Raw genomic sequence first — 72,089 nt, 5'->3', positions numbered from 1 at the left:
ATGCTCCGAAAGGAAATAAATAAATCATTTTGGATATCATGCCATGGAATATTATAGAGCCTTTAAAAGAGAGTAAAATAAATCTGCATGTACAAAAATGGACCTTTGTCTATTTATATGTGTGTGCATGTCTATTTCTATATATGTTTGGGTATGTATGTATATAAACACGTGTGATATATATATATATATATACTTATAAATGTGCATGTATGTGTATGTATATTACCTTGAATATGTCTTCACTTCCTCTTTGAATCGAATGGGTTCTTTAATTTGCAATCCCATGTTGATCTAGAGGTTTATGTTATATTGCACCCAGCAAAGTACCACCCCAAAATGAATTTCAAGGTGCCTAGGCTTTCTGAACAGGACCCTTTTTCTGGTCAAGCCTGCACACAGATATCCAGACTAGTGGAATCTATTCCTTAGGTATAGAGGTGAGCAATTTTTCTCTTGCTTGCCAGAGGTACAAGTGTTGCTATTACTATTTGTCTTCTTCTGGATAATTCACTTCTATCTATTGAGTAGCACAATATACAACTCAGTGCAAAGCCTGGCTGGACACTGTTTTCCCTTCCATCTTTTCCACCTCTAACTAATATTTAAGCTCCTTCTTGATATATACCATTCATTAAACAAATGATATATGTAATTCCTTTAATATTTTATTCATTAAACTCTTCTTCTTAATATTCTCCCTTTCTTTTCTATTTGTTTTAACACTGGTCATTGTTTAAGGCACATCTCAAGTGAACCCGCTTTCTGAAGATTTCTGAATCTTCTTCAACCCAGCATAAATGCCACTCTATTCTCGGACCAGTCCTGGTAATTTGTTTATACTGATGAAGCACTTAAAATGCTAGATTAGATTTTATTAAATGTGTGTCTGTCTCTTCCACAAATTGTAAACTTCATTTTACTCCTGACTTTGCTCGGCCTCCAGTGGGTGCCTGAAACATAGTATGAGCTATCCGGCAATTTTATAATGCGTCAATGCTTAAACATATAGTTCATGATATACATACTTCACGCTATATGCAAATATCTATACGAGGGAGTAAAATTACCACATACTTAAGAGTTATCACTCACTATCAAATGCAGGTCAAACTGTCATATTTACCAGTAAATTATCGGATAATCGGCAACACTATAATGAACTTTTAACAGCATTACATTCAGCATGTTGCTAATATGAAAACTCATTCTTCACTAAAATGAATCTCAATTACCTAGCATTTCACCTACATATTCCTCAGTGCTCCCTAACCATTTTATATTATAGTAGCAAAATTGTCACTAATGCACTTAGCAAAAACAGGATCCTAGAAAATAAGCCTAACACAGTACCTCAGATGTATCATTTTCCATTTACATCCAAACCAGCTTCCCCTTCTGCAACCCTTTTCTGTTTTTCCTTAAAACCATAAATATCTTTGCTTTCATCTCTCTCTCTCTTTCAATCTTTCTTGCCTTCTACATCCAGTCTAAGTCCATGTCAACTTGACCTTGCTTCCATTGAATATTTCTGCACAACTCTCTTTTTTATCACCACTGACACACCCGTTTACTTGCTTTTCCAGAACCATTCTTGATTTCTTCATTCACTATTGATTTTTATGTCCTCGGTACTTATTTTTACTTCTCATAATGTATGTATTACTTACCAATGTTTTTAGTTAGTTCGCCTATTGTTTTGCAAACTCCTGGGGGCAAAGTATACATTTCAATTCAGAGTTCATACCCCCCATAGTAAATAGTACATTCCTTTGCACATACTCAATAAAGGGATTTTTAAGGGAATTTTTGTATGCCTTCAAAAAACTGAATAATCAGTGTTACAGAAGCAGCTTCTTAGTCTTGCTTGAATGCCTCAATATTAATTTGTCTTAACATATATTTACTGAGAATTTACTGCATCCCATGCATTACCGCTGGAGCTAAAGATACAGCAGTGAATAAGACAAATATGGATCCTGAACTTAGGTAACTTACTGTGTTGGGTAAAATATGTTTACGAAAATAAATGTTTATGAAGTATTTGAAAAGATTCTTTCAATACATTTAGGAAAATAAGTCTATCACCAAGTGTTATCCATCGAAATGCATCAATTAGCTACAAAATTGAACATGAAAAGCAGACTATAAATTTGGCTTGTGATTCTTAGTGACCTTGGACAACATCCTTGCAATATTTCCATTTGACTTTGTTAAATAAGGATGATCATTTTCATAATTGACTAATTCCATGATATTGAGGTGGCTAATGTTCTGTTTTAATTCATTTATGAGATTTTAAATTTCAAGTGGTAGTGCTTTGTTACACAGATGTTCTTTTCTAGTCCCTGAATTATCCAAAGATATAAAATAGTCCATATCTAACAAGACTGTGGCATAGTCATAAAAATGAGATGGTAATGGTTATATTTTTCTTCTTTAATTTTTTTAAATGTACCTGTATCAATGCTATAGTTGTCTTGTTAGGAAAGCAAATACCATCTTTGATGGGTTTTTCCCCTACAAAAACTGATGATCACAACTGGTGGATAAGAAAATTATTTTATATTGTCAATTTCTTAAGGTATGAATCTTCAGGTCAAAAGGGAGACATCTATATCCCACAACCTGATAAGACATTTATACATGTAACTAAAACTTAAAGCGCTTATATTTATACCAACGTATTATATGGAGACAGGCTCTTCATATTTATTATTTCTCATGTGTCTTACTATAATTATTATCTAACATTCATTGAGGATTTATTTTTTCCCAAATAATGATCTAAATAGTTTAAATAAATCATCTCTTGCAATCATTATAATACTCTTAATGTTAGAAATTACAATAACCTCTATTTTATAATGCAGTTAGAACAACTAATATTTAGTTAGAAGCAAAGTTTACCCAGGCATTTTATGGCTAAGCCCTTTATTAAGATGAAATATATCAACTGCTTTAATTGATTCCTGTGGAGATAAAAGGCCAAAAGTTCTTGAATTGATCCCTTAGAGATTAAGTGCCAAAAGTTTCTGGGAAAATGTAATAGATGGCCTTCTTTGTTTATCTGTTTTGCAAGCTCTGAAGAGTATTTCTTTCTGGTTGGGATCCTTTTCTCCAACTTGTTTGCCATAGGTACAGTAGCTACAGACAAAAGGCACCTGCTGGAAAAGAATGAATTGAAACTGGTACAGGAGCAGCTCAGTAAAAGAGGTAGGTTAGAGAGAAAAGTGTGAAAATATGTTTATCTGGGATTCAAAAATATCAAACACTATGTGGCTCCCTATGTATTTGAAGATAAAATTAAGTAATTTGGCTTTGATCAATTTTTATACAATTTTCTGGATTAATAGTGATAACTTACTTAAATGATAAGGAAAATACCTCTTAAATCTAGAAATATTATCATTTAGAGGTGTGCCCTTAAATGTTCTTTTTGTAGTGGTGGTTTACTTTCTGTAAGGGATTTCAGAATGGATAAGAAGCCATTATTCATATCGCTGCTAATGATCCCAGAACATAGGAATTTTAGTCACAAATTCTTTTCGTTAAGGCTTCAATGTAGGTTATTGAGCTGTATACAGAAAAAAATGAAAATATGACATTCAGGGTCATTATTAGGTAACATGATTTCTCTGCCAATTCAAAGTAGAAAGCAGATTCCCAAATGCACATTTATTTACAGATATATAAAGTCTCTGTTGTAATGCTGTTTTCAGTTGTTTTTGTGGGTTATTTTTCTTGATATTATATAAAGATTTCTCTCTTTTTTTGTATATGTATTTGTGTCTGAACCTTTAGTTATTACTTTTTGATTTTAGAGAAAAGTGAAAAAAATATAACTACTCAGTTTGAGACCTATTCTTATTTTGATGTGCTGCAGGACCTAAAATAAAGATTTCTGAAAAAGTGCTTAAATATCATTATTTGAAATTTTTAAAGTGAATTCGCTAAGAATGCAATGAGGAATTTGGCAAAGACTCTTAGTCAATAACTTTGGAATACTGTTTCTAAGATTTCACAAAATAAAATGCCAACATCATGACTTTTTTTTAAATTCCAACTGAAGAGCATGTTTCTGCCTGTGTAATGCTAGATTTGGAATCTTACTTCATTTAACAAAAATTTGCATCTTCTCCAAAGTTCCTATTGTTATAATTAAATTTAAAAATTATCCCTGAAAACTTTCTTGCATATTTTACACAAAAATCAAAAGAAAGAAGGAAATTTATGACACTGTTTCAATTTACAGTAAATTTAATTTTACAACTATCTAAACTAGTTTCTAATCTTGTGGTTTTTTTCTCATATGTGAATCCTTTGGTGGGACCATGTCCCACTGCTAATTGTGCCCTTTCTTCACCACTAAATGTAGCTGAATGGACATTGGCATCATAATCAAGCCTGGAAGAAAAATATTACTTCACTTCTTTGTTAGTGACTTGCTTGGTGAGCTATGAAGACTTGCTGAATTTTTACCATGTCCCTTAGACACACAAAAGAGAGAATAGTATTATGCATGCATAGTGTTGACATTTGCTTTCAATATACCCTATGATTTTTAAGAAGAAAAAGTATAGCACACTAGAAAATGAGAAAATCAAAGATCTAAATTATTAGAAATATATAAAACATAATTTTTGGAATATATAAGAAAGGAAATTATGGAATGTATGTGTCTTGGTTTTACTTCACTGAAACAAAAGATGAGATAGAATAGGCTAACAGAACTGGCTTCCTTTATTCCCAGTGGACTTTTTAAATGTATGCTGCCTTGTTACATTTCTCGATTGTATAGTAATTAAAAAATAAGTTTTCCATACAAATTAAAAGAAAATGATCTAGATAGAATTTAACTTAACTAATCTAACTAATCTAAATGATTAATTAGATTTAACGAATATATTTATGATTTTGGATTGTCCTATAGATTAGATTTCAGCACCTTTTGCACTATCATCTCAGTGGTGACTTGAAAAGGTGACTTCAGAAGAATCTTATTGCAATGATTAGCCATCCATGCTTTCATTTTTGAGCATTTAATGACCTTGTTAGTCACAAGATATATGGATATAAATAATGGAAATTTGAAGATGGATCTTGAATCATCAGTAAGACTTTACCAAGTGGAAAACACATTGCAAATAGAGAGCATCACTTGTATAAAGTTAGAGAAAGTGAAAAGAAAAACAGCCTATTGAGAAACAGCAATTGGGTTGTATTGGCTTAGAGTCCAAAATGTAATTTAGTAAAGATGAATTAGAAAAGGTAAAATCTCGCTTATCTTACCAAAGTTTCAAAAAATATACATGGTTGATTCTTTATGTGACCATTCTCTTTCACATGAGAAATACATTTAAAAACTATTAACTTGTATTTTTGTGGTGCAAATGTTTAAATATTGCTTTGCTTTGGAAAATAAATTTTTATTTTCTAATATTTATCTTTCAGTGTTTTTAAAAAATGGCATTGGAAAATTCAGAGAAGAACTGGAAATTTTAGAATGCTAAAATGATGATCATTGCAAATTAACTCAGTAAAGGAACTCATAAATCTGTTTTTGGGTTGTTGCCATTGCATGAGAGGTCTATTTTTGTGTTTTTATTAATATTGTTGACTAGCTACAACAGGTGACATTTTTATCCCCTTAGGCTGTCCATTAGCCAAATGAAGGACCATCTGGAAAGGGATTCTGTTCTTTGAAAAATGTGACAGGGCTGATGGCTTTTTAACTGCTAGTCATCTATGATTGCTGGTAAACACTGGAAATTAGTGTTGATCCCTCAGAATTAAGAAGTTAGTCAAGTACTTAAAAGCTGGGGGAACACCTTTTAACCAGATGTGCACATCAATTCAGATCTTTAAAAAATACCTGCCTTAGTTTTACTATTTTAAAAATCATATATCAATAGTTGTGTGAAAAAAATAATAGCTACTCTTGGTGATTGCAATTTGATGGAAAATATACAGAATATTGTGGCAGTAAAATACAAGAGATATACCTTGAAAAATCAAACTTGGATAACTGATACTGAGAGAGTAAAAAGGTATATTCATTATGATATAGTTTGTTGGCAATTTCCCTAAAGTGCTATTTTACAATATTGGTGCTCAGATGAACAGGAGATGGATTTGATGGCTGGCTCCCAACAATAGTTCATTGAGAATATTTTCATAGTCACAACTTAAAGGGTCTCTAACAGCACTATGTTAGAGGCATCTTGGTGGTCATTCTGAATAGTGCCTTCATTTTGCAAAAGAAGATTCTGTATCCCAGAGGAGCTAGGTAAATTGTGTACGTTTACAGTTATTTAATGGACAAAATGGCAATTTCTCCTAAAGGAGAATCCAAGGGAGCAGATATTTTTATCATAATGGTTCTCCCATTTGTTCCTAAATTGGAGGTTATAGGAATCAGTGTGCATTTTGTTGTTGTTGTTGTTGTTGTTTGGAGTTACTCAATAGGATCATGAACTCATATCAGTTCAACCATTCTATGTTGCTTAAAAAGATCAAGTAATAAATTGTGGGCATAAATTTATCTTTTTTCTTATAATCTTAAATTATAAACACATTCACTTAAACATATTTTATACTTGCTTTCTTAAAAAAAAATATTGGGGTATAATTACTTTACAATGGTGTGTTAGTTTCTGCTGTATAACAAAGTGAATCAGCTATACATATACATATATCCCCGTATCTCCTCCTTCTTGTGCCTCCCTCCTATCCTCCCTATCCCACCCTTCTAGGTGGTCACAAAGTACCAAGCTGATCTCCCTGTGCTATGTGGCTGCTTCCCACTAGCTATCTATTTTACGTTTGGTAGTGTATATATGTCAATGCTACTCTCTCACTTTGTCCCAGCTTACCCTTCCCCCTCCCCCATCCTCAAGTCCATTCTCTACGCCTGCGTCTTTATTCCTGTCCTGCCCCTAGGTTCTTCAGAACCATTTTCTTTTTCTTTAGATTCCATATATATGCGTTAGCATACAGTATTTGTTTTTCTGACTTACTTCACCCTGTATGACAGACTCTAGGTCCATCCACCTCACTACAAATAACTCAAGTTCGTTTCTTTTTATGGCTGAGTAATATTCCATTGTATATATGTGCCACATCTTCTTAATCCATTCATCTGTTGATTGACACTTAGGTTGCTTCCATGTCCTGGCTGTTGCAAACAGAGTTGCAATGAACATTGTGGTACATGACTCTTTTTGATATACTTGCTTTTTATCATAATGCATTTTCATAGTTAATGAGTAGAGTTGATATCATGTTAGAGTACAAGAATTATTTCTCCTTGGAAAGAACATTTATACTTCAAATCTAAGAACTTCCTAATGCACCTTTTGTTGAAAAATTTGTCCTACAGTGTCATTGTGCGAATAAATTGGCACCTATTTATTGTGTATTACAATCACATGTACATTATTCCTATTCTTATTTAGAAAGAAAGAAAGAAAGAAAGAAAGAAAGAAAGAAAGAAAGAAAGAAAGAAAGAAAGAAAGAAAGAAAGAAAGAAAGAAAGAAAATGAAATGAAATGAAAAAGAAAAGCAGGTAAACTTCTCTTCAGAATGCAGTGATGATAAGGTTCAGGAGCACAACCAGCAATGCAGGACCAGCATTAGGGGCATCTGAAAATTTACAGCACATTATCAAGCCCAGCACCTCCACTGCAGCTCAAACTAGTCTACTCTGAAGAGCAGATTAGAAATCACCCTTCTGTCTAAATCTTTTCAAAGGCTTCCCTTGGAAGGATAAGGACAAAATTCCTTACAATATCCTCGAGAGCTCTGTGCAGTCTTCCCTTTTTTAAACCTCATTTTTTACCATGTTCTCCATTCTTTATATAAGGTTAGTTTTTCCTTCAGGGACCTTGACAGTATCCTTACATACAAAGTCCCTCTGTCTGAAATGTTCTTCCCACCTTTATTTATCTAGTTCACGCAATCAAACTGCAGTACAATATCTTTGTCCTCATAGAAGTCTCTTCTGACTTCCCTAACTACATCAAGCTGTCCTTTGCATAAGCTCTCATAAAACCATGTAGTTCTTCTTTGTAGTACTTAACTACAGTCACAATTTTACGCTTATGTATACAATGATTTGGCTATTTTTTGCTCTCTAGACTAGAGCATAAGCTCCCTAAGTACAGGGACCATGCTGATTTCTGTCCATCAGTTTGAGTGCAGAGTTAGTTGATTATATGACCTACCTTCATGTAGCTACGATTATATTCTTATTTTATAAATTAGAAAACTGGACTTAGAATGTGTACAACGCATGAGGTCACAAAGTGGTTGTGCATTGACCTTAAGCTTTATTTTTAAATCTATTCATGCTTTTCTTTTAGACATACCCAATCACTTAACTTACCCTCTTATTTCAAATGAGATTGTCATTATGTTGAGTTGATTTCTACATTTCCTGTGCTCCTTTCTCACAAGAGTAAAAACTAATTAGAAAACTTATCATTTCACATTTTTAAAATTAAAACATTTTACTCTTACTTCCTGAAAATAATGGTAAAGATTATTTTGATCATTTTTTTCTCCACAGTCTCTGTTTGCATGAGCATTGCAAAATATTCAAACAGTTCAGAAGTTACTGCCTAGCATTTAGATATAGGTTTATAGGTTTTTGAATAATTTATTTAAAATTTAACTTTAAACACTCACTTCAGTGATTGTCAGTTTAAAAAGTAATTACCTGTAATTTTGCCATGTTTCTGCAGCATGAAAAACGTTTTTCCTACCATCCTAACTTTTGTTTTATGTCTACCTCTGGATGGATAGACTAGACAAGACTAAACACATTATACCAGTGTGCTCTGAAATCAGTCCTATTGATGTTGAAGCTTTCTAAGGAGTTCAAAAAAATGAAAGTAATGGGCTTTGTCATGCCACCAGAAACAAAGTGGTTTTAGTTCTTAAAGAACTGCTTAGAACAACATGGCAAGCAGTACAATCAAATTATTTTGTCTGCTTGTCTAACATGAAGGCAACATTATCAACTGACATCCTGCAGCTCTGAGATAAGACTCTGCAGAAAGGCCTAGGAAAACTGTGTTTATCTTACAGGAGACAATGATTAGGTAATTTGGACATTTCATATTTAATAAAAACTATTTAAATCAGAAACCATCAGACCTGCACTGATGGGACTTACATTCATATCGTACCCTCTGTCTGTCTCCAAAAAGTGATTGAATCCTTTTCATTTTTAAGAAGTACTCTTTAAAATGAAGGAAGCGTGTTAAATGCTTGGAATTACTTTTAAATTAAACCATACAGCTGACATGAATAAAAGGGGACCTCCTAAAGCGTTCTGTAATGATAGGGAGAGCAACCAGCTAGCACAACACTTGACTCATTTTTCCACTGTAGGTTTGATCTGTGCTGCAGTGAAAATATTGAAAATGATTTCTGGTCCTCACTGATATTACAAATCATAACTTGCATAAAGCTATAGGAGTAATCAAAGATCCATTTGCGTGGTGATTCATATGTGCATGTGCCCATACAGGAAATGTTCACTGTTTTATAATCAGGCCCACAAACATTCTTCACTCATCTCCCATTTTATTAACGCTGTGGAAAGGAGGAAAAGATGAGATCAAATGTAAAAAAAAAAAAAAAATGAGGTTAGAAAGCAAGGCAGGCTCAATTTTTAAAGCCAAAAATTTACTTGCTATATAGATTCCATTTTCAAGTGATCTCTATTTCATAAAGTAATCATAGAAATTGCTTTTCTCACAGCAAAAGGCTTTTTGAATCTTCAAATCAAAATGTAAAATGCAAAACTTTGAACTCTTATGCTGAATAAATCATAATAATTAAGATCTCATTCTTCAAGAAATCACATTATACAGGTTAATAGAAGCCAAGGAAAACTGTTTTAACTCTTTCTAATAAGAGAGATTCAGTTCATCTCTGATTTAGTTATACAATTAGAGGTGTGTGTGTGTGTGTGTGTGTGTGTGTGTGTGTGTGTGTGTGTGTGTGTGTGTGTACATATCTGAACTCCAAAACATATGAGGATAAAGTAGTTTCTCCAGGGAGGAGAGACATTTGCCAATATCATGTGAGTTTTATGCAAAAGATACCTGTGATTTTATTAAGGATTTTAGCTTCATTTTAGGAGTGTTCTATAAGAATGTTTTAGTGTAACATTGTCATTGAATATATGAGAGAAATTACTGATGGTCCTGAGGCAGAAAAAAACCACACACACGTAAAATTCAGCTTCAGCTTTTGATATAATTATGCATTGGTCCAGGTTTTGTCTGTTTTGGATGTGTAATCTTACTTAAATTACATTTCTATTATTTTTTCCATCATTGTATCTTCCCTGTTTTAGTGAGAATATCCAAAGTAGGAGGGCCAAGAAGAAATATAAAGTCATTGAAAACTAGAATCCTATTTATTGTAAAATATTAATAAACAGAAACCTCAAGTAAATAGAGTCAGGAGACCAGTAGGGGGAGCTCCCACATCCTGCAACTATAACAAAATCCATGAGGAAGAAGAAAGACTTTTCTTTCCTGGCAAGGACTCAGCCATTGAAAAGCCACGGACTCCATTTTTACTATAGTTTTCCCAACTTCCTTTTCCTCCCTATAAAGGCATTCTCCTACCCTTGGCATTTGAGGCCTTGCACGTGGCTCACCATAGTTGCAGACCCCAAACTGCAATTCTCTGCTGATCCCAAATAAACCCATCTTTGCTGGAGAAATATCTGGCAGTTTATTTGTTTCAAATCAACATTATAATGAAAAAAGCTGCACAAAATAAGCATTTTACACCATATTGATAGAGAGATAGCTGGATAGATAGATGAGAGATGGATGGATGCATGCATGCATGGATAGATGATAGACAGATAGATAGGATAGATAGATGTCAGCTAGGAAAGCAGAAAAGAGAAAGGAGAGTGAAGGAGAAGAGGGAGTTGTAAATTACTCCTTTAAGATTTTTAACTCTTGAAAATATGTGCTTAATGATCAATCAAACACTTTGATAGCTTTTTATCATTTTCATTGCAGTTTTCACCTGCTTTTGAGAAAATGACAAATGCAGTGTTAGATTCCTTTGGCCCATATGTGTTGCAGCTTTTGGGTTTCCTCTAAATGTAAGTAGTATTATTTATAGTACAGTATCACAAAACACTACTTAACAATAAAAAACAGGTATCAAAATGGTGAATTTGAACAAGGGCCTGAAGAACAAAGGTGCTATGATAAAAGGATTGCTGGTAAATATGGGATGATTTAATCAGATGATTAAGCACCTCCAAATGTTTATCTTAATTACAAAATAGAACAAAAATGGTTTACACCTTGTCAATTGCTAATACGATAAAAAAAAAAAAAGAGTAGGTTATGGATGGAGGAGAACTAGGAATAAGTGCCATTATTCTCATCTTTCACTTTAGGGAATCATAAATGTTGTCCATGTTGAGAACTGCTGTTAAACATTACTTAATTCTTTTAATATTTTTTATATTTCTAACCTGAGAATGATACTTTAAGTATCTCATATCTTATATGAGGGAAAAAATAATATATCTGCTCCATAACAATTCCTTCAATTTCTTTTCAAATTTTATAACTTCTCTTTGATTCAAGTACAATAACATTAAATATGTAGCATCATCCTGTTTTACTAAAATTATTCTTCCTTAGCTATCTCTCCTTTAGCTATGTATATTCTGAGAGAGATTCTGCAAATGATATTCTCCTAACCTTGACAGTGGTTCTCTGTGATTGGATACTGTGGGACATTTTCTTCTTGTATTTTTTTTTTAATTTTGCTTTTTGTATTGCTTTAATATTTAATGCAAAAACAATTTTCAAGAGCAGTCATTTTTATTTTAAAATACATCAATTACTTTGAAAACCTAAAATGACTGATATTTATTTATATAATGGAAGTTTCAAAGGTCTTTAAACTCTATCAAGATTAAGGGTTTCAAGAAAACCTTCCGGAAGTCTCATAACTCACTTTCATACTGTTCTTGTTAGAAAAGTAAATTGGCGCCACCTTTTTAGAAAACAATTTGGCAACATTTGTCACAGCATAAAATTATAATACTTTGTCCCAGTGATCCCAGGGCAAACCCTAAGACTACATTTGGAGATCAAATTTTATATCAAACTGTACTAATGGCCACCTATGTGACAGAAACAAAACAAAACAAAACAAAGAAATCTGAGTACAACCAAATGCTCATATATGCAGAAGTGGTTACATAAATTATACTACATACATATGGAAAATAATAGAATTTTGTTTTTCAAAAAGTAGACAGGTCTGTATGCACATATGTGGAATGTGCCCCAAAAGATACATAAGTGGGAAAAATCAAGGTACAGGACAGTGTGGAGAGTTTGATACATCTTTCGTAAACAAAATGTGCATTTGTATTCAGAAAGACACGCGAAGAGAGAAAGAGACATACAGTAATGTCTTTTAATAATTATTTTCCACCTTGAGGGGATCACAATGAAATTTAACAGTTAACTTGAAGGTCTAGGAAAAGCAACAGGTGGAAGTTTTCCTTTATAATTTTAACACTTTCTTTCTTTTTAAAAATGTAATATATGTACATAAAAGTATGTAAAAGTTAAAATAAATACTATAAAATGAATAACAATGTCTTCATCACACAGATTTTTTTAAAAATTAAGATACTAGCAACTCAGAAGTTCCCATCTCACCTTTCTTGATTCAACCCTCTACTTCCCTCCTTAGATGTAAATGCTAGCCTGGGTCATATGATAGTTCTATTTTTAGTTTTTTGAGGAAGCTCCATAAAGTTCTCCATAGAGGCTGTATCAATTTACAATTCCACCAACAGTGCAAGAGGGTTCCCTTTTCTCCAGACCCTCTCCAGCATTTATTGTTTGTAGATTTTTTGATGATGGCTATTCTGATCAGTGTGAGGTGATACCTCATTGTAGTTTTGATTTGCATTTCTCTAATAATTAGTTATGTTGAGCATCTTTTCATGTTTGTTGGCAATCTGTATGTCTTCTTTGGAGAAATGTCCATTTAGGTCTTCCACCCACTTTTGGATTGGGTTGTTTGTTTTTTTGATATTGAGCTGCATGAGCTGTTTGTATATTTTGGAGACTAACCCTTTGCCAGTTGCTTCATTTGTAAATATTTTCTCCCATTCTGAGGGTTGTCTTTTCAACTCATTTATGGTTTCCTTTGCTTTGCAAAAGCTTTTAAGTTTAATTAGGTCCCATTGTTTATTTTTGTTTTATTCTCATTACCATATGACCCAGCAATCCCACTATTGGGCATATACCCAGAGAAAACCATAATTCAAAAAGACACATGAACCCCAGTGTTCACTGCAGCACTATACATGGAAGCAACCTAAATGTCCATCAACAGAGGAACAGATAAAGAAGATGTGGTACACATATACAATGGAATATTACTCAGCCATTGCAAGGAACAAAATTGGGTCATTTGTAGAGACGTGGATGGACCTAGAGACTGTCATACAGAGTGAAGTTAAGTCAGAAAGAGAAAAACAAATATCACATATTAATGCATATATTTGGAATCTAGAAAAATGCTATAGACGATCTTATTTGCAAAGCAGAAATAGAGACACAGACATAGAGAACAAACATATGAATACCAAGGGGGAAAAGGGGGGTGGGATGAATTGGGAGATTGGGATTGACATATATACATTACTGATACTATGTATAAAAGAGATAACAAATGAGAACCTGCTGTATAGCACAGGGAACTCTACTCAGTGCTCTATGGTGACCTAAATGGGAAGGAAATCCAAAAAAGGGGATATATGTATACGTATAGCTGACTTACTTTGCTGTACAGTGGAAACTAACACAACATTGTAAAGCACCTATACTCCAACAAAAATTTTAAAAAAACAAGCTGAAAAAAAAAAAGTTGACATTTGAGCAGTCTTTGAAAGAGGTGTATTATCAACTGCTGTGTAACAAACTACCCCAAAACTCAATGGCTTAAAACAAATAAACATTTGTTTGCTCATGAAAAAAAAAAAAGAACTGCTAGCCTGACATCAACTCCTTTACTTTTCTTTATAATTTTAGCAACTCTGAAATGTATTATTTTGTCTTGCTTCTTTTACTCAAAATTGTGTTTATAAGATTAAGTCACACTGTTTGCATAAAGTTCATTCATTATAATTTCTATGCATCTTGTACAAATATTGCACAATTTATTTATTCATTCTACTGTTGAGGGACATTTTTGTCAAGTTTTGGGGTATTAAGAATAAAGCTACCTTAAATATCCTTGTATATGAACACACCCATGTTTTTCTCTAGTCTAGGTATTTCTCTTATATCTATAGGGATATAAATTATCGAGATACACATTTATTTAACTTTACCAGATAACTCCTACATTTTCCAAAGCTGTAGTAGTTTTACACTATCACCAGCAATATATGAGAGTTCCCACTGATCAACATCCTCACCAATACTTGGTATTACTTGACTTCCCTCTCCCTCTCCTTCAACCTCCCCCTTTGCCTCTTTCTCTTTTCTCCATTTCTTCCTCTTTCCCATCAAAAAAGTAAACAAATCAAAACAAAAAATAGAGAAAAAAAAAAGCAAAAATCTGTAGTGCCTCCTAAGTCAAATATCAGGGGTCCCTATATGTGTGGATCTGTTTCTGAACTATCATTTTTCCATTGTACTAGTTACTTTTGCAACAATTATTCTAATTATTAAACATTATAATAAGCTTTGTTATTTAATAAACTAAGAGCTTCAAACTTTTCTGCCTCAAGAACATCTTATGTCTGCATTCCCATAAAATTTTAAAACCAGCTTTTCAGGATGCTTTTATATTTCTTCAATATTGTTCTGTAATGTTGTCATTTTACTTTAAATTTTGTTTTGTTTTAATTATAATCAAGAATTATCTGGGCCTATGAGCCATTTGGTTTTTTCCTCATACTTCTTCATATTAAAATATTTTTAAAGTCTTATTGTGATATATGAAAAAACTTTTGAATTGCAAACAATTAGAAAACTATACTTAATTTTTACGGTAAAATACACCTAATTTCTAACTAAATCCATCACTTAACAAAAAAACAAAAATCACTCTCTAAACTAAAAATTAAATATACATTTTATATACCTATTTTTCCTTTTCTTTCTTTGAACATGTCACATAACCCACAAATACTACAGTGACCTAGATTCTTCATTTTTTCTGTTGACCCACAACTCTTCTCCATAGAATCACTAATTTCTCTACTTTTTCCTTTAACAAGGTCTCATAAGCATCACTGTTTTATTTATAGTTATTATTTCTATTTTCCTTAACTTTGAATGAGATTCAAAAATTTCTTTGAGAGCCTTTTTCTGTATTAATTCATATTTGTTCTCAGCTAAACCACTATTAGATTTAAACATGCTCCCACTATTTCACTTTCTCTGACCATGCCATACAGCAGCATCATAATCCGTGGTACTTTATGATCATCTAACCACATGAACTGATAAAGCTCATCATTCCTAAAAATAATAGTACCTAAAAATATTTTCTTTCTGAGATGCACTTATTGAACACCTACCATTTATATATTTCCCATAGAAAATATATATTTCATAGACTAATCATCTCAAGTGATCAGCACACTTTGTATTATATGCAAAAGACAAAAACCATACCAAGATATTTACAATTAAAAGGAAAACCCCTTACTCATCCTATATTTCATGCACTCCTTTTCCTAGATGCTATCAGTATTGACAGTTTGGTAGGTATTCTCACATGGATGCACAGATATTTATACATGAAATAATATATATAAATAATATTATATACAAAATTATATATAATATTGTATGTGTAATATTGTGCATTACAGATCTATAATATTGTGAATACATATTGTATACATTGTGTATATATGTTATATATTACAGGTAATATTAAATGTATATGGATGAGGACTCCTATAAGAACATTTTTAATCATATCATTTTGCTTGACAAAATATAATCAACATTTTCCATATATGTGCACATATGGCTGCCCAATTCTTTTAGACTGTCACCAACTATTCCAAAGTGTGGCTTTACCTTAATTTCCCAATCATTTTTATCTCAGTCTTGTAACCTCTTTCTCAATTCAGATCCATACTATATACTTTTGACTAATCATCTTCTATATACCAAGTCCCAATGTCAAGAGTCTCTACTCACACTGCCAATGCTTCATATTCAACTTTATTTAAAATATGGAGCTTGGCTATATTGTTGGCTTGTCTGTTTCTTTTTTTATAGGGAGAGGGAGCTATGCTAGTGATTTCTATAATTTTTAAATTGTAACACCACTGAAAAATAGACCATAGTAATATACTTGAAATATTACCTTTATTTCCTTTTATTTAGAATGTCAAATGTGGTCTCCCCAAGGAAATAAGGTCTGTAATTGATAATTTCAGTTTCTATATCTAAAATAAGAGGATTTACAGAAATGTTTTCATATAGTTAATTTATTATGATTAATCTCTCTAATTCTCATCTTTCTCTTTCTTGAGCAGTATGTTAATTATGGTTGGCATGCATTTAAAAAAAGCAAGTAAGACATTTTTATGCTATAATGTTTAAAAGGTTAAATATATCATCTAGCAAACTTGTTTCATGTATTTAACCCAACTTTTCTTTCACTAATAAGTTGATGAAATGTATTTGGTGGAGAAATCCAAAACATAATGTAATGATTTTTTTTCTTGTCTCCTCTCATTATTAAAAACTACAAAAGATATAGTTACTTGAACTTTATAAATATGTTCAAAATATAATTCTTTCTAATGCTAGTCAAGCTTCTACTGCTGTTTAAAAAAAAAAGAAAAAAAAGACTACTGCAGCTTTAGATATAACTCTGACAGTCTTTGCTAGTTAAAATTGAAACTCACAGAGCATGACCTGTCATCTCTCTCTCTCTCTCTGTCATGAATCTTTGCTATTACTAATTTTCCACAAGCGATATAGTGACCTTAGGGCTGATTAATTAGCTGTTGTTTTATGTATTTTACAACATTAATTGTGAAAGTCTTCGCTGTTACTTCATGGTTTGATTAACCTTGTTAGTGTGTAGAATTAGAAATGGAGAAGCCTCATTAGATTGTCTGACATTCTGAAAGGATTTTAACTTGTTAGCCGGAACCCAGCACTTCTACACTGTTTTTAGAAGTTCAGTATACCCCTCATATCACCAAGTAATGTTCTGTCTTTTGATGATCACTTCTTTTGGATGGTTGTTGCTCCCCTCTCCACTCCCAGGTTATTTTCCCTTGCTTTTACCACAAATTTTCTTCCATATTGGTTGTGAATTTTTTAAATCTACTACAATAAGTTTTAAAGTCTGAATTGAATCACCCTAGAAATTCAAGTTTTAAAAGAGACTAAATTTATGGTATATCTTATCCTATTCTCTGAGGAGCTCCTAAGTATTTTGGAAAACGTTGATTATATTTTGTCAAGCAAAATGATATGATTAGAAAGTTCTTATAATATGTCTTCATCCTTATATATTTAATATTACATGTAATATATAACATATATACACAATGTATACAATATGTATTCACAATATTATAGATCTATAATATAGATCAAACAGAATAAGCCAGGTCATTCAATGGCTAAATAATTTCCTACATGTTTAATCATTTAAACATCTTTTGTAATTTCATGAACTGCCTCAAGCCACAGAAAAGGCTATTTATTTATAAACGTCTGTCTCATCACAGTGCTAGTGCTTACAACAGAAAAATTAACTTCTAAAATAACTTAAAATGATTACGGTGTAACTGGACTACAAAAAGAAAAAAAAAATAGATTGCATAATTTCCTTCTCAAGTTCTTCTGGGGTTTGTAGAGCTCATTTATTACCCTTGACTTCAACACTGAGAAGTTTTTTTAGAAAAGCCAAATACTTAATTACCCATAATAGACATAAAAGATAGTAGTCTCGTCTATCCAAATTAAAAAGAAAAGTATTCCATAAGACCATATACCAAGACACTTGGTGATTAATGTTATACTAGCTCGTAAGAGTGCACAAATAGAATATATTTGTTTAAAGGTCTAATTAAAAGAATGTATTCTCAGGTCAAAATTAACATTTAAGATTTTAATGAGATTTTTCACTCAATAAATACGTGTTGATTGATCAAGGCTTCTTTTTCTTTCTAGACATAAAAAGAAAGTCAAGATTGATCTTGTCGTTTGTTTTGCAGCCCTCACATTGCTTCCCTTTACTTTGATTTCTATCCCTAACCTGACTAGCAATACATGAAAGTTACATGAGACCTCTGTGTAGTTGAATGGAGATGCTATGCCCATATTTTATGAGAGAAGCAAGATGCCAGGATATTGAATTGATTAAGGCATGGCTGGTGCCACTTCTATCACTGTATTTAAATCTTACATCATATAATGTAATGTTAGCTAGTGCTTGTGAATTGTTTTCACTTCTATTCACAGGATGTATGTGTATGTAATTACGTGTGTGTGTGTGTGTGTGTCTGTATTTGTGAGTGTGTGTGTGTGTGTGTGTGTGTGTGTATTCTCAGTAAGCAAGTTCAATTCTTGAGGGTCTTAGGTAAAAGGGCTACTTTCTACCCCAAAGCTCTTTCTTATGCCCTTTTCCTTAACATAAGGCTAACATTTTGTGATACTCTTTCTCCTTTGCTTTTTCAGTTTTCTTTCTGATCTTGATTGTGAAGAGAAGCTTCTTTCATCTTGTCACCCTTTCACAATATGATCGCTCTCTTCCCCACTAGTAACCATCTTCAAAAAGACCCCAGAGCACCTTAACTTCTAATCTCTCCCTGCTCATGTCTCAGTCAGGGTTTGGCTTTATGTCTCATTCTCGTAAAGGTAAAGAAATGACAACGCAGTTTCTCTGCATTAGGCTAATCATTTTAGCCTAAATGATTGCTTTGGTTTAAACTAAATATTCCATTTTTCTAAAACTTGCATAGTTTCTAACTAGAAACTGTCAATGCACTGTGCTTTTATTTTTACCTATTCACCAAGCGTTTATAAACTCTGACAATGTACCAGGCACAGTGCTGAGTGCCAGAAAAAGAAAAATATATAATAACAAAGAGATGTCATTTATATCTTAAACGAATGTAGGCCACACGCTTTGAGTTTGTAAAAGATGTTCTCCATCAGTGGGGATGGTTTTCTGAAGAGCTACCATCCCCATAACCAATATTTCATATTTCTCAATAATGAAGGATATTTTGAGAAATAATATATAATTAATTGGCCTATGTACTACAGATAAAAATTATTTATTTTTTCAAAATAATTGAGACTGCTTTTCTATTTTTTGAAGACTGTTCATTTCAGTTAAATCAATGTTTTAGAAATAGCAGCATTCGAGGTAACAGAATGAATAGTCTTACGAAAAATCATTTTTCTTCTAGAAAGTTTTCCAATACTAAAATTTCTAAATTTGTAGTATGGGATTAGTTTTACCCTTATTCTTATTTTGCTTGAGGAAAAGATTTTGTGCCTGTCATATGAATTGGAAAAACTGAAAACTTTGATACTATATATAAAAGTTTATAACGTAATGATATATATAGCCTTTATCCTTAAATTCAAACAAATAGGAAAAATTCTTCATAAGTTGTCATTTGGCTTAGTTCCAAACTCTCCTAACTTTCTGCATGTATTTCTGCAAAGGTCAGTTCTTACAAGGAAATGATTTACTATGGATGAAACCTGTTAGCCCAACATCATAAACTAAATTTTCTCAAGCCATGATTAACTAAAGCTAAAACCAAGAAAGCAAAAATCATAACAACATTTTTATTAATAGCAAATATTACTTGACCTTAGTTTCTGACGTCCATTAAATAGAAAAGTAAAAACTACTTCATGTTCATCTAATACATAAATCTTAGGTATCCAGGCAAATGTTATCATCTATGAGGAATTAATAAAAACATTTTAATATTCTAAACATATATTAACATTTTACAGATTCAGAGATTCTATGCTGAATTCCACTTGTTGCCATCTCATAGTAAACGGCTCATCACATCAAGGAAGATTTCTATAATTTACAGACCTGTGTACGAGTTTCTCTCCATCTCTAAGCCTCAGTCATGAGAACTTTCCTCTTACGTTCCTAAGGATTTATCATCCTATTTTTTTTGAGTCACCTTGTCAGACTGGATGCTAAAAAGAAGGCCTGACAGTATACAAGTTTTATGTGTTTTCAATTATTCAGCTGTCTGTCATCTTATGTGGAATCTGGACAACCCAGATCAAATGAAATGCAATAACAAGTACCAGCGAGTAAGCCCGGTGACCCCCATGATAGGCACAGAATAGAAAAGGGTCTTAGGAGCATGCTATTTGGTAACGGGAAAGCCACACTAAGTTCTAATCTTAGGATCTAGCGTTTTCAAAAGGAGCTGTATTGAGACCTGCAGTAACAAATTCTGCTAATTACATTTGCACACCCACTGAATCTCTGCAACAGTGGGTTTTGAAGCCTGAGGATCTTTCTAGCAATCTTGCAAATAATGACACTTCAAAATTATCTGATTCTACAACAAAAACTATGGAATGACACAGGAAGCAGAGCTTTGGTGATGCCATTATTTTGGAGAGGAAGAGCTCTTTTCTCCTTTTCAAAGCACTTACCTCGTGGTCCTCCTGCCTTTCTAGCTCTTCTTTCTCTCCTTCACAAGTTGAGCTGCTTCTGCCAAGATACTGCTGTCATAATTTCTCAAGGCTCTATCCTAATCCATTTCTTCTTTTCACTCTGTACTGGCTCCCTAATAATTTCATGCATACACGTCTTCCAATTATTCTCTATACACATCTCCCCAGAGCTTTAGATTCATAATAACCTGATTACTTGAAATCTTTGTTAAATATCATAATTGCGTCTCAAGTCCAATATGTCCAAAACTAGGCCCAATTGAGCCCATGGGCTCCAAAAGATCTTTAATAAATGCTGTATTTTTCACCTGGAATTCTCTCTCCTGCCATCTTTCCCTAGTTATTTCCTGCATATTCTTTAATCTCATCAGTTTCTAGATCTTCCTAACAAGACCAAAATCTCTTAAACTCTCATTGGACTCAGATCTTCCCCTCCAATATGCTCTATCAAAGTTATAATTTAAGTGAAATAACTACACACTAAGAAATGTAACATTGGTCTCTACCACTTCAGTGTCAATACCAAGGGGACTGAAACTGTGTCTACAGGTGCTCACCATTGTATTGTGTCCAGCCTAGAACTGGACCAGGGAGAAATACTTAAAAATATTTGTAGAAGAAATGAGAATGGATGAATGAATAGACAGAACTACTAGCTTGTTGCTATAAGGTGCACATCAATCTAATGGAGAGGTAATACTCAAATAGAATGAGAATAAAATAAAAACACACAGAAAATATTGAATGTGCCTTTATCCCAATATGTTGACTCTAGAAATGATACTTTCTCTCCAAACCAAATGTTTCAATATTTTCATAAGGATTTTTCTGTCATTTCTTTGGTTCTCAGATAATCATTTTTTTGCAAAGTTCTAGAGAATCTTTGGCTTTGATCCATTTATAACCATTTTGGATGATAAAGGTAAGAAAAGATGGGGAAAATTGTTTTCCCTTATGTATGAAATAAAATCATTATGTAAGAGGACATTTGATGGTTCTTAAGATATCTGGCTATGGCTTGCATGGTGGTAGTGAAACCCATAAATGCCAAACGATAAGGACACCAGACAAGGTATATAGCCCTTTTTATCAGGACCTGAAGTCATTACCAAAAATTACTAGAGAAGAATATTTTAGCATTTTGACTAACAGCTACTTTGTCCCCATATCTGTCTCTCAGTCTTATGGAGCTACAGCAACTAAAATTGTGAGTATTTTGACTGCCTATATACTACAGGACTTCATACCTTTTCTACCTCACTTTTAAAGTCATCATATGTAAGTGACCAAAGCTCTCATAAAGTAAGACATTATATTTCTGAATATTTCACAAAAATATTCAAAACAGAACAGGGAACTTTGTGAAGTTAAAAGAAAAGCTCTCTTGAACTTCATTTTAACAACTGCACATACAACAAGCGTGGTAATAGCAGATGCAAACTTTTATATATAGAATGGATAAACAAGTTCCTAAGGGAACTATATTCAATATCCTGTGATAAACCATAATAGAAAAGAACATGAAAAAGAATGTATTTATATGTTTAACTGAATCACTTTGCTGTACAGCAGAAATTAATACAATATTGTAAATCAACTATACTTCAATAAAATAAATTTAAAAAAATAAATAAATAAATCTGAAAAAAAAGAGTGGTATCACAAAGGAAAATTAAACAATTATCTTGATAACAGTAAATTTGACTCTTAGCACTACCCTTGACTTTGGTGAGAAAATGAATTATTATTTGTTTAAACCAAAAATATGAAAAAAATTAAGTTACCCTGTATTTAAAGAAATCTTGTCACCCACTATGAAAAATGGGACACTAAAACATGTTATTAATGTCAGAGTTATAAAGAACTTAAGAATTAATTAGACTGGTATATTGAATCTTGCTTTCATATTTACTACATGTAAAATATTGGGTGCATTATTTGCCTCTTCCTAAAATCATCTGTATATAAATGTAATAACAATGCCTAAGAATATTACTGTGAGAATTAAATGAGGAAATCTAACATAAATTGCCTATCACAATGGCTTTCATATATAAAGACACAAAGAGGAGCTATTTTTACTATTAATGTTACCAAGGGGATTCTGAGACAATGGTGGATTCTGAAACTCCTTGAACTTCCATTTAAAAGCAGACAGAGCTACTAATAGTAAATCCAAAATCCACGGACAACACTTACAATATACTAAGAAACCAACTACAAGCAGACAGGAAAAGCCACAAGAGAATCTGAATAATACCCAGGACTGCTGAAGAAAGCAGAGGAAAACAAGGGGGCTTCTGAGAAGCCTGAGAATGAGATGAACCAGAATAGCCATAGGTTTTCCCTAGAACTGACCATGGGCTAATCTGACAAACCAGGGTGAAAGGGGTATTTAATAAATAATTCTGAAATCTTATGAGCCAAGGCTTCCCTCCAGGACACTAAGGGCGAACATCTGAGACAACCTTCATAATTCAACAGGAGGGAGCTCTGTGAAGTAAGAAAGCTAAACTGATTCACACGTTATAAAATTTCAGGAAAACTAATTTTAATTCAAAAGGAGGTACAACAAAGTATCAAGGTCACATTCAATATGGAGTTACTATAAGGAAAAAGAGAATGTTGAGTAGACTAACACCCATACAGAAAATAAAATAACCAGAAAAAACTGCCCATAAAAGAAATTACAACTCTAACCTACTTCAAAATACACTAAAGGCTTTAAGAAAATGTTTTAAAACATGAAATAACCATATAAACGATGATTCGAAAAATCATGTTGTGACAGAACTCAGAAAACAATTACAGATAAAAGAAAAATCTCATTTCAGAAATAAACACAAAACCAGAGGACAGGAACAAACAAATCAAAAACAGGAGAATTGTAAAAAATTGAAATGAAATTAATTGAGATAAATTTTTTTTAGAAAAATGACAAATACTGAAAAGAGACACACACACAAAAGTTCCAACACATAGATAACAGAAATCCTTGAGGAATAAAACCAAAGCCAGTGAGTAGAATACATACTAAAAACTGTAATTCAAGAAAAAAAAAATCCAGAAAAAAAAACCCCAATGAAACTACATATGGAAAGGACATGCCATGTGTTTGTTAATTTTTACCCATAGCAATAAACACCAATATATATTCTTGTAAAATTAGTTAACTTTAAAGAAAAATATTTTTTTAAAAAAAGTTTTAGAGTATCAGGCAAATGAAATTAAATTATCACAAGACTTTTGACAGTGACATTTTTTATGACAGAAGAAAATGGTACTGTATATTAAAGATACTTTAGGAAAGAAAAAGTGAGCAAAGGATTTTTTTCAGCAAAACTCACTTTCAAGTACAAAAGGCACAGCTAAACTGTTAACATCATGCAAAAACTCAGGGAATTTTGGTTTTAGGACTGTGTCCTTAGGAATTTAGTAGAAAGTGAGCTTCAGACAACCACCATGACTAGAAAGCCATCAATATAAACACTAATAGTAAGCATTAATATATAATTACTTCTGAAGCCAAAACTAAATGACACTTTAACTCAAGTGTGTATAATATATAACGGTCATACGCTCTAACAATGCAGATGTGAGGAAAGAATATGCATAAGAAATATAAACCATTTTCATTCATCTTATTGATGGTTACAATATTAGTATTGTAATATCAGTTTTGTAATCCCAGTGGTTGGTTTCTTCAGCAGGTAAATTATATGGGAGGAAAAGAGGATTAAGGTGGAACCTGTAGATTTTTTTTTTAATTTCAGTTTTTAAAAAATAAGCAAGACTATTAGTATCTAGAGATGTATACTTGGATGATAAAATAATAAATAATTACCATAAAACTCAGGATAGCAATTGCTTTTGTTAAGGAGACACAGGAGGGACTTCTGAGATGGTTGGCAAAGTTCTAGTTCTTGACACAGATGTTTGCCTTATAATAATTCAATTTATATAACCATATGAAAATTAAGTATTGCCATTTTATAAAAATTAAGTGCAAATAAAGATAAGTGAAAATGTAGAAGTTTCAGTTTTACAATGCAGACTATAATACTCATCTTAAAATTTCTATGTCCAAAGAAAAATATTACAATTGAAAAGAAAAAAACATGTAAATACCATCTAGGCATAAGCTATTATTTTCCTCTTTAAGACTTGAAGTAACATTGGAAAATTACTGTGTCCTTCACATCTACTTGCCCTGGAGCTGCACTGTGTCATTTCTCTTATTGTGCAGTGGAGTTGGCATGAACCACAGGCTTCTGCTATTACAATGATATTCAAGTGGGATTGAAGAATTAAAAATGTAATGAATGTCAGTTTAGAAGGTTAATGAGATGGTGCTTTGATGATAGTGGGTTGTTTCAGTGGGTTGTTCCTTGAATCACCAAGATTACAGCATTTTATTTATATTAAATTATTTGGATTGGTACCATCCAACTCATTGGATGATTGCCAGCTGTCCATTTCATTTCCTGTTATGAAGGGCTGACCCTCTTCCAACTTAATTCTCAGAGCTGGGAATTTTTTTTCCATTTTATGATATATTTTTCCTTCTATATTTTTAATATAAAGAAAAGAATGAAGCTGCCAAAATAGGTAATTGCCAATGTTTACATTTTTAATTATCAGAAGGGCAAACACATTCCTGAATTTTCTGTAGGGCAAATAATGTCTTTATTTGGTTGCTAATTCTATCTCTCAGCTCATTATTTGTTTCAACTCTGACTTAACACATTTGAAAATTTTCTTTTTTTCCTCACAGAAAATAGCTTCATATAGTCTCATAATTCATATGATTTCAAACACTAAGCTCCTTTTTAATATTCATTATATTTTCCAATTTTTGTTCTAAAATGTTACATTATTCATTAAAAATGGTTTTTAGAAATAATTTCTAAAATAAGGCTGAAGCCATAGAGCATGTATTTATATGGTCTATGTTCATGTTTATATTTAGCACAGGAGTGCCATAGGGCTGTAAGTCATCCGTATAGCTGGTCATCAAAGATATAAATGAATGTTGCCTTGCTCTGCTCTGCTCTGCCTTTACCTTGCAGAAGAGGCTGTTTTCAGGTCCTGAGAGAGAGGTGGGGGGTTTCTGTTCTTTGTGGTAGTGTGTCTAGTTTGTGTTTATAAAGTTGTATTCTAAAAAATGTCAAAATTTAAAGCTTTGAACAATATGCTCTCTCTCCCCACCCTAAGCCTTACCTATTCCTTTAAACCACTCTGCCCTCCAGTATAATGGATTAAAGTATCTGCTCTGAAAGGGCGGTTATGTTCCATAATGTAAGACTGATTCTATAGGAATTTATAGTGAAAACTCATGCATCACAGTTATTGTGTAACTTACATGAATTTATTATTCAGCAAAACAAAGCACACTCATACCTCTCAACTGACCCTCATTACCTCGCTACATGTGGCATCCCTCATTTTAGAAAGCCATCTATCTCCTTCCCTTACCTAAGTTGCCATCTGGTCAGCTTATTGATGGAGATTGTTGTTTTTATATGAAATCCAACTGACGCTTAACAGAAGCCAGTTGTTTTACATGTCTTCAATTAAAACTAGATATCATTCAGATGTGAGAAATTAAAAAAAAAAACTGCTCTAGCTCCCTTTAGATGGTGAAACAATGAAAAGCAAAATCTCAGTTGTAGGGAGTATTTAAATTGTCCCCATATGCATAACCAGAATATAGTAAAATAGAATCTGGGTGAGCTTCACTTGTTAACTTAAATTGTACCCTTTCCCTAGGAGAAGTCAAGATCATGTGTCACTTTGGAGAATGGAGGAAATTAAGTCACATTAACACAGCCCAATATCATTTAACTATCTACACAGTGGCCAATGCCAGGCCCTACCACAAAGGCTTGGTCACTAAGCATAACAACAATATGATAAATGTTGGTTAAATGAATAAGAGAGTCAATGGAACATGGCAATATTTTTCAAAAAATAAAGATTACATATGCCTTTTGAGATTACGGTTAACATTTTGTGAATAATGTGCATTTGATAAGAACTAAATCTTATTTTTAGATCCTTGTCTCTTACAGACTGGAAAAAAAAATCCGTGGAGGATTGGTAGGCAAGCACTACTGTACACTAGTTACTTCAACGGCTTTAGAATTCAAGAGAACCTGGGTAGAATAACTGTCATCTATTAGCTATTAACCTTAATCTAAGTCTCTTTCTTCATCTATATTATGTTCATAATATCTATCTGGTAAATTTTTAGCTAAAGGTTAAAATGGGTATGTAAAGCTACTTATATCATTGCCTGGCACATAGTAAACACTGGAGGGGGCTTTTAAGCAGAAAAAAATGCTCACAGAACATTTGCTTATTCTTAAATAAAAGCTTTTGATGAGAGGTCAGGGTAGGTGAGGAATTGAAATTAAAAACAAAATAAGATTTATTTCTCCTAAAAGATGTAGCAACTATAGCAACTGATACATAATGGAAATAATCTCATATTCTAGGTGGAATATGCCATTTTCTTCTGAAATATGTTCACTGTGATCATTTTTTCCTTTATTGTTAAAGTTGCAATGATCATTTGAAATGGCAGATTCCGGGATGTGAACACAGTGAAATAAATGCTTACATGTCACTCTAAGCATGAAGGTAATTGGGTTGTATTTATGAAAGAATTAGGTGTGATTATTTTACTTCGGAATGTATTAACATACATTCAATAATAGATATGGTACCTATGTCCCCAAGTTTTTCCCCCTAAAACCTGTAATTCCATCACAGGCTTTTTGTTTTCTTTCTTTGAAACTGACTTCGTATACTTTCAGTAACTTTTCTTTCCTTGCATTGCTTCTACTTGCATTCAAATATTTTAGGTTCATCTCATGAATCCACTCTGAGGTATCTTCTTAAAAGCATTGATAAAAGTGCCTACTCTTGACTTTTCCATTTGATTAACAGAAAATAATTATCTCACTCTCTCTCGTGCAGTTTGGTTAATTAACTGATATAGGCAGCACAAATAATTTCTACAGTAGTGTACTTATTGTTTTAAGAATTATGTGAAAATTAGTCTCTTACTACATGATTAGATTTTCAGATCTGGTAATGAACAAAAATAGTCTTTCTGTGCCATCTTTTAATGTGTTTTTAATCACCAGCTAAACAACAAAGAAATGTCTTTTAAAATAATTAAGACTACATATCGAGTCTCCATAGGATGTCAACAATAAAGGGGTTAATGAAGCATCCAATCATCATGGAAATAATCGAAAAATGTCTTGCCTTAAACAACCCAAAGCAATTTCTGCAATCTAAATGCATCTGTGCTGGAATAATTTCCATAGCATCAGAACATTTTTCATCCTGCAGAGATTCAAAGATGAAAAAGAGGAAAGCTTACAAATGATGGCAACCGCCTATGTAAGTGGAGCCAAATATTTAAATGAAAAATCTGTCAAAAAAGCCAAGCTATTACAGTTTCACAAACCAAGCTAAACATCATGGCATGACCTCAGTCGTGGCATCATTTAGAACTATGAAAGAATATTACAATGAGAGATTTCCATTTACACATTGTACATAGCTTCTCAGCATATTAATAAAATCGCCGCTACGTGTTAAAGCAATAGATGCTTTTTTTTTCACTCTTTATAATCCACGATCAGTTCAAGGGTCAAATCAAATACCAATTCATTGCATCTTTGTGAACATCTCACTCATAGACATGATTGGAAATAACATATACCCAAAATCAAATGAAATGAACGTGTATTTAAATCATCTGAAGACAGAAATGGCAAGAATAAAAATAATGATACTACATAGAATTTTCTGTGTAATTACTTTAACAACTCAGTATGTTCTATTCATCTACAAGCTATAGTACAAAAGTACAGTATTTGGAAGCTGAGTTCAAGCACTTACTAGCTTATTATTGAGCATATTGTTTAGCCAACTGTCAATAGGAATTAGGCTCAGAGAGATCAGGAATTACAACAAACTTATTTGCTTTTATATCCCTAATTTATTTACTAGTAAATTATATTAGCAGAATAGTGCTCAATGTGCATTTGCTAAAATAAGGAATGTATATAGAATCTCTCTGATCTTTGGTTTTCTTCAGTTCTGTTAAATGGGAGCGATAATGCATGTGCTGCTGTATGTATTAATGGAAGTGTACATACTGCAAATAAAAATATAATAGGCACGTAATACACGTTCATTAAATGGTATTATTGTAAAAAAGGCTTACAAAAATATATTACACGGTTTCTTAAGAAAAGAGGATTTGTTTTTGGCCATTAAGTGGTATACTTGCCATGAATGTTATCTTGAAGTATAAATTTATATGTGTCTATTGATCACTATTTAGATGAAGAAATAAGGTCATATAGCAATCTAAATATAGACCTTTTTTGGCTTCTTTGGTCGTATAGACTGGAGACACTTCAGACTCCTTATGTAATAATTTCTAAAAAGGCTTTTTTATGCTCTCCATGTTATAAAAATTGTACTTTAGTTCTAGTCCCATTTGTTTTCTTGCTATTTGAATGAGGTTTGGTATAATCTCCACTTATTATCAGGAGAGAACTAGAGAACAATTAAACATGGAGACAGAGGCTGTTTCTATTTAATGTGACTAAAATCAACATGGGAAACCAATTCACAGATCCAAATGATTGTTTTTCCCTTATAAGTGAGTTGTTTTGGCTGAGAATATAAATGTTCTACTCCATAGACTTGGTGCCAGTCAGCTTGGATTTACACTGAGAATGGAATCCAGATTTCTCACAAAGGCTGTTTCCATAGAGCCAAGAATGAAATGAAGAGGGGCCGTTTCCTTGTAAATAGTTAGAGAAACAGAATAATTGTTATAAAATTGTTGGTAACAACGTAGGAAATGTGCAGCATACACGGCTTAGATACATGATTCCATTTCAAAATTAGTCCAAATTATATACTTTCTACCTGATAATATTCTTAGCTTTGATAATGCTCAGAACTCATGGGGATCATTGGCATTTTGTAGAATGTAGTAAATTGATTCATTTTAAAGAAGCAGTGGAAACCAAGAAATTATTACATGAATATACTCCTTCTGCAAACCCACAACAAAACATCTGGGCTCAGATTTGCATTGGGGGGAATATGTTTTATGTTCCTGGCTTTCAGATGAACATTTTCCCATATTTTAATGTTTCTGAAAACAAGAAACAGAGTTGACAATCACCTCTAGGGGTTGGATTTTCTATCACTACTTACATTCATATTCTCAGAGTTGGTATTCAAGTTGCTCACAGCAGTAAATTCTCATCAACAATGTCTGATGAGTTTAATTATTAAGCGTTCAGGTCATTCTTATCATATACTTTAATAGGTGAATTATAATTTTATTAAATTATTTTAAAGCACACTATGAATGCAAAATGGAATTATTAATAATAAAACAAGTTATGAAATAAAAGCTTAAAATACAGCTTCAACAATTCATATTTTACAAGGCTTAAGAAGAATTAAAGTAATTGTTCTGAATAGAATTTAGGATTAAAATATTACTTCTTTACACTCAATTATCTTTATTTAAAACACTCTACTCATTTCCTAATATATATTGAAAAATACATTGCATTATATTTTCATATTTCCAACATATTTAGATATAGCTGATCTCTTTTAGTTTTTTCAGGGCTTATACCTTAGTTAAACCAACCCCAAATTAATTCAATTGATGTATCTGTAGTTTGCTAAGTTATAAGGTCTGAAAGTAATTCACTGCATAGATAGCTGTAGGTGTTAAATATTAACTGACATGACGTGACAGGCATTTCATCAAAGATTTTTTTAATACTTTTACTTTTAATGAGTTACTGAAGAATCGTAACATATAATTATAATGTTTACAAGCTTTAAGCAGTAATTAGAACATATATAAGATTTAATGGTGGATATTATATTGAATTGGGAATACGCTATGATTATCAGAGATTTTTGAACATTCAAATTTATAAAATCTATTAGTTGTGCATGTTCTCTAACATATATATGTGTGTGTATGTTTATATATATATATATATATTTCTGATTGGAAAACAATAAAAAAGGTTTAAGAGAGAAACATTTGCTAAATGTTTCCATTAAATAATTAGCAAATAGAAAGTAAATATTTCTGTAATTTTTAAGTAATGGAATGATTGTTTCATTATAGCCATTTTAAAATCTTTGTAAAACAATTGTATATCCTCTAGCCCAAGACTCCATAATGAAAATTTTGAATTGTTGACTAGATTGCTGCAAACTGGAACAGATCTTTTGGTGTGAAAAAGTAAATTATCATTGGGGAAACTTTTGAAATCTAAAATTATCATAAAATATCTTAATACCAGAGAAGGTAAAATATTCTCTATGGGAGAGAGTAGAGCACAAAGGCTAGAAACGTGGGCTCTGATGATCAACTGCCTTTGGACTTTGTACAGTTTATTCATCTACCTTCCAGTTTCCTTATCTGTAAAACCATGGTAATAATAGAATCTAGCTCATAGGACACTTCTGAAAACTGTACATTAGAAAAGTGCCAGATACACTGTAAATGACTAATAAATGCCAGCCACTGTTATTATCTTGATAATGTATCCTTCACATCTAAATTCTAACATTCCTAGTACTAACATCACTTATCTTCGTTCAGTGATGATGACAATGATGAGTGGAAACAGCAGCACATGCTCCAGCCTTCTAGGTTGTTATAAGAATCAATAGATAAAACTCTCTTTGAATTTAACATCCTATTGTATAAATAGTAACTGGGCAATTTAAATTTAATTCACATTTCAATTTTTTTCTGTTTATTATCTGGTTGCCTAACACCCCCTCCCCACCACACACACACACACACACACACACACACACACACACACACACACACACACACACACACACAAAGACCAAAAGACAAATAGCAAAAAGGAACAAAGATCTACAGACTTGCATCCTGATATAAATAAGCAAGAGTTATGTCTATTTCTCTAGAATATTTGCTATTACAGTATCTGAAATGTAAGTTCAGAAACTGGTGGATTATAAACCACTGTGATCATCACTCTTTTCAAACACCTATTGATTTTAGTTCTTGACTTTTAATTTTTCCATTACTTAAAGAGTTTTATATCTGACAAAATTAAAGTTTGACATGTTAGCATTAGAACATAACTTAGAATCATCTTTTATATGTTTAAAGTAACTACTTATTTGAACACAATAATAAAGTAATGGAGGAATAGCCACATAAGAATCCTTTTGAGAAAAAGTAAATAAAGGCTGGGGGCAACTAGTCACCATATTTTCTGCGTGTCTAACAGTGAGCCACTTCTTGTAACAATACAACTCATGAGTATTCAAGAGGCTTCAAAATGTTGAGCCAAAAGCATGTGTTGTAGAATGGTCCTTTCATGCCTTTGATGTACAAAGCAAATCAGCCTGAAATCATCAGAGAATTGCCATGACAGGGGTTGGACAAATCTCAGTATGATCAAAGCATTCCAAGCCAATGACATTTGAAAGGAATTAAAGCTTTCTCCACTGAGATTTAGCCATCTTCTAAACAGAATAAACCTAACAATGCTAAGATGGATGGGTATGTTAAGTATAGCTAGCACTCCTCCAAACCATCAGGATGGTGCTTCATTTATTAAAGCAGTGTGCACCATGCCTATCTGCATACTATGGAACTGTTTGAGGAAAAGCTTTCATTGCCCTTTTTTTGGTCTTCATAATATAGTCCAAAATGAGAAATTACTCACTGAAAATATTATTTAATTTATTTGTCATATTGTAGATAAGGGATCATTAGGCAATTTTGAAAAGAGTTATTGAGAATTGATCTTTTATTTCTATGGATGCAAAAAGTCTGTTAAACTAATGCAACTGTAATAAGAACAGCTATAATGAAATTTAATGCCTTAAAATGTTTTAATGATTCATATGACAGTTATTACTTATCTGGGAGGGTAACCGAAGTGCTAATATATATTGTTATCCCTGACATGAACAAAGGTTAAAAGGACGGATCATAAATTCAAAGCTTGCTTTTGCTTTGCAAAGCACATCTTCAAGTATTGTATTCTCTAATATTCTGAAACACCATTCATTGAGAGAAACTAATTGAAATATTCTTTGCATAGAACCATGTTGATTGTTTTAGAAATGTTAAACAAGGAGTATTATATAAAATGGCTCTGAGAACTACTTGATTTTACACATTCAAGAATAATTATGTAAGGTAATAAGCTTGTTCTAATTTAGTTTTGTAGATGGTCGTCCACTGAAGGCAAGTAGATTTTGTATAAAGCCCATATAGGAGAATTTCATTTTGATATATTTAGGTAGCTCTGTGCCTATTGGAATAGAGCTAAACAGTTACACGTATTTATACCATTCACCATGCTTATAGCATTTGTTAAACATATTGCTGAGGATTTACTGTGAAAAACATGATGGGCGTTCTAAAATAAACAATGTGTAATCCACACCTCAAGAAGCTTGTATTAGGGTGGGGAAGATAGGCATATAATTAGTCCTATGGTATGGCATGGCAGAAGACCCTAGAGAATTATGTGGCTTGAGTATATTCTTTTTTAGAAGTAGGAGGCATAACAGGAGAAAAATAGTGATCGGTACCAAAAATATGTGAGGCCTCCCATGTTCCGGGTACTTTTATTCTAAAACACCACAACAGATGAAAATACACGGACACCACATACAGGCACGCACGCACACACACACACACACACACACACACACACACACACAAAGGCTGACGTTTTTAAGGCATGGTAAAGGCTTTGAAAACCATAGCACGCTGTGTAGAATGTGGGATGGCATCATGTTACTATCCCAGAACCAAGAGTCTGCCTTTTTTTATCTAAATTTTATCTTTGCCACTTTCTGTGGAAGCTTGGAAAATAAAAGACAACAGTACTTAACTCATGGACTTATTGTGAGGATCTAATGAGATAATGTATACACAACTTGATAGATATTGTCTCCAGTGAACATTTGCCATTATCCTTAATATTCTTAATATTGCTACTATTATATTTTCAGGTCAATAAGTTTTCCTGTTGTCTTTCTTTATTCATTTTAGATCTGGGCTTTGATAGACAATATTTTCTAAAGAAATATTAGTCTATTATGTCTGATGGGTCAAGTAAAGTGACAATGGAGCTTGAGCTGGTGACCAGATTTCTAGATAGAAATCCCTTCCTCTAAGTTTCAGCGTCCTCATGAGTAAAGTAGAGGTGATCATATTGTGAGTATTAGCATCTCCACACTACTTACTCTTTTAATGACAGCCAATCATTTGGATGTTATTTTTTTTATTTTTTATTTTTTTGCAGTATGCGGGCCTCTCACTGCTGTGGCCTCTCCTGTTGCAGAGCACAGGCTCCGGACGCGCAGGCTCAGCGGCCATGGCTCACGGGCCCAGCTGCTCCGCGGCATGTGGGATCTTCCCGGACCGGGGCACGAACCCGTGTCCCCTGCATCGGCAGGCGGACTCTCAACCACTGCGCCACCAGGGAAGCCCCGCAAGCAACTCTTAAACGTTCTAATATTCAAATGTGAATATAAAATATACCTACTTCTTAGAATTTCATGAAGCAATGTGTGCAAAGAGGAAGCATCCTGCTTCACACATTCGTGTAATTTCAATAAATGTTAGCTTTGCTAACTATAATAGATATTTCAGATTGGAGGGATGATTTATAAATATTTAGAACTGAACTGAAGTTCTTAATTTGCATTTAACCATTTAGGCTGATATTTGAAATATCTAACAAAAAGTCTAGCTCTTCCCCCTCCGCTTGGTCTCAGACAATCCTCTTTTATAGAATTTCTTTTTTCTAGAGATTTACTACAACTGAAATGCTATTTTTCATTAATTTCCCAGAAACTAACTAAAGTCAATGTATAGGAACTAACTTTAGTTAATTATTGACTGGCCACATTTCAAACGTGGTCCCAAATAGAAAGAATGTGCCTCTCATTCTTTGAAGTGTACATTTTCATATGTACAATACACTTCCCAGAGAGAAGTTAAAACAGACCAAGAAATAGCAATGGCACTGTGCCTCCAGCATTTTAATATAAACATCCCATGAAAATGAGCACTGGTGAATTAACAATGGAGTAGAAAATTTCTGGGCACCTGCCCCAGCCCAATTACAACTTTTAAGAAATTTCTACTCCCCCCCTTCACCTCGACACATTTGGACTACGTGAGCTCATCTCCCTGACCAAAATCAATTGAGTAGATACCTCCCCTATAGTAGACTAATCAAGTTTTCTTTAAATGTATTTTTTGAGTTGGGTCACTGGGGTTCAAGTCACTTTGTTGGTTTTAACAACAACAAAATTACAGTTCTGAACAATTTTATGCAAGAAAAACAAAAATCAAAACAAACAAAAGGGGCTTCCCTGGTGGCGCAGTGGTTGAGAGTCCGCCTGCCGATGCAGGGGACGTGGGTTCGTGTCCTCGTCTCGGAGGATCCCACATGCCGTGGAGCGGCTGGGCCCATGAGCCATGGCTGCTGAGCCTGCGCATCCGTAGCCTGTGCTCCGCAACGGGAGAGGCCACAGCAGTGAGAGGCCCGCGTACCGCAAAAAAAAAAAAAAAAATTAGAGAAAGCCACTCTTTGGGGCATGGGGGCAGGAACAGGCAGAGAGAGAGTGAACCAGAGATTTGGAGTATGCCAAGGTTACTAATGACTCTGGTTCCTGGTTCCAATGCTTCTTAGTCTAAACTACACTTATATTTAGGTACAGTGAAATATTTCTGTATTTACAAAACAAATTAGTTTTATTAACATTAACCAACTGGGCTGTGTCAAATCCATCCTTTGTCATAATTGCCATCATATTTTTATATAATTCTAGTGCTTTTACAATATTATATTTTTCCACTGAGAGATAAATGTACAACAAAAAAGAAAAGAATATGTAGGCTCGAGGGTTGCTCATAGAACCAACGTCTATGAAGCATGCCTTAAACAACTTTCTTAAACTTCACTTAAATGATAAAACTTTTGATAGGCTTCCTATTTCCAAGTCAGTTTTTAACTATGAGATCTTTAAAGCAATGTATATGGAGACATATAGCATATGACTAGAATTAATTAGGTAAGTTTCAGAATGAAACAGCTGCATGAGTCATAAAATATGTGTTAAATATTGGGAGAGTTCATAAATTTTACTTTCTAACAAACAAACCATTTTATGGAATTATGTATAACTCTGTACAATTAAGAAATCTGCAGTTGAGTTGGTCTTCAAAAAACCAGACCATAGTTGTTTTTTTGACCTACATTTTAAAAATACGACAGCAACTTTTTTCATGGCTTTTAATTTTATTTTTCAAGAGGTAACTTGAATCAAAACATTTCCTGAAGTGTGAAATCACCTTTGCTTTTATTTGTTGTTGTTAACCAATTATACTCATATAACAAGGACTCCTCTGTCTATCCCAAGTCATGTTGGGTATTGGCCCAGTGGTTCACACGTTCGTGCTGTGAACTTATATTTTGTCCTTTTTTAAAATCAGATTACTCTATAATATACACATAATTCTGTTTTGTTATTAGCCATGGGGAAAAAATCAATAAATCCAGTGCAATCTGCACAAAATTAGAGTTTATCAACATGTAGACACTATCTAATTTCATGGCTGGAATTGCTCTAACATTATCTCATTTGGCAATGTCCTCATGGATGAATCTATTTCATAAATTAAGGCAATTTGAAGTCAGGCTTGAGTAAGACTACTTTGACCTCGTGATATTGGGCCTTAGATTTCTCTAATTTGAATGGGATGCATTTAAGAAAATAGTCATATTTTTCTAACTGTTTTAGTGTCTTTAATTTTATATTATGTAAATTACATATGGCTGCAGCTATTAGAGGAGACAATTTAAAAGCTGGATGGCCCACTTACTTGAATCCTTAGCACTTAAAACATTTCTGCAAATAATAATACTGCCTTGCACATCCAAAAAGAATTTTGCTTTCCAACTATTTTCACACCTATCATTTGTTTATACTTTGTATATTCTTGAAAGAGAGATGGGTCACAAGGGTACTACCTCTATCTCATTATAGAGAAGACTGATCTCCAGTGAGATTAAATGATATTTGAAGGTCCCACATCTAGAGCCCTATCTTTCAGTTCTCCAAATGAAAACCTCACCAGCTCCACAGAATCAATGTAAATTTAATATGGCATTCCTTAGCCTGGCAAGTAGCGTTTGGTAGAACTGTGGAGTTTTTCTCCAAATATTTCATGGACCCATCCACTCCTCTCCATCTCTATTGTCACCTTGATTGATGTTCTCCATACTTCAACAGGCGCAAAGTTGGTCTTCCTTCTTCCATTCATGAGTTTTAAAAAATGAGCTTTTTGTATGTAAATCACATGCCAAAAGCCTCCTCAATAAAAGCTAAGTGACTTTCTCATGGTCACACAACTAGTCAAATGCATAGCCTGGAAAAAACCCATCTCTTCTGACTATTAGATTCCTGAATGAAAATATAAACTTCTGAAAGGTATATACTATGATGCATCACTGCAGAAACTAGCAAAGTATCTTAAGCATAACAGGTTCATCAGTAAATACTTTGATTAAATACCACCATAAGACCTTGATTAAATCAAGGTCAAGACTGAGACTAGCATCTTATTAAATCATCAATGCCTTGCCCTAGTGATATTGTGGTTATTATGAGATCAGCAAATATTAAAATATCTACAGGCTACATTTTGAGTTGCTTTCCCAGGTGCAGTTTTAAACTTGCAATCACAGGGGCAGCTTCTTAATGCAATTTCTATTTATATAATTTCCTAGTATATTTAGGCAAACCTCTTTGAATAGAGACATTGTGAATATATAGAAGTGAAAGCAGACTTTTAGCTTTAACATTACTTCATTGATGTTCTAAGGCCGAAAAACCCCTTCAGCAATAAGGGTCCTCAGCTAGATAAGCCACTGTGTCACAGAAGGCCCCCAAACTGATCTTCCTCCATACCAGCCAGCTTCTGCCAGGCAATTCAAGAAGACAGTGCTTAAAAGGACTTGCAAGTTTGACAAAAAAAGTTGGAGAAATTGATTGGTATTTAGAGTTTAGTGGTCTCCTCTGGGTATTCCTGGATTTCTGTGACTGATTTTGATGAAGTGCTTTTATTTGTCTCCCTACCCAGAGACTGCAGATGAATTTGCAACAGAGCAGCATGCCTCCTGTTTAGCTTTGTCAGGCACCACTTAGACATGTTATAATTTATTTTCCAGGAAAAATATTTCTCATGAGGGCTTCTGGCTAACACAGTTATAAAAGCAGCTGGCTACCGTTCAGCCTGTTGTCTGCTGGCAGCTGGGCTTCCCTATACAGGCTGAAAAGAAACATAACTGGAGGGGAAAGTTGTGGAATATGGGGGCCGGGACCAAACACCCTACTTATGTAGGCCTGAGTCTCCTCTTCCTGACTGCTCTGGGTGTTTAACAACTTTGTAAGCATCCTATTAAGTCTGGCAGGGAGTGCTGTTATTTCTTGTGTGTGTGTGTGTGTGTGTGTGTGTCTGTGTGTGTGTCTGTATAGTGGAGTCGTATCTTAAACAGGCTTTGGCTTGTTTTTGTCATTATGCAGACTAGATACTGCCCTTGAAAATACATTAACTCACCCAGCTAAATTTTTTCTAACATAGAACTTTCCAGATAGAGCTTCAGATAATTACTTTTAGAGCAACATATTTTAAAAAGCTTCAACACTGAATTCACACACTTTGTGAGGAAATGTTCATATTATTAGAGGTACGGAGAAACTGAGATGAACTGATATTAATGTTCCTTGATATACCCTCACTCTGAGGCACATGCTGCCTCAGTGAAATAGTCAGCAAAATTCCTAAAGGATTTAACTTATTTTTTTCTTTTTGACTAGTGCAGAAACCATGTATCATCAAGTCTCAGACATTGTCAATTATAATACAGTGTTTCTTATGTACCACTGAGAAGTTAAAACTTCTGCCACATAAATAATATCGTGTTTTTTATCACGTTGAATTTGTCACTTTTAATTGAAAGAACTCTTTTAGATTAATCCGCACTTAGATTTTTATCATAGCACTCTTATACACAAAAAGGAAAATTTAATGTAAACAATCGTTTTAAGAAATTCTTAAAATTTCTTCACCCCGTATCCAATTATTCTGAATCGTTCTTCAACTCTGAGCCATCAGTGGCTGAATTTTCTTACAGGGTATCATCCTGTGCCACCAAATTCACTGGTAATGAAATATTTTCTTAAAAGTGCCCCCCACTCCCCACCAGTATTGCCTCCAGGAATTTTTTCCAAATTTGCTGACACCTATTATGTAAAAATTGATGCTTCTGTTTTCTTACTTGTACCTGAAGGTGTCAACAGAAAATTCTCAGATAACAACTAGGTCTTACATTATTTCTTCATTTTATCTTCAAATGGCTTATTCACTGAAACGTCAACAGTTGTCCAGTCATGCCTCCAAAAAAAAACAAGCAAAGTCTATGAACGCACAGGCAATAAAAATTATATCCTGATTTCAAGATATCATTGATCATGATGGGGGTTAAGGGTAGGCTGCCCCAAAATATGCCAAAGTGGCATATTGATTATTTTGAATTAAAGTTACTTAGGGAACAGCCACTGCAAGAAGGACACTCTGACCCTCCACTCTGTCACCCTGAAAGCAGGAAATAAATCTCCCAGGTACCATCCCTGTACTAGGAGGTAGAGAGACATCCTTATCACCAGATATAGGGAGTTCAGGGTCGAGAAGACTGTGTAAATAAACTCTGCATATTTTGTTCCCTAACTAGTACACAAGCCTAAGTTTCTTTGTCTTGTCAGTGCTCACAAATTTATTGTTTCTTTGTGTAACAGGTATATAAACAACCTGCTTTTGTTGCTTCTTGGGTCCTAAATCTGTGAGACCTCTGTACGTATTAAATTAAATTTTTCCCTGTTAATCTATCTTGTATCAATTTAATTATTAGATCAGTCAAAAGAACCAAGAGGTTTAGGGGAAAAATTTCCCCTGCCAACAACTGTAGGGTATATCCATATTTTCAAGATGTTAAAATATGGAAAATATGTATCTTAGATTTAAAAATATATGTAGAGGATGAATAGGCTGTGTGTATATGGCAATTCCACTGTGAGAAACAATGTAGAGAAATTTCAGAGGGAAGAAGCTTATAATAGTTTGGAGTTGATCACTGTCATCATCAGAATCACCCAGGGACCTAAAAATATGGGCAATCCAACCATCTAGGAAGTAAGGACAGGGCATCAACATTTTTAATAACCAGCCCTGGGATTCTGATGTAGTCAGATTAGGGGAACACTTCTGTGGAAAGCCCGGGGTTCACTGGCTGTGTCTTGATGGCCATCACACACTTTACACAGAATGATCAGATAGCCAGGTTTTCCTGGGATGGTCCTGGTCTATGCCTCTTGTCTTACCATGATTGTTATCAGCATACACTTTTACTCTTAACAGTGTCCAATTTGGGGGTATTTTATAAGGTCATCTAATTTTATGTTAATGGGCAAAAGATGTATGATCACAACTAGAAGAAACTGTTTATGTGACCTTGCTGTGAAATGTAAACAGACTCTTTGTTTAACGGCAGTTGAAACCCCACCGGTGAATTCACTATCAGGCCACTGGCTAAGAGTCCATGTTCTGAGAATTTGTCATCAAGAAAGGAAACAAAACAAAAACAAACAAACAAAAACCTCTTAAGATAAATAATCTTTGCTTTGAAGACTATAAGGCCCAAACAAATCAGGACCATCTCTAACACAGCTAACTCTAGAATTACATTTGGGGAGTGTGTGGGATTTTTGACTGTGCACCTTTCACTGTTCTCATATTTATTGTTCAGAGGCTAAAATCACACCACCAGAAGTGACAGTCTCCTGTCAGATTGTGTCTGTCATTGCACGGAGGCCACTTTGGGGACTTTTCTAGATGATATGTTGCGTTATCGCCTTTGGTATGGCATTCATAGTGAAATCTTCCAGCAGAGCCTCTTCCCTGATCTCAGTTTAACATTAAAATGGCACAAGAGCAAACCTTCACCTCAAAGACAGCATCAGTTCATTCCATGGAAATGAAGGGACAATTTTTAGTAAGAGCACTATCTGTACAGAGAGGAAGTAAGTTCTTTCCAACTGAATCAAAAGAGCTAAAGAGATGTAAGTTTCAGAATATCTGTGGGTCAGTTCAGAAGAACTATTCAGGAGAATTACAGAATTTCTGTACTTGTGAATTACGTGATGAAACAGAGTTTGTGAACAAATTGTCATTTAATACTAGATATCATTTAAACTCTATTAGACAATTATTTTGGAAATACATGAAAGCAATTTCTGCTTAGATGAGGGTGATAACTGTTTTAACCATACAAATCATTTGGTAACCCACATGTTGTGCATTAGAGAATAATGAAATATTAAAAGCGCTTGTTCTGTGTCTGCCTCCTTTGGCTGACATAGGACTAGTGGTTGAAAGTTATGAGTAAATAGATTTTGGATCCGTATGATGATGGAATTTCTGGCATTTATAACTTGTCAGAGTTGTTAGAATAATTTTCTTGTTTGGAGGTGAGGTCCCCATCTTTGGAGGAATTTGATCTAGAACAAAATTCTTAAAAGTGTGACGTGTGTACATCAGCTGCTATGGTTTGAATATGGCGTGCCACCCAAAATTCATATGTTGAAATCCTAAGCCCCAAAGATTATGGTATTAGGAGGTGGAGCATTGGGGAGGTACTTAGGTCATGAGAGCGGAATCATCATGAATGAGATTAGTGTTTTTATAGAAAAGACCTCACAGAGATCCCTAGACCTTCCACCATGTAAAGACACTGCATAACGGTGCTGGCTATGGACAAGGAAGGGGGCCTTCACCAGAGTGTGACCATGCTGGTGCCTCGATCTTGGACTTCCCAGCTTCCAGAACTTGTGAGAAACAGATATCTGTTGTTTATAAGCCACCCAGCCCATGGTATTTTGTTATACAACCTGATCAGACTAAGACACCACAAGATGTGCAAACATTTGCTGGTGAGTACAAAGAAAATATTAGAGAATATAATCCAAAAATCTTTTAAAGGTTTTAGTAATATCGAATATGTGGAATGACTCTGGTCTTTCATCAGGTCTGCAGGGCAGACCATAGGGTTTGATGTACTGTGATGCTATCCTGAGGGAAGTGTAAAGTTCTACAGGAGACTGGTGGAAACACCCTCACTCTTTTGTTCATTTTCCTCATATTGAAACACAGATGTTTATGTGAGCCATGCTAAATGAATTTATGAACTATGTTCTAAAGTTCTGAACAAAGTAACTTCCCTAAACTGATGGTATAGTTTTAAAAGATCACTGCACATAAACCACAAATTTAAGACAATACTAATAATCTAAGCCCAAGTAGGCAAAAAAACATGGGTAAGCCAACACTCGGTCTACTGTTCATTAACAACACACTTTTCCTTACCCACAATACTAGGTTTAAAAAAATCATCAGGTCTAATAAGAAATTGGTGAAAATTTTGGAATTTTCCAGGGGTCATTGGAAATATAGATGAAATTTGCTTCATCAGTGTTTATGTTGTCTTGAGATATGAGTATTAATGTTAAAATAAAGCCATCACAATTAGCAAGATTTTTTTTTTTTTTTTTGCGGTATGCGGGCCTCTCACTGTTGTGGTCTCTCACTGTTGTGGTCTCTCCCGTTGCAGAGCACAGGCTCCGGAAGCGCAGGCTCAGCGGCCATGGCTCACGGGCCCAGCCGCTCCGCGGCATGTGGGATCCTCCCGGACCAGGGCACGAACCCGTGTCCCCTGCATCGGCAGGCGGACTCTCAACCACGGCACCACCAGGGAAGCCCAGCAAGATATTTTTAAAGTAAGCAGAGTCTCCTCTGAAGTCTTTTCCTTATGAAAGACAAAAATTTTCCCTTTGAGGAAACATTCGTTTTTCCTGACACAGTAAAAATGACTGAGATATTTTGTGGCAAATGATTTGGCAACAAATTAAAATGCATTATTTTGTTTGCAAATAGTGTCGTCACATGCATTGAAAATGTTGCTGAAACTATGAAGAAATACATATTAGGACAAACTAAGTCATTTTTGTTATACAGCTGAATAAATAAAATACATTTTTCCAGCCTTTTTTTGGTTTACATATACATTTGCTAGCTAGCATTTCACATATAAAAATAACAACTAAAGCAGCTAGAAAAGAAACAATGTATCCAAAAAGCATGTCCTCAACAGTAGTAAGTGAAGGGGAAAAAAGCTTTAAGTGGGGAAGAAAAATTTTAACTGCAAGGACAACCACTAATGGAGCAGTTTATCGGACTGGAATTGAGAGCAAGATAGACAGAAAAAGAGAGCTACTGTGGAGTAAAGCTGAAAAGCTATCACTACACTTGGAAATCTATTCAATGAGTCTTAGCAGGGAAGCTATTAAAGCAAATAAGTTGAAATTAGAATAATAACAGGTGCTACAGACAGTTCAAGGAGGATAACAATAACAATAACAAAGACATACTTTGAATGACAGAGAAGCTATGAGAATCTTTTGTATTAAGTGAGGTTCACTGGTCAGCTCACTGTAAAAATAAATAAATGAATAAATAGGTAAATCAAATGCAGAGTGAAAAAAAGTATTCACCTTTTTTTAAAAAAACAGCTATTAAAAGAGACAAGGGCTTCCCTGGTGGTGCAGTGGTTGAGAATCTGCCTGCCAGTGCAGGGGACACAGGTTCGAGCCCTGGTCTGGGCAGATCCCACATGCCGCGGAGCAACTGGACCAGTGAGCCACAAATACTGAGCCTGCACGTATGGAGTCTGTGCTCCTCAACAAGAGAGGCCCATGCACCGCAATGAAGAGTGGCCCCCGCTCGCCGCAACTAGAGAAAGCCCTCGCACAGAAACAAAGACCCAACACAGCCAAAAATAAATAAATAAATAAATATATATATATATATTTTTTTTTTAAAGAGAGAAAACCATTTTTTTTAATGATGGCTGGCTGTCAAAACTATGCAGCTTATAAAATAATTTTGAAAAATGACCACTTAATCTTTCCCTTTGAGTCACTTTCTGCTTTAACAGGGAGTGAGAAAATCACCATTATTAAAAAAACGTATACAAGGAAAAAGTATTTAGAAAACGAATGCTTGGAAGTGTTTTGATCATTTTGTGATTTTGTTACCAAATAAACTTTCATATGTGCACACTAAAAATGGAAACAGAATTTTCTAATCTATGCTCAAGAAAAAGTTTCAGCATATCTTGAACCCATGTGTTAAAATACACTGAATTATAAGCCTTTCCAATTTGTTTGAGAAAAACTGAGCTATATAACCAAACATAGAAATGTTACAGATAAAAATTCAATAAAAATCGTTCCATAATTAGTAGATGTGATTAAAAAGTATGCATCATGATTGAGTAATATAGTAAACAAAACAAATCATGTACTTCTCCTTATACCTGTGTACTATTGAGAGTTACTATCTTTCAGTCACAAAAGTCATTAATATCACCTATAAAAATAAACTGAACTTAAAATCCAGATATTTGGTCACTGTAACATGGAGACTATATTCAGATTTTCAAAATATTTTTTAAAAAATCAATCATGTTATATTCAGTAAGAAGGTATTAATATTTTTACTGTGATAAAATAGTTTTTACACTTAATAAAAATATGTTTAAATATTTTTTAAATATTTTTCATCTTTTTTCTTATTCTTAAATATAATTTAGTTTATGTTTATTATTTTAGTTCAGTAGCCTATACAATTGACACATTAGGAAATATATCTGACTATTAAATGCAAATTTCCTTATTGTCTTAAAGGTTTTTAGGCTTAGACTCAAAAAAACAGAAAAAAATAGATTCCAGATCAGATATCTACGCAAGATATGCTAAGAAATAAAGAAACCAGACTAGCAGCCATGGGCTCATTACTTAGGTGAAGAATGTATGAGGGGAAGGTAGGAAATCCATCAAGCAGACTGTAGAGAATTCTTTTAAGGAGGGACATATTGGAAGACTAGGGCATCTTCTCTGCCTTCCTCCATGTCCTTCTCTAATCAAACAGAAGGACTTCAAGGAACCACACTCAGAGATTATGAGATTCCTCTAGACTTTGAGGAATATAGGGGCTCAGGTCAGAAAAATTCTATAAGAGTGAGGCTGGCTAGAGAGACATATGGTAGCAGAATGAAGATAGTATTCTCTTATAGGAATGAGTCACATTCCCACCATGGTAGACAAGATGTTTTGTCCCTCATGTCTTTGTTAGGGAGTCTTAAAATGGGCTTTACTCAAATGGGTTTCATGTAACTGTGAAGACTCTACTGGAAAGTAGGCACTGAGGGGAGGTCTAAGCAGACAGAGGGAGCACTGCCTTTATCAGCAAACTATACTTACAGAACCCTAGAGGTGGTAAGCTCCAGGGAACCTGCAAAAGTACTCCAAAAGACAAAAGATTCCATAATGTAGAAGTATTCTTCATCCAGAGAACCCTGGTAAAACTTACAATTATCTCATGCAACACTCTGTCTGCCCTAATTTCACTTTGCTCTTCTGCCCATCCCTGGAGGACCAAGAATCAACATAGTAGAGGAAGATGTGAAGAAGAATAAGTTGGGGGAAGAGGAGAGAAATTAAGGGTGCCCCCAGTCCCTTTTCCCATTCTCACCGTTAGCTCAGCCAGCTCGCTGCAGACTTTGAGTATAAGTTGGCCCAACCCGGTATAGAGCAAATTTAAGTTGGATGAGTATTAACACTATGAAACTATGATCTGGACTTTTTTTTTCCACCAAGCGATGCTATTGGTTTAAGATGAGATGCCTTTGAGGTAATAAAGCTGTCTGGAGATAGCCTCAGCGACCAGAGGGCAGACAGAAGAAGCAAGAAGAACTACAATCCTGCAGCCTGTGTAACAAAAACCACATTCACAGAAAGATAGACAAGATGAAAAGGCAGAGGGCTATGTACCAGATGAAGGAACAAGATAAAACCCCCAAAAAACAACTAAATGAAATGGACATAGGCAATCTTCCAGAAAAAGAATTCAGAATAACAATAGTGAAGATGATCCAGGACCTCGGAAGAAGAATGGAGGCAAAGATTGAGAAGATGCAAGAAATATTTAACAAAGATCTAGAAGAATTAAAGAACAAACAGAGATAAACAATACAATAACTGAAATGAAAAATACACTAGAAGGAATCAATAGCAGAATAACTGAGGCAGAAGAATGGATAAGTGACCTGGAAGACAGAATGGTGGAATTCACTGCTGTGGAACAGAATAAAGAAAAAAGAATGAAAAGAAATGAAGACAGCCTAAGAGACCTCCGGGACAACATTAAACACAACATTCACATTACAGGGGTCCCAGAAGGAGAAGAGAGAGAGAAACGACCCGAGAAAATATTTGAAGAGATTATAGTCAAAAACTTCCCTAACATGGGAAAGGAAATAGCCACCCAAGTCCAGGAATTGCTGAGACTCCCATATAGGATAAACCCAAGGAGAAACATGCCGAGACACATAGTAATCAAATGGGCAAAAATTAAAAACAAAGAAAAATTATTGAAAGCAGCAAGGGAAAAATGACAAATAACATAAAAGGGAACTCCCATAAGGTTAACAGCTGATTTCTCAGCAGAAACTCTACAAGCCAGAAGGGAGTGGCATGATATACTTAAAGTGATGAAAGGGAAGAAACTACAACCAAAATTATTCTACCCAGCAAGGACCTCATTCAGATTCGATGGAGAAATCAAAAGCTTTACAGATGAACAAAAGCTAAGAGAATTCAGCACCACCAAACCAGCTCTACAACAGATGCTAAAGGAAATTCTCTAAGTGGGAAACACAAGAGAAGAAAAGGATCTACAAAACCAAACCCAAAACAATTAAGAAAATGGGCATAGGAACATACATATCGATAATTACCTTAAACTTGAATGGAATAAATGCTCCAACCAAAAGACACAGGCTTGCTGAATGGATACAAAAACAAGACCCATATATATGTTGTCTACAAGAGATCCACTTCAGACCTTGAGACACATACAGACTGAAAGTGAGGGGATGGAAACATATATTCCATGCAAATGGAAATCAAAAGAAAGCTGGAGTAGCAATACTCATATCAGATAAAATAGACTTTAAAATAAAGAATGTTACAAGAGACAAGGAAGGACACTACATAATGATCAAGGGATCAATCCAAGAAGAAGATACAACAATTATAAATATATATGCACCCAACATAGGAGCACCTTAGTACATAAGGCAACTGCTAACAGTTCTAAAACAGTAACACAATAATAGGGGGGACTTTAACACCTCACTTACACCAATGGACAGATCATCCAAACAGAAAATTAATAAGGAAACACAAGCTTTAAATGACACAATAGATCAGATAGATTTAATTGATATTTATAGGACATTCCATCCAAAAACAGCAGATTACACTTTCTTCCTAAGTGCGCATGGAACATTCTCCAGGATATATCACATCTTGGGTCACAAATCAAGCCTCAGTAAATTTAAGAGAATTGAAATCATATCAAGCACCTTTTCTGACCACAATGCTATGAGATTAGAAATCAATTACAGGGAAAAAAACGTAAAAAACACAGACACATGGAGGCTAAAGAATACATTACTAAATAACCAAGAGATCACTGAAGAAATCAAAGAGGAAATCAAAAAATACCTAGAGACAAATGACAATGAAAACACGATGATCCAAAACCTATGGGGTGCAGCAAAAGCAGTTCTAAGAGGGAAGTTTATAGCTACCTACCTCAAGAAACAAGAAAAATCTCAAATAAACAATCTAACTTTATACCTAAAGGAACTAGAGAAAGAAGAACAAAGAAAGCCCAAAGTTAGCAGAAGGAAAGAAATCATAAAGATCAGAGCAGAAATAAATGAAATAGAAACAAAGAAAACAATAGCAAAGATCAATAAAACTAAAAGCTGCTTCTTTGAGAAGATAAACAAAATTGATAAACCATTAGCCAGACTCAACAAGAAAAAGAGGGAGAGGACTCAAATCAATAAAATTAGAAGTGAAAAAGGAGAAGTTACAACAGACACCGCAGAAATACAAAGCATCCTAAGAGACTACTACAAGCAACTCTATGCCAATAAAATGGACAACCTGGAAGAAATGGACAAATTCTTAGAAAGGTATAACCTTCCAAGACTGAACCAGGGAGAAACAGAAAATATGAACAGACCAATCACAAGTAATGAAATTGAAACTGTGATTTAAAATCTTCCAACAAACAAAAGCTCAGTGCCAGATGGCTTCACCAGCGGTCTTGATGGCCTAGATGTTTGCCTCCTCTTGGAACTTTCCAGTATTTTTCTTATAGCACATCTGCTTGTTGCCAAACCAGTTGGGGACCTGAGAGGCAGTGATCCCACACTTCTTGGCAAGCTCCTCCTTAGCCTCGTCACTAGGATATGAGTTACTCAGGTGGGAGTAGAAATACTCATTCGGGACCTCAGTGGCCTGTTTGCTGAAGTTACGGTTTTTTCGTCTGGCATCCAGGAACCGGAATGCAGGATCATGGCCGCCTTGCAGGGGCTCTGCTTGAGTTGCCTCTGGATGGCGCTGAACTTCCGGTGGATGGCGCTCACCATGTGCTCCGTCTCCTTGGGTGCTATGAACTGCGTGCGGCTTTGCTCCCTCAGCAGTTTCAGGACATGGGCTGTGAACTTGCTTTGTGCCTTCTCATACTTCTCCAGCTCCGAGTGGTACATGTGGCGGACCTGGGCAAGTTTGCTGTGATATTCCAAGTGTTCAATGGGGTTGTTAGGGGACACACCTCCCCAGGAGGCTGCAGTGGTGGCAGCTGCTGACCCTGAGCCATCCCCTTTCTCGGGGTCAGCCACACCCTCTGCCAGAAGCATGGTGTCCAAGTGCATCAGCTGTAGGTCCACAGGCTCTTCCTCTTGGGAGTTTCGAATGCTGAGGGCGGTTTTCTCCTCGATTTCACGAAGGACGTTAATGAGAGCAGGCTTCATTTGGTGGCAGTTTAGGACGTGTTTCTTGGCCTGGGCCTCGCTCGTCCAGGCTGTGGTCGGTGATGGTCCCTACCTGCTGCAGAATGTCCCCGTGACCTCCCCACACCCCGCTACCCCCACCAGGGTCTCCGCCGCCCAGAGGTTCGCCAGGATCCTCAGGCTCCCCACCCACCAATCCAAGCCCCCACCCCCGACCCCACCTGGTTACTTCCCTCCCAAACTCGCTGGGTGTGCTGCTTCCCCCGTCCCAATCCCTGCCCATCTCCCCCGCTCCTGGCTCTCCCCGGGGTTCATCCTGGCCCTGTAGGGAGATGTGGGGTACCGCTGGGCACCCCACAGGAGACCCCGGCCCCCGGCTGCAGAGAAAATGGAGTCAGAGAGAGAAAGGACGCCCAAGCGCAGCTGTGTGTGGACTGGGCATTTTTAATGACGACGTTTGTCGAAACCTTGGAAATTACTGGGAAAGCTTTGAGGACCAACCTGAAATTTCAGGTCAGAGAATATAGTGGGAATGAAGAATAAAGCTGCTTTCTTTGTACCCTATCAAATCCACCTCATTTCTTATACTTATTCTACTTTATTTTTAGCATTAATTTCTATATAAAATCCAAGAAGTCTCATTTTATTCATACAAAGTATATATCCTTTAAGATGGGTTTTATCACTCACTCCAAACCCATCACCAATAATAAACCGAAAACAGATGACAGGGAAGATGTTCTCTACCTCAATTTCAGATCTAACAACCACCTAGTCACCTACATAAAACATCTAGGAGACAGGGCTGCCTCTTTCCTCTCCTTCATTCTTTACATCTAGCCAGTCAACAAATGTGGTTAGGTATCTACAATCTGTACCTTTCATCTTATTCCTATTACAATTCAGTATCTCAAAATTTCTCCCATGAATCTCTGCAGTCAACCCTAAAACTTTCTTGATCAATTTCACTCTTTCCAGGGCCTTGCAAATCATCTCTCTAAATCATAAATCAAAAATGTCTTTCTTCTTTGTAAAGAATATTGATGACTGGTAGAGGGGTCACACCATTCTTCTGTTTCCACAGGAAATTAGAACATTTTGTGAGTGAAAGGGGCACAGTTACTAATTGCTCTGGAACAATAGGCAGACTAGGATGTCCAAGACAAACTACCATGTTTGGGCACTACACCCATTAACTAGAAAATAAAAGCTAATACATATAAGGTGACAAGTAAGTTCCTTGGTTATTTAACTCTTGCCTACCTCTCCAGCAAGGTCTCTCACCACTCCCTTAATTTACATTCTTAAACCAGAATGGTCTACTCTGCTGTCCAGATGAATACTACTTACTCTTTAAGGTTAAGTTCAGATGCCATTCCCTCTAGGGAACTTCTTATTTCTTCAGTCTGGTTTAGCTGCCTCTACCAGGAACTTTCACATTCCCTGTGCATGTGGCTCTAACTTTAGTTTAAAGAGGGTTTATTGTTTTGCTTTTTAATATGCATTTTTTGAAGTTTATAAAATGATATTTAAAATTTTATTACCTATTATTTTAAATTTTTATTTATTACACAGAAAAGTTGGAAAAATTTCTTAACATCTAACCTCATTAGTTTGTTTATTTCTAAAATGGGTATAATAAGAGTATGTACATCTTAAAGTTGTGAGCTTGTAATATATGTAAATGGATTTGTATACCACTTTGAACTGTTGTTATTTAATAATATCTGTAATTATCTCAATCATTATTGAAAGCATTATTATTACTATAAAATAAAATTTACATAAATTTGCAAGATCAGACCTACTCAGTGTTGCAGGGGACTAAATTTTTCGCTCTACCTCAATTTTATTGAGGAACACTGGGAAAAATTCATCAGAAAAACAAAAACTAAAGTTCAAAGGAAATCCTTATTTTCTTTTCAATGACTTTCATGTGGATAATATATGGTTTGATCAGCATATATTTTACTTAAAAAATGTACCTCTTAAGTTCCATCCGTGAAACAGTGTGGAGATTTTAAAACATGTCCCTGAATGCCTCCCATTAAAAGTGAGGTCTTTTTCTCCTCTCCTTGAATCTCTCGATTGCCCTGGGTCTGCTTTGATCGATATGGTACAGTGGCAGTGACCCTATGTAATTTCTGAGGCTAAGTGACAAATGTCCATGCACCTGCTGTTTTGTTTGTGAGAACACCTGTTCTTGTTGCAAGTAAGAAGTTTGACTACCTCAAGATAGCCATAGTGAGAGAAGCCCAGGGCACATGGAGAGGCTCCATGAAGGCTGCCAGTAGGCCCAGCTGTGCGCAGCCTTTCAATCTTCCCAGTCCAAGCCTCGGAAATGTGAGTTTAAAAACCTCCCCATGATTCTAGCCTTCAGTCATTTGAATCTCCCCAGCTGAGGTCTCAGACATCATATGGCAAAGACAGGCCATTCTCACTGTATCTTGTCCAAACCCCTGACACACAGAATCCATGAGCATAATTAGTTGTTTTTTATGACACTAAATTTTGGAGTGATTTGCACATGGCAATAGACAACTGGAACAAATAGTTTTCAAATAAACATGATAACTGATTTCAAGGATTTTTCCTCTTACTGGTTTATTTTCCATTTATTGTGTGCTTTTCCAGTTTAGTGTTGTAGTGTAGTGAGAACCAATCAGATATATGTTAGTAGAGTCTCTGTAATGCTAAATATAAAACTTAAATTCATAGGATTTGGGGGTTAAAAAGATGTCACTCTAGCAGCTTAAAATGAAAACTATCGGTTTCAATCATATAACTCATATTTAGTTAATGCATTATAGTTTACAATACACCACAATGTTTCCCCCATTTAATCTTTTTATTCCTGTTAAGCTTGAATTATAATGTTCATTTCACAAGTGAAAACACTGAGGATCTCAGAAAATACATAATGGACCTAGGGTGTATGGTAGAAGCCATACCCTATGTCAGGATTTAAACTCAGGGCTTCTGCTTCCAAACCTCACTTTTCTTTTACTTCTCACTTTTTTAAATTGGTGAAACTATGCAAAATGACTGAAAGTTTCCTGCTTCCTAAGTGATCTCTTTATTTCTAATTTTGCATGTTAAGAAATTACAATTCCACAGATCAGCCAGAAGGATCTTTCTAAAGGTACTTTTTTGTATCCTCCCCTGCTTAAAATCTTCTCTAGTCCTCCTATTACACATGATATAAAAGGCCCTTCACAATCTTTCTCCCACTTCCCTTTTAATCCCAACATTAACATTACTAGCGTGTAGTTCATCTTTCATTTGATGCTTCTGGTGAAAGAGACACCCCTCATTCACTTAGAAATTTCATTGATTCATTCATCTGTCCCTTCACTCCACACATATTTGGTGCATGCCTTCTGTTTATGCCAGGCCCTGGGGATACCAAACATTTGTCATGTTTCTTGCCCTCAGAGTTTTTCAGTCTTTAGTACAAGAAAAGCAAACACAAGTTTACTACAACCTGTAGGCCTTCATATTTGTGATACAAAGAAAGACGAGGCATTGAAATATTAAGGAGGACGCCCAACACAGCCTGGGTTGATGGGGAAGGGGCGATACCGAGAAGGTTTCCTAATAGAGATGATTCAGGCAGAATGGAGCAATACACCACGTTCTAAGACAGGGAGATGGGGAGAAAGAAACTTGTACGTGGTATTAGAGCTCCATGATTGAGTTAGGGGAAAGAAAGTTTTAAGGTAGGAGTCTGATGACCCATGAGACTGAGACAGAAAGAATGCTAGAGAAGTAGATAGAAGGCAAATCAGTGAGGGGTTTTACACTTAGCTACCACTCGTGTGCAACAAACAAATTAACATCATTATGATGAAGTATTTTGTCATACTGAGGGTAAATTTTCACACTGATTACGTCTTCTTTCTGGGCCTTAACGTGTTCCTCTGGAAAGTCTGAGAGCTGGACTGCAGTGGTTTTACATTTTTTTATCTCAGAGAATTACTTCTGCACATGGGAATACAACAAATAAAAATAGAGCTGGTATGGTTGAACCTGGCATGAGAAATCCAGACCATCTTCCTCCATCATACCCACTGGAATAGCCCTAAAGAATATCTTCATTGTCCCTGTTTTAGTAATCCAAAAAGTACGCTTTTCAATCTATTGAACTAGATGATCTCTAGTCTCTAATTTACTTTGAATGTTACTGTACCAAGGTTCTGTTTTTCTCAGTCATTTTTCTTTCTACTAAAAATGTGATGGTGTTTCACAATTCCGTATGTAAACTTTATAAGTTCCTAACTGACTGGGAAAACAAAGTCAGTTAAACAGTGGCACCAAACACTGTGATAAGAGAAAACTCAACTATTTCAATTGGCCTTGCTGCATAGAACCACTATAGAATTTAGAAGCTAAGACAACAATAATTAGCTACTTCTCTCAATTCTATTTGTTGACTGGACAGTTCACCTGCATATTTCACCTGAGCTTACTCAGCTCCCAGGATTCAGCTAGGGGTCAGCGAGGCTAGAAGACCCAAGAGACCTCATTCACATGTTCGCCAGTTGCTGTGGGCTGTCACTGGGGCCCTCTTCTCCACCTGCCTCTCCTCCTCCATAAGCTAGTCTAGCTTCTTTGCATGGCGACCTCAGAACCACATTCCAAGGTCTCTTAAAACCTAGCCTCAAAAGTCAAATACCATCATTTACACCAGAGTGGTCAGAGCAAGTTACAAGGCCAGCCCAGATTCAAGACTCTACCTTTTTATGGAAGTCACATCACAAAGAGGTATATATACATACCTGTGACTTCCATAAAAAGGAATATATATACACATATATATACTAATTTTATATATATAGTATATATATACATATAATAATTTTTTATATATATAGTAATTTTATCATCTATATTTTATATCTACTGCATAGGCATTCTTGTATGTCAACAGTTCCCAGAAAGTGATCGCCCCTACTTTCCTATCTCAAAACAACACTGGTAACCCATACTTCAAAAATTTCAGTAGCTTATTATAATATAGTTGTCCTCTTTGATTTGTATATTGGAACATAGTGCACTACTGCATGTCTTTGCAGAAATACGCTTATTGAAACAACTCAAGGGAATCTTCTGAATTGAGGAAAAACATTTACATTGGAACAAATTACATTTTACTGAAAACCTAATTGTTACACTGAGAGCTGTACACTGTTGTAATTGCATACTCCTAATTACACAGACTGCATTATTTAAAAAGAATGGCATTGTTTATTTGTGATATCCTTTGCTTATTTACACTTGCGTATTTGAGCAAGGAGCAAGGAGTTATTTCTACCACGTGGCTGAGATTCTTATCTGTTCACAAACACAAAATTAATTCGATTGGGAGAAACGGGCTCTCAAACAGGAAGAGAGAAATTTCTCCTGAGGCAAGACATTCTACAATTGTTTCTAAATTTCTGTATAATTAACAAAGCACTTACCATCTGCAATGATTGACCCATCAGAGCTGCTCCTCTGAGATAATTTTGGTGACATTAAAAATACTGAATACCCAAAAGCCACGTTTGACATGAATGAATTAGCCCATTCTTGTAAATAGAAGTAATACTCAAGATAGAATGTTTTATAAGATGTTGCTTAACATGGATAACCTTAACCATATTAACTCCCCGAGGGCACTTGTCTGAGTCTCAGTGCCTCCGTAATGGTAACCTTGTTCTGTCTTGTGATTTTTTTTTTTTTTTTTTTTTTTCGGTACGCGGGCCTCTCACTGTTGTGGCCTCTCCCGTTGTGGAGCACAGGCTCTGGACGCGCAGGCTCAGCGGCCACGGCTCACGGGCCCAGCAGCTCCACAGCATGTGGCATCTTCCTGGACCGGGTCACGAACCCCTGTCCCCTGCATCGGCAGGCGGACTCTCAACCACTGCGCCACCAGGGAAGCCCTGTCTTGTGATTTTGATTTTGTAAATGCCACTTGAACCTCAAAGCCAGTAGCCCAGTCAAACCTCTTACTTGTGTATACAGTTGAGTGAATAATTCTTTCTGAATTATAATCACATTTCCTGATTGATGCATCAGGAAAAAAAAAAAAAGAAGTGGGGCTCAGAAATCCTTTAAAAGCTCAAATGGAAGTTTTATATTCTTTTTCCTGTTTTTCATTCTTTGCTAACAATATTCATAAAGTAAAAGTGCATTGTATCACAAAGGAAGGTGTTTTTCCTTCTCCTACAACAGAATCAGTGCTGTGTATAGTAGGTACTTTGAGTGATCTGATTGTTTTCTTACTACGATGAAAATTAACACATAATTAATCATTGATGTATTTTTCAGAGAAAAACAAAAACAAAAAACTCCAGAACAGTCCTGAATAGTAATAGCTCTTCTTGCTACTACTACTCCATTTAAAGGCATTTTGTATAATATGGGGCTGTTCTTTTTATCTCAGGAGCAAGGTAAACAAAATTGTTTAATGGCATAATGTGTGAATGCATCTATTTTCAAGAAACTAAAAGTTCAAAGCGGCCAAGACCACTGGCACAGGAATGTTTAAATTTCTGTGACCAGTAGGGAATAGTCACTTACTACATAGTTCACTAAAATTGTTCCTTTACCTTAATACATAAAAGAAAGAAGAGTCTAACATTTCATCCTATTTCAGAGGAGATTCCCCCTACAGACCAGTAATAAAGTATCCCTACAAGTCCAGTCTGCGCTCCTAGCAGAGATACTTCTAAGTGTGTAAGCTCGTGACTGATCTTTTCTATCTGATGTATTTGAAGTTCATTACTGTAGTAACAAGAACTTAAAAACATAAGAGTTAGCCTTACATATGCCTAAAGCGTCTTACGGTGACTTTGTATGTGTATCCCAAGGATTAAAGTAGAGTGTCAATATATCTTACTGTAAATGAAAAGGCTCGTTTTCAGAGAGCCTTGTCATAATGTATTACTATCCTATATAGAGCTTTCTTACTTTCATTGGCTTAGATTCCATTTTCTGGAACCATGAAGCTGGGAGTCATTTTCCCTTATAGCTGAAAAAAAAAAAGCAATCAACTTTTTCAAATCCGTTATAAATGTCAAAGGTTAAAAAACCTTCAAACAAGATTCATATGTTTGCTTTTTGAATACAGAGTTTTCAGGGATTTTTCATCATGTTATATCTTTTTCTGTGGGTAGCACTATTAACCAACAAAAATTGTTCAAAAAAGCAAAATTATAAAATATTCTATCATATCACATTGGTGAACCTAAATGAGCCTTATCCCAGCACCAGTCAAGACTTCAACTGTTTTCAGCAAGCACAAGATTCACTAGAAGACTCACCTTAGCAAAGCAGTTTAAAGACATAATATATGTATATATAAATCAATTTTATATCATGCCTCTCTGCACGTTAATTAGCTTGTATTGAATTACACATTTTAAAATTCACTGCAGAGAGGAAGTACCTACCTACTTATTTTTTTAAAAAGAAATTGAACAAGGAAATCAGTTCACTTGAATTCTACTTTTACTTTTCCCCATCTTCTTAATAGACAAGGATCTTATGCTATTTTCTCCTTAGTGCATTTCAACTAAGAAGAAAGTGGGTGGAGTCTCTATTCCACATTTCCTTAGGAAATCTCAGATCTTCTCTTGCCCATCTTCCACTTCTCAGCCTCCTAGGGAAGTGCAGTCACATCCATTCACTTTTAGGAAGCTCCTAGACACTCCAAAATTCTTACTGTGTTTCTATGCCTTACTCTTTTTATGCCATGTCCAATGCCTATTCTACAGAAACAAATAGCCCACCAACTACATTTGATAAGAAGAAAATGTTATTTAACTAAAGAAAAAATTATGCCATAGCCTTAGCAGGCAGCAATGAAATTACGATTTTAAACTGAATAATCTTTCTCTGAACTACTCTTGTAGTTAATTCAGGGAAACTGTCTGTATAAATGTGATGGGCATGATCACTTAGAAATCTTTGGACACAAAAGAAAAAATATCAGGGAATTAGAATGAAAAATGTTTTCTTTTTACTTATTATTTGATTATTATGAAAAACTAACATAAGTTTATTAAATGTAGACACGTAGAAAAGTAGAAAGTAAATTTTAAAAAATTAACTATTGGGCTTCCCTGGTGGCGCAGTGGTTAAGAATCCGCCTGCCAATGCAGGGCACATGGGTTCGAGCCCTGGTCCAGGAAGATCCCACATGCCGCAGAGCAACTAAGCCTATGTGCCACAACTACTGAAGCCCGCACGTCTAGAGCCCATGCTCCGCAACAAGAGAAGCCACCGCAGTGAGAAGCCCACACACCACAACGAAGAGTAGCCCCTGCTCGCTGCAACTACAGAAAGCCCACAAGCAGCAAAGAAGACCAAACGCAGCCAAAAATAAATTTATTAAAAAAACAAAAAACAAACTATCACCCAGCTTAGCATTCTGAGAAACCAAATATATTATTTGGCATATTTCATTCCAGTCTTTTTCTATCCATATATGTATCTATGTGATTTTTTTTAAACAAGCATAAATTTGTCATATAGTGGAGAAGTCTTAATTATACTGAGTAGTTTGCATCAGTGGAACTGGCCCAGGGAAAAGGGGTGTGGAAAATTAACATCCAAAGTAGAATTTAAGAACATCCAAAGAATATATATAATCTCCCCTGATCTCCTGGTGACAAGCCACTGAAAGAGAAGGCAAGCTCTGTAATTACTTTTTGTTTGTTTGTTTTGCGGTACACGGGTCTCTCACTGTTGTGGCCTCTCCCGTTGCGGAGCACAGGCTGCGGACACGCAGGCTCAGCGGCCATGGCTCACGGGCCCAGCCGCTCCACGGTATGTGGGATCTTCCCGGACCGGGGCACGAACCTGTGTCCCCTGCATCGGCAGGCAGACTCTCAAGCACTGCGCCACCAGGGAAGCCCTCTGTAATTACTTTTAACCCTCATGTGTGTTTATATACATTGCCAAAGACTGGAAGAGAAAAGGGAAAAACAAAGGATTTAGTTGATCCCCACTCTGAGCCATCAGACTGATCCTGGAAAGGTCTGTATGCCATGTCCAGAACGTGCACGTTTGTTTTCACCATGTCGGGTTCTTCCCAGCTCACAGTTCTGCAAGTGAAATAGCAACTCAGAGAGGTGAGAAGTCTCTCAGAATAAAAATGAGGATGGTTAGTCAAGGTTATATGAAAATGGCTTTATAAATCCTTAAGAAATGCCCTAGAAGAGAATCCAGTATGTGATCTGCTTTTTAAAGACATGAAGGAACGGGAAAATGGTGATTATTCTAAAGTATTTTAAAAGAATTCTTCAGCATTTCTATGGAAAAGCTGAAAGAAGGAAAAAGAACAAATAAAAATATGACTGTTGTGACCTAATGATTCATTGCCTATTAGGACAGAACCCATTGACTTATAAGGGAACTACCAACTCTGCTCTTAAGGTTATTAATTTAAATTGAGTGCTAACTGTAATAGACATGATTAAAAATATATAGAATTAGACATTGTCCCTGCTCATTAATTCTGCTTCCTAGTGAATCGTTCTCTGCCCATCTTCCATGTTCACAGCTTGCCAGGTGAACAAGGAGAGAGTTTAAAATGTTTCATGAGGTTGATCATTATCATTATTTCCAATTAATACTCTGAGTGCATAGGGGATGTATGGTACCATGCTAGGTCCTTTAAGAAGCATGATAAAAATTAATTAAAGGCCTTGAAGGGACATCAGATACAAAAGGCAAGTAACACCTCAAGCAAAGAAAGACATCATAATAAATAATTTTAAGAATTTTTGTTCATGTGAGGCTATTTTCATAATTTTCCTTAAGTAAACTGTGAAGTAAGAAAGAGGGAGGGAAATGGTACACAAAGGGAAAGGAGGGGGAGAAAACAAAACAGAGCAGAAAAGAATGAGTGGGAAATCACTATTCACTAAAAAAAAAAAAAAAAAAATAGAAGGAAATATCACTTAAGAATGTTTGTATTGTGGGTTATAGAAATTTAATTAAAATTGGCTTAAAGAAAAACAAAGAGGAATTTATTGGCTCAGATAAATGTCAAATGGCAGCCTCATGTACAGCTTGAGCCAGAACTTCAAGCAATGTCACTGGGGTGGAATTTTACTTTCTTTCATTGTTTAACTTTGTTTCCTCTGTCTTCATTCCATAGCAACAGAGTTGCCCTTCCATCTCCAGCCTATTATCACCTCAGGCTCCATAGCATGAATAAAGCATTATGCTAAGGAAAGGAAGCCAGATGCCACAGGCTGTTTCTTCTCTCTTATCTGTACAACTGTTGCATTTGCTCTTCTTGGATCACGTGCTATCCCTGAATCAATGGCTTCTGTAACGTAATTGTCTGAACGGCCAGCCCTAAGCAGAATACCACTCCTGGAGACACAGGTAGGATTCATAGCTCTCAATTTGTATGGAGTAACAGTTGGGAAGGAGCTTTGATAAAAATAAGTGGGAATGAATGGTAGCAACAAAAAACAAAATAAAACAAACAAAAAGAGTAAATGTCCACTATAAGAAGTATAAGAGCAAAAGAAAGAAAGGACAAGGTCACGATGAGCCCCTTGCATTAAACTTTATCTTGTATTTTGTAACTGACAAAATAAAATTGTAACATCAAAACCACTAACTTTGCTGTTGCCAGATGCCCAAACCCTCTGCAGAATGACTAGTGAATTACAGTCACTTAATTCAATAGATTAGAATTGTCAAATTCTTTTTAAAAAATCATTTTCATTGTGCTAAGGCTCTTAAACATTAGCCTGGCTCCACAGGGTATGGAATACACTTTTTGTATTTGTGTTGGAGTATTATATGCAGTCAGTGCTCACTGAGACATCTGGACATAGAGTAAGAGGTTTACTCACTGGGACCAGAGTGGAACAGAAAAAGGAGCACAACAAAATTCTCAAGAAGCATTAGGAATCCAGTATCCTCAGGATATAAGCAAAGAAGTCTGCTCACTAACGTCTAAATAGGGAAAGAAGCTAACTTTTATTAAAGGTCTAGCATATGCTGCACATTTTTACTACCTCATATCATCTAATCCTCACAGAGATTTTATGAGGTAAGAAATTAAATTCCACTTTTACAACTTGGAAAAAAAAAAAAGAGAGAGACTCACAGTTATTAAAAACTTTCCAAATGTACTACTACTGGTAAATCCCAGGACTGGGCTTTGAACCCATGTCCATATCATCATAAGACTCAGTTTACAGAACTTCAAATTCTCTCCCTCTGTGGAGTAATTTCATCAGGTGCATGAAGCTGAGAGTTTCTCCCACCTCCTACTGCCTGTTCCTGCACCCACCCTCTACACCAGGTAGGGAGATGGGAGGTAGGAAATGAGATGGTTTTAGTGGCAAAGGAGTTCTGGGTGGTAAGTGGAGAATATAGAGTTTTAAAGAGGATTTTAGGAAGTTTTATCTCATGGCTACATCTCCCTTTGATACTTCAGTAAAATATTCATTACTTCTTAATGCATTTTGGAATTGAATCTGGTCCATAGTTTTTTCAAGTCCTGCTTGCAATGAAGGTGAGAAAAGGGGCTACTTGTGGAAAGATAATCATAACTGGGTTAGGTTTAAAAGAGGAAGTGGTTCTTCAAAAAGCTATTGGAACTGTTTTTCAGAGTAATTATTTTGAAGGTGTAATGATGAATATTTGTAATAATGCCATCACTGCTTCATAAAGATATATCGGGGATAAATAAAAAAGAGAACACTTTGTATAAGAAATAACATTAAAAAAAAAGAAACAACATTTAAAATTTTAAATAATAAAAAGCTCATACATTGGCCATCTCAAAAAATAAATTATTGGCTATATATCCAGGTAGCTTTCTCATATTGAAATACTGTGTTCAGATTGGTAGCAGGAATATGACCAATTGTGTTCCCACTCTTTGTAAGAAGGATTTTTGTCTATAATTTACATTTGCCTACAGGGATATTTCTACTTTGTTTGCTTAATCATCTATATATATATAGTGCTCTGAAGATAACCCAAAGACAATAATGTGAAACTGAAGATATTTTCCAGTAGCAATCTTAGCGCTACAGTATTTAGCACCTACTAGGTGGCAACTATTATTTACCATTTCAAGGAGAATTTTCTCAGTTAACAGTCAAAAGTTAGCCAAGAAACTTTTCAAAAGTCAGAGCATCATTCAGAGGTAAAATTAGAAACGGAATATAGATTTCTTGAGAATTGGGCCACTCTTACTTGTTTTTCTGATGGCACATTATTTTCCTTCCATAATAATCTGAGTAACTTATCTTAATTCTTTATAATTTTATGCTTTTTTTTCTCTCTTTTCTTTGTGAACTTTTATATAGTAACAGCTGTAAAAACTAGTTAAGTATTTACTTAAAATTCATCAGAGACATAAAATGAGATAAGGAATATTGTATGGAGTGGGACCAATGATTCCTTCCACATAATGCTCTCTCAAATAATTCTGCAAAGAAAGATTTTTTTTTTCTTATATCCAGGTGAATGATGTATGGTTCCAACATTACATGAATAATATATTATGGCTCAATCAGTCATTAAATTTCATACACGCTTCCTGTTAATTTTTAAAGGCTTTTGGTAAAAGTGAAATTTTACTCGTTAGCTCTGCTATTAGAAGAAAACAAAGTGTAATGCTTTTTATTGTTTTTCCTTGGTTTTGTTTTAAAGCATGAGGTAGTACAATGCTGCTTGGAACTAAAACGAAGTTCTTATCACTTTACTAGCTTTTTGATACTGAGCATATGATGTAACATCTTTAGGGATGGGAGTCCATAACATCAAATCTTTTAAAGGAAGGAGATGAAAGCCAAGTAAACTCTCTAGCTCCAAGATCTAGTGAAGAAATTATTAGCTGAATGTCTGTTTGCAACTTTAACTGTTTGTACCTTTGTCATCAGTGATATGTTGATTACAAATACTTCATAATTTTTGTACATAGGATATAAAAAATAATTGCAACACCTGAATAAAATAGAAACAGACAATAAGTAGTGACAAATTACTGAACTGAGAAACTGTCACTTGTATCAAAAATATACTTATATAACTTTCTTTTTTTTTTTCCTGTACGCGGGCCTCTCACTGTTGTGGCTCTCCCGTTGCGGAGCACAGGCTCCGGACGCGCAGGCTCAGCAGCCATGGCTCACGAGCCCAGCCGCTCCGCGGCATGTGGGATCTTCCCGGACCAGGGCACGAACCCGTGTCCCCTGCATCAGCAGGCGGACTCTCAACCACTGAGCCACCAGGGAAGCCCTATGTAACTTTCTTAAAGAATGCACCTTGAAGATATAAAATATGTCATCCTAAATACCCAACAATTAACTCATATTCCTCTTCACTATTACTTCTCTTCAATTATAAATTCCAAGAGATCAAAATTCCATTGCCTACATATGATGGAATGACTGCAAGGATAAGTAGCTATTATGTTTTCTGGTGATGACTTAGCCACACATAAAAGTGCTCATTTTCAGTCTTCTTTATTCAGAGAATGTTGACTCAAAACTTTTTTCTCTTTTCTTCCACAAACTAGTCTATTAAAATGTTTGAAATTTTAAAAATATTTCCTGGTATTCATGGATTTCAAACTTTAATATTCAATTAAACTTGTATAGCTGTGGATATAAAAAGGGCTCAATTATTTTAAATGTGATTTGCTGCTTAAAGTTTTTTACATATGTAGTACATCTTCATATGAACATGTACTTTCCTCAGAACATCTTGATTTTCAGTTGTTAGTAAAACAAAATAACCTAATGTCAAATAGCAGGACAATATTAAATGGAAATAGATTTCCAAAATAAATCTCCATCTTTTCTTTCTTATTTGTAATTTATTTTCACTGAATTTCATAATAAACATGTTGTGTGAGTAGTTGCTCATGTGTCAAAAGAAAATAACTGAATACCAACTTAATCTTACTTAGTAATGCAAATAAGCCTCTTTGAAATTCTTTCAGTAGGAAGCATTGAAAACTTGGTTTTCCCACTTCGTTTTTTTAAGAGAAAACATCTATTTGCAAATGATCGTCATTAATCTATATTCTGGGCCAGTGATCAAAATGCCTCTTGGGTGAGAAATTGATAGATCTATAAATTTAAGTAATAACCAAACTTTCCCGATGGCCTAACTTTTCCTTAAACATTTCAGCTTCAATGGATAGTATTATTTGCCCATTTCCAGAAATCACTGGGACAGATTCAGTCCTGAGCTTTCTGCCAGGACAATGGCCAGAACTGTCCCTCAAAAGTTAGAAGTGGAGAGAACATTTACTGCTCCTAATTTGGAAGTTATTGCTGTAGAATTGAGTCCATTCTCCTTATTGTAATCAACAACAATCTGACTGCCCCAGCATGTTTGTTTAAGGGAAGAAGATAGTAGACAAGGGGCAGAAGGTGGAATGCTGGGAAATATCTACACGTAATGGTAGGTATAAGATAAGGGACTAGCAAAGGGATGGAGTGAAAGATCCAGAAAGCAGCTAAGAACTCAAGATAAAGCCATTAAATAAACTAATATCCCATACCATTACAAGTGGAAGAAGGCTGAGGATTAAAATCCTGTTAAATATTTAAGTGCTGTTGATTCTTTTTAAAAGGTTGGAAGATGTAAAAACCCTGATTTTCCTACTAAGTATTAATCCCCCTTATTTTGGTAATATGCACCCAGTATTTCTTTTGAGGAAACCACCTATCCTTCATTTTAACCCTTATAACTCAGGTTCAGCTGACCTCACACCTCAGCTTCAGGTAAAAATGGGCTCCTGAACAATAGATGTGAATTCTAGAATTTACCCTGAAACAACTGGGAAAACGGAGGGTTACATCTTCTATAAATAGTAGCTACTCAACAGATGGCAGCTGATGTTTTATAATCAGTAACTTTTTTTTTCTATTCACTCAAATAATGATTTACTGACATAATTGACACTTTTTACTTTTAGTGTGTGAAGTTTTGAGAGTTTGTTTTTGTTTATCAGTAAAAGGGTAAAGAAACAGAAACAGTATTATTGCATGAGAAATTTAGTTAAATGCTTTATATATGTTAAATCATTTAGTAGATAAATGTGTCTTAATTAGCATTTGTTAAAAAAGAGGCAACAGGCCCAAAATGGAGTCACTTGCACTAAGCTCACATCACCAAATCAATACTTAATACCTAACCAAATTGCATTTTAACCCCTCAGGAATGTAATCTTTAACCAGTTAACTTGGAATTACCCAGTCAGCAACTATGTGAGGTAATCTGCCCAATAGGCACTTCAGTTTCCCTTAGGAGGGCAACCTTGCCTAAAACAGTGCATTGCTTGTTAATAATTTCTTCTTTTCACCCCCTTTCCACCTTTAAAAACCTTTCCTTTTCTACAGCTCAGTGGTGTTCCTTTGTACTTGCTAGATGGGATGCTGCCCAATTCACAAGCTGTTTAAGAAAGCCAATTTGATTCTTAAATGTACTCAGTTGAATTTGGGACCTGAAGCAAACTTCTGACGGCATCAGAGATAAGGAGAAACACAAGAGTGATATCCATGAACCCCTTTTTGAGTTCACTTTCTTGCCATTTTTGAGGGCCATGGGTAAGTTCTCTGTTCTGAGCTCTGCTCTCTTTGCATTGAGCTCCCATTGTAACTGGCTTTCCAATACAGGGCAGGATAGCTTGACCTGGCAGACAGTTCTACCTGGAGCCAAGTGCCTAGCTTTGCAGATCAAGTGGAAAATCTCCAGCCCTGGATTTTGTCCAGAGATCCAGGTGAGAACTCTTATTGGTAGGGCACAGTCCCCAGTTGTTGAGGTCTGGTGATTCAAGCCTTTCCCCAGCCCAGCTTCCACAGGAATTACTGGTGGTACGCACAGGGCCTTCTCTTGGCCAGGACACAGCAACAGCTCTTGGTTACTGCCATATGTTAAGGTGCACGTGTTTGTCTTATTTTGTGTAGCTAAAGGCCAGTTGCTAATGGGAATTGCAGAAGTCAAAAAGCTGCAAAGATTGGTGGGCATGAATAAAGCACTTAAGAGGTATTAGAGCTGTTGCTCCCACACCCAAAGACTCCTGCGTTAGGATAAGTTAGTCATGGAATGGGTTAGATTGACACTAGGTCACCTGCCAACTTTAAGAAAATTTCTATGTCATGGACTACATTTTACTTCCTGTACACAGTCCCCTACCATAGACACATCCCTTTTAGGTATTAGTTTGGCTCCTAGAGACCCAAAGGCTTAGCTGAAAAATATATATAAATAATAATAATAAAATAGAATCCTTAAACTCCAAAGTCAGGTATACCACCTTCTACCACCACAGCTATTTAAAAACTATGGTCTCATAAGCTATAAATATCTACGAAAATGGCCAAAATATTTCTAAAGAAACCCAAGAATTTTGCATCCTGAGAACTTGGCTTAGTAACTGTCAGACTGGGGGCCACAAAATATACCTGGATGGAAAAGTGGGTTGAACTCTAATTGTGGCTAAAGATCCTATCAAACTGACAGGATATTTACGAAGATTTATGGTGGATCAACCTACAATGTCACTTAGGCTACTACTGGGTTCTCTGAGGAATTGAGAGCAACTGTCCTTATTTTACAAATCTTTGCAAACCTAGAAATACCACTCTAAAGACAATTCAAAGTTCACCTCCTCCTTTTCTCAATCCCCAAACTTCTCCTGTTTATCTCAAATGGCTTATAAATATTGGCCTTGGGAAACCAAAGCTCTTCTAAGAGGAATTTGCATTCCCTTCCTCTGTCTTTAAGATGTAAATATTCTGTAAACTTCAGGGAAACAATTCTTATCCAAAGGAAAACAAAAAGGGGAAAGGTCACTTGAAATTTGGCAAATGAAAAATCATATGTCTTCTCCACAAATATTAGTAGAAGAAGCTTCAGCCATCTGGGCAGATAAACTTAACTTATTCCAACAGTTTTTTCATAACTAGTGAACTTTACATGTGTCTTTCTCTCTATATATGTGTGTTTTAGATGTGTGTTATTTTCTACCTTCAGATAGTATTGCTAAAAATTAATTTGTAAAAGAGCTCTATTTAAATGCCTTAAAACCAAGCAAGCATTTATATGAATTAAAGAAATAAAACAGAAAGTAACTCAAATGCTTTTCAAGTTTATGTAGTCTAGGACTAATCTTTAGTAAATAAAAGCTAGTTTGAGGTCTTTTGTTTAAGTAAAACAGGGATATCTTTAGAGTTATCAATACTGAATATAATACAAACATACAACTTTTATTCTACCTGGCTTTATTAGTCAAATAAGTTCACACTACAAAGTCTGTCAGTACTGAAAATAACTTGGTATGATAAAATTTTCATATGTAAACTAAACCCAATTGTTAAAAACAAGTAGATTAAATGGATGTAAGATAAAAGGTGAACTTTTAAAATAATTTCCCCCAATTTTTGGTAACCTGAAACCTTAAAGTTTTGCTAAGTTAAATATTAAGGTAAATTCATTAAGTATCCAGATCACTCCCAAATAAAATAAAATACTGAAACATTAATTACTGAACATAGATTTATCCATGTTTTGCTTCATTTTACAGAGGAATTTAAAATATTTGGGTTTATTAGTAAACCAAAATATTGTGTTTTGTGCCACACTATAAAAAAATCACATTTTTAGAAATCATAAGAAGTGTTTATAAATCAGCCAAGCTACAGAAAGCTAATGTAAAATACAATTCATGATCGCTTACTTCTTAGTTTTCACTACTTATTAAAGGTTTTAAAGGTTTCAAATTCTAATATGTGTAATTAAAACTACTAGACATAATAAGGGAAAGGAATTTTATATGCAGTCAGGATTGGCTAAGATTGATAAGAATTTAATCAAGTAAATGCTCTTTGGTATGAAAAGCGACCTAGTGTTTTTTTCTATGTTAAAAAGACAAAGTTTTATGGACTATTGGTCTGCTCTTGATGAGCCATTGTAAAGGATTTTTCTTAAAAGTAATGTGCCTTAAAAAACAAAGATTCTATGTTTTATCAAAATAATTGTATTTCACACTGTCTTCCTCAGGTCTTTAATTACTTAAAACCAAGTTTTCTCTACTAAAAGAGCTAAGGGTTTTGTTTTGTTGTTGAACAATTATGTAATTTTCTATATTTGCCTGCAAAGTCTCTAATTGTCACTTTGGTTAAATGGATAACTAACTATTGTTTTACAGTGAACTATGGTCCTATGTGAACAAATGTTTAAAGCCTTTTTGATAAACTTGCCTAAAATCAAATTCTAAATGAAGTCCTTTTGACCTTGAACTATGAAATTTTTCAGAGGGCTCCTGGAACATAAAAGGATCTTCTCTTCTTACAAAAAAAGGAGATGTTAAACTAATTAGGCATATTTGATATGTTAAATTACATGGGAAGTATTATCAAAGATGGAGTAATACTAAGCCTTCTTTATGTTGTATCTGTATAGGTATATGTTATAAATGTTCCAGAAATTATGTGAAATTCCTGGAAATTTGATATGTCCTGGTATAATGTTATCAGTCATAAATCCAGTTATCATCTGGAAATACTGTATATCACAAAAATAACCAAATTTCCTTGTCAATTCCATGATCATGAACTCTCATCAGATCTTTAATAATGGGCATTTTTTAAGTCTTTTGCCATTTAGAGATAGCTATTGTTTTACTCCAATGTTTTTGCAAATCTGGCTACAGCTCTCCAAACTAACATTTACAGTTTTCTCTGACCCTTCTGAGTTGGAATCAGTAAGAACAAAGATTGCCCTTGAACCTCCTTGGAAGAGACTATACCAGGTCCTCTTCAATACCCAGATGGCAAACAAACTTCAGGGACTCTAGTCTTGAGTACATGTCACACAGCTAAAGAAGCTCCACCTGACATCTGGTCCTACCATTAAAGACCTCCAAATCAAACTGACTAGGAAGAGAAGTAGCTAACATTGAGGCAGAATTCTTCATCCCAAGACACCGGATCAAGACTTCATACTTTAACTGAACATGAAACCCTCTCTTCTCTTTCTTTCCCGTACTTTGGCATTGGCCGGGAAAGATAATACCATCATCCATATCCCCCAGGCCATTGTTAAGGGGGGGGTAACCTCCGGACTTTAGGACAGCTTTTTATTTCAGGCTAGAAGAAAACCTAACCGACTCCTGGCTTGAACGTGCAAATGCAACAATCCCTGCAAATATATCCATTTCCTCACCTTAAGAAAAGTGGTTTGTGCCCTGGCACGACTTACCTTCGTCTGAGGTAGTTATTGTTCTCTTTGGGCCTCTGAATGCTTAGATGGCTGGCATGTAACTGGACAATGCCTTTTAGGTTATCTAACTGTGCCCCTAACTTTCCACAAGCCAACTAAGACACCTCATTGGTCAACTTCCCTAAATTTGCATCATCAAGTTAGAAGGGACTTACCAGGAGGCGCTCATGATTCAGGATTTTCTTCCTTTAGCAGGCCATACTTCTCTGGTTAGGAATAAATGTAAATGAGAATATGATCAGGAACCTCTCCTCAACTTTTGAAAATAGCTAAGGCAATAGCTCCACCCCAAACCCCCCCAAAAAATCCTACCCTCTCTGGCCAAAGTTGTTCTTGATAACAGGATAGCACTTGATTATATTCTAGGTGAGTAGGGAGGTACAGGGCTGTGGCCAACACCACCTGCTACACCTGGATTAACTCTTCTGGGGAAATTGAAATGCAATTAAATAAGATCACTGAGCAACTACTTGGCTTTAAAAGGTGACTCCTTCAAGGGGTCTTTCTGTGACTCATTTGATGTTGATTGGTTTGGGTGCTGGAGTCTACAGCTCGAAAGTGCACTCCACATATCAGGAATTATCCTGCTTATAATAATTAGAGTAATCTCTCTGGTGCATTAGATTCCCTCAAAAGCTTTAGATGTGTGGCCACAGCTGCTAACCACCAAGCAAATGCTCTCCCTCACACTGGAACATCACAAAAGGAATGAAGAGGATGACCATGTAAAAGATTGTAAGCCTGAAGTAGTGGCCTATGAGTATCACAGAGATTAAGCCAAAAAATTGCAGTGACCTGTGAATACCCCACAGGATCAACAAAAGCTGTGAGAACTACAGAGCAGTGGCAGAGAGTTGCACTAATGCCTTAAATTTTGATAGCATTTCTCAGTTAAGCTGAGAGTCGGATCAAAAAAGGGGAATTGTTTAAAAAAAAAGGAGACAACAGGGCCCAAATGGAATCACTTGTGCTAAGCGTACGTCACCAAACCGAGAGTTTAACCTGATTGCAGTTTCAATCCCCGCAATTCCCGTAACCTTTAACCAGTCAACCCAGGATTATCTGGTCAGCACTAAGTGAGGTAATCTGCCTGATAAGCCCTTCCCTTCCCTTCCCTTTTGGAGGGCACCCTTGCCTGAAACAATGAATTCTTTGCTAATTATTTCTTCTTACTGCCCCCTTTCCACCTTTAAAAACATTTCCTTTTCTACTGCTCGGTGGAGCTCCTTTCCCTTTGCTAGATGGGATGCTGGCCGATTCATGAATCATTTAATAATGCCAATTTGATCCTTAAATTTACTCAGCTGCATTTTTGTCATTTAACACTTTACACGATAAATAAAATTAGAATAAAATCGATTCTGCTTTTCCCACATTCATTCATTTACTATCAAAAAAGGGAATCCATTTTTTTTTCTCTTTTCAGAAGCCAGTTTTATTAGTCTAGAATTTAATGGTGCAAAATGGTGAGCTTTATGACTTTATTAGAGAAAGGGTTATATTTTTATAATGTAGCAGTCAAAAGAATCCGTGCCCCTCACTATTTTATACTTGATAAGTTATTCAACTCCAAAGCAATTCATGAAGTAAAAATACTGTCCATTGAAATATATTTCTTTGATTCTAATGACAATGTATTTCTCTTCTCAGTAGATCTGCTGCCAACTGAGAGTCTCTTTTCAGAGTAATCAGTGACAAAGGTATAAAAGCACCTGTACGTAACAAAAACTCTTGCTAGAAGGAAAACTACCAAATAAAAATGGTCCAAAATATTTAAAGGACTATCTGATGCTACATATATTGTGAAAATATGAATATTTTCTAACACTGATGAACAGAACAGAGTCAAATGACTAAACCCAGTGTAACTACAATTGGCACTTGCCATCTACCTCTACAAGGATTAAATCATGTGTTGCTGCAGCTGCTGATTTTCAACACCCCCTGAAAGGAGTTCAGGGTGGAGAGCTGACATGAGGCACTCTGTGCTCTGGGAAAAAGTGGCAGAACAGGTCTTCAGATAGTTAGGTATTTTCAAGAGCCGATGTTGTGAGCCCAATTCTTGTATCTAGGAAAGCACTAAGATCCTTCATGGTGACATCTCCTTGTGACTAGCAGTAACTTTCATAAGACTGGCAGAAAACTTCTACGAAAAATATGTGCTGGATTGCATGCTTTCCCCCTTCACCAAAATCACATATATACGGACCTTCCCCCCACCTCTTTGGAGCAGTTTTTCAGAGCTCTCTGAGGTACTGTCTCCTGGGCTGCAGTCCTCATTTTGCCCCAAATAAAACTTAACTCGCAAGTCTCACGTCATGCAAATTTTTTAAGTCGACACCAGGCTAGGCTGTAAGTTTTTTCTTGAAGCTAATATAAACTTAAAGGAGAAGAAAAAGCTCTACTAAAATGAAGTAAAAAGTATTAATCATTTTGAAATAAGATAATGATACAAAAGATATCTTGTTTCACAAAGATAGATGTAAACTTTGTACAACAGAGATCATCAGTGTTCCTGCCAATTACCTTTTGGGGTCTTACAACTTCTAGCTGTTTGTCTCCAGATAGATAATTAAGAGAAAAATTACTGGCACTTTAATATACTAATATTTTTTAAAATACAAGTTAAAAGATGGACTTATCTTGCAAATGCAGAAATTACTGGGCTTTCCTCACCTCTTTAAAAAATATGTCTCTGCTTGAGTTTTCCCAGAATATGCTTGAATTGATCACCCCAATCTCAATACCTTAAGGTGCTGTATACTATTAGGACTAAAACAATATTTCCAAAACTAGATTCTGTCAAATACTAGTTCTAGAAGACATAAACAGGTCCACTGCTCAAAATAAGGCTCCTTGAAGAAATTCATTTGGAAAACAGGCATCCTACATCTTTCTTTGGTATGCATAACACACATTAGTATTTTATGGAGCCTCAGAATTCCTGAACTACTGGGAAACTTTGTTTCACCTATCTTCCCCAAACTTATTTTTACATGGAACATTTTCCCCCATAACTCTCCTACTAATATCTTGAGAAAGACTATCCCACTGAACACCAAGAGAGGAAATGCTGGCATAATTATGATGTGAGCATATTCAGACAAGAATAAACTCTGTCAGGGCAACATTCTATGACAGGTGAGAATTTCCTAGATCATGTCACGCTAGGAATCAGAATGTTGACAGTAATCATAAGATGAGGTTCGTTGAATCTAATAACATGTTAAAGAATTATTCAACTTGTGAAAGATAAGGTCGAGAATCACCGAAGTTTCAGTATTGAATATATTTGTGTGTAGTGTAAGGTGTACAGTACTAGAATAAAACAGACAAAACAGATAAACTCAAGAGAGTTAGGAGTTTCACTCCTATTCAGGTACACCGAAAAGAAATTAGTTCCATTTTTGTCCAGCTTCTCCATCTTTATACACATACACATACATATACATATACAGTCTGCTAATTCTTCTTTCTGTGCCCCATAATTAGTATTTTTGTCTTTTATAAGTCTGTTAGAGTGGTCACTTAATTCTATCAGGATATTCATATCAATGTTATAAAATCGCATTTATGTTTTTAAAACCATATGTCTATACACACATACACAGGGAGGGAGAGAGATATAAAGTATTATTTTACATAATAATTTATGTCTTTTTAAGCTTATTAGATGCAGTTTTAAATGACGTGAAATTAAATTTACAAAACTTTTCACCGTAGTTCCATCTAGGGGTGATAATGAATGAGCCCAGGGATATACTGTATTTTCAATTTTTTTTAACAATCAGCACATGTTGTTTTATAATTTGACAGAGAGCCAAAGCAACAACAGAATTTACATTCTCCATCTACAACAATTGAAAGTACATATTAAGGCCATGTCTAATAACTGCACTCCTTCCTGTAATGTGCTTTGTAAAAGGCCTGCCCCTAGCTATTTGTCATCCCAAAG

General features: G+C 35.1%; 1 pseudogene across 1 annotated transcript; it reads right to left on the bottom strand.

The window, feature by feature from the left end:
- Window positions 1-48,194: 48,194 nt before the first annotated feature.
- Window positions 48,195-49,157, bottom strand: LOC309819901 (pre-B-cell leukemia transcription factor 2-like; annotated as a pseudogene). The gene has a single exon. The product of its transcript is annotated as a pre-B-cell leukemia transcription factor 2-like (transcript).
- Window positions 49,158-72,089: the final 22,932 nt, after the last annotated feature.

This window comes from Grampus griseus (genome assembly GCF_964374135.1).
Source record: "Grampus griseus genome assembly, chromosome: 3".
Taxonomy (NCBI): Eukaryota; Metazoa; Chordata; class Mammalia; order Artiodactyla; family Delphinidae; genus Grampus; species Grampus griseus.
The sequence above is the reverse complement of the archived record's forward strand: the minus strand, read 5'-3'. Positions and strand labels throughout refer to the sequence as shown.